The 72,089-nt window shown below is 38.3% G+C and overlaps 1 protein-coding gene across 1 annotated transcript; it reads right to left on the reverse strand.

Annotated features, from left to right (window-relative positions):
* Positions 1–15,690: 15,690 nt before the first annotated feature.
* LOC149153822 (mitochondrial carrier protein CoAc2-like) lies at positions 15,691–48,985 on the reverse strand. The gene is made up of 7 exons (XM_089441579.1): positions 48,371–48,985; positions 48,142–48,227; positions 47,642–47,849; positions 19,962–20,097; positions 17,056–17,240; positions 16,778–16,927; positions 15,691–16,420 (listed from the first exon to the last, which is right to left on the reverse strand). The coding sequence occupies exons 1-7, from the start codon at positions 48,587–48,589 to the stop codon at positions 16,313–16,315; spliced, it is 1,092 nt and encodes a 363-aa protein (XP_089297705.1). The 5' UTR covers positions 48,590–48,985; the 3' UTR covers positions 15,691–16,312.
* Positions 48,986–72,089: the final 23,104 nt, after the last annotated feature.

Genomic DNA, 72,089 nt, shown 5'->3' on the forward strand with positions numbered 1-72,089 from the left:
TTGAAACAACAGATCGATCAGATTGCCAATACACAAAAAATAAATGGAAATACAGCAGAGAAATACAGTAAGCAACACAGACACAAACACTTTTTAATAAGGAGTTCACCCTATTCTCTAGGGCTACGTCTCCGGTCCAGCTTCAGTGGTGGCCTTGTTTTATTGTGTCTTTCAGCAGAGAAATTACAATACAGGGACTCAATGTGAGTTCGCCTGAAGCAGATTTTGCTTGGCAGGGTGGTTCTTGGATTCCCCAAGCCACTCGGAGTACACAGACTCTTGTTCTTCCTACCAGCTCTGTGACCCTTGGTCTACAGTGGAAAGAGCCAACTGTGATGCTCAATCCGGACAGATTCCTCTATGGGAAGGCTTGATTCTTCAAGCTCTCTGGTGCTCGATGCTGCCTGTGGTCAACTCGGCCCTCTGTCTCTTATGCTTGGCTTTACTGCTCTCTATGCACAGTCCTCCTCTCAGGGTTCACTATTCACTGTCTCTCTTGGTCAGTTGGACTCTTCGCTCTCTCTTTCTTAATCCCCTTCGGCTGTCTCTATTCATGGCTTTAGCCATTCGACCTCCATGCCTATTCGGTTCCTCTCCTTCCGCCTGTGTGCTGGGAGTTCCCTATTCGGCGTCAGCATGAACGCTCAGGGAGTAGCCACGTGTCTCCATCGGAACAGCACCAGCCTGTTCATCGATTCGTTTCTTTCTCCACCGTGGCGGTCAACGGATTCCAAATCCCCTTAAATCGCGGCTTAATTCCCTGTCAATTCCGCTCTGTCTATCGGGTACAATCTCAGCCATCCGATCTGGGCTCCTCCAGATCCAACGTCGTACGCACGTCGAGCGCAATTGACTTGCTCGATCGATAACGCGCGATCACGGCGGTTTTTCTCTCACCTCCGCTGCCACGCGTCGATCGCTGAGTGTGATCGCTCCGTTTTCTCCAAAACCTCTTACCGTTCAAGGGCGCCCCAATCAAACCGTCGGTTTCCAGGTTGTGGGTCCCACCTTCGTACGATGGCGCTTTTCGTTTCTCCGCCCACGGTCCTCTAGCTCCCAACGTGACCGAGTGCTTAAGGCTCTACCATTTCAGCCCTGTTCGCCCAGCGATGCGCTAATCGCGCATCGAAAACCAGCTCCTTTTCCCAATCCGGGGCTCCCAGGGGCTACATCGACCTCCTACGCAGTCTCCATGGGCCTCGATCAGCGCGCTTTGACCGAGGTCCTCATCATTCCGCGCCAGCTGCCATGGCCACTGGTTCAGGGTGTTTTCGATTGCTGTTTTGGATTTTTCAAGGATTTGTTTCGTCCCGATATAGTCATGGTTCTATGACAGTCGTTTATGGATCCGATTCGGATCACTTTGTTGCCTGCATACCACTCATTCGCTTCTAAAATTTCGAGTCCCCTTTTCATGCTCATGATCTCTTCCACATATATTCCCAATGACCACATTAATGGTGTTGATGTGGGACTATATAAGCCTTTGTTGCCATGTTTATTTTCTCTTTTATCTTCTTTGTTTGCTACAAAACCCTCTGTTTTGTTATGACTTGATTTGATCCCCTTAATAGCTTCCCTTTGCCCTACACTAGTTTGAGAGGCCTTGCTGGATATGTTGTTTACTTTTAGCAAGATCATTGTGAATTTTTTCTTAGGGGTTTGCCTTAGTTTTCGGATCTGCCTACGCCTTAAAATCCCCTTATATTGTTTTGCATTTACAAAAACCAATCTCTCGTCTGTGTTGTAAGTGCTCTTCTGAAGAAAATATGCATAGAAGAACCCCATGATCTTGTTGAATCCTCCACTGTTATGGCAGGGTGAGGAAATGAAGGTCCATTAACGAGTTGAAGGTTGTGTTTCCAATAAGAGCTCCCACCTACTTGATGCACAAGGTTTAGCAATGGTAGTGAACCCTTCACTTGAGATTGCAAACCACCGTTGTACCCTACCCCCTCCACAGTGATCGAATAGTTTACAACTTTGTTTCCTGTTGTGTTAAGGAGCGGTATTTATGTCTCCTCTATGTTGGACTCCTCTCTCAACAACATTAACCTTTCCTTTGGGTCCTCCTCCAGATTAACCATCATATTTGTTTTATTGTGTTTTGTTTTGGTTTTATATTGGTCACAATTAATTTTTATCAGTTTAAATGAAATAAACACAACTCAAATCATAAGAGGCAGAAAATAAAAGAAGAAAACCTCCCCTGCAATCTTTGGACCCCTCTGAGCATTCTGACATAGACACTGAAACCCTTGTTCTCAGTTGCTCAGTGGCTGCACTATTCTGGCTAAAGGCGTAGGGTCCCACTAAACTCTCCCCACTGTTTTGGTTGTTGGTCTACTCAGTTGCTAGTCTGAACTCTCTGCTCGATCGCTGGTCTGAACTCTCTGCTCGGTCATTGGTCTAAACTCTTTGCTCAGTCTACTCATTCTCAGTCGTTGTTGGTTGCTAACCGATGAATGTGCCCAGTTTTCTCAGTCTCGGTCGTTGTTGCTCTAAACTCTCTACTCGATCTTGGTCATTGTTGGTCTGAACTCTCTGCTCGCTTGGCCTCAGTCTCATATTCAATTTTGTAATTAGGCCAAAAAGTAATATTCTCATATTCAATTTACCAATGAGGAAAAATGGACAGAGCTCGAGACAAACACCTACCACAAGTAACATGAACGTGTCGCAAGCATATTGTAAATATCAAATCAATTTTGACCTTTTTATAAGAAGATAATGGAGTTGTCTAACGAGGTGGAGGAATTGCCCGGACAACCAAAAGTGGCCGAAATCCGGGTAAAAAAATTTCAAAAAATCTTGTAGACACAATGTTTGAATCGTGTTCTTGATGGTGGAAATGGATTCAGCACCATCAAAAACGTCTAGGACACCTAAAAATTTGAATTTTAACAACCATAATTTGGACTTACAAAAATCCTTGCCGGATTTTCTCTAAATATGACTGGAATTTCCATAACTTTCCGAGGAATTCCTCCGCCTAGTTAGACTACGGCGAAGATAATGGATCAAACCCTCAAAATTATTATATTTTTGACGTCATGTCAATATCACATAAAAGCTTTATCATATAGCTTCCTTTTGAAAGCCCTTATTTTATGTTTATTACGAAGCCCTTTATATTATGTTTATTACGAACAATTATTCCAAAGTACAATAAGAATATTATAGACAATTATTCCAAAGTACAATAAGGATATTATGGACAATTATTCCAAATTACATTGAGGATAAATGTGATTTATTAATATTTCTGGAACTATAGCTTCATTAATGCACTTGGGTAGTGTATGCCAACCCTTGGATTTAGGCACGTACAAAATCCAAGGGTTGGCATATACTACCCCAGTGCATTAATAAGACTATAACTCCAGAAATATTGGTTGTCGTGATTTATTGATAGTTATATGCGTGTATCTGTGTGCCAGCTCGTGCATGTTTGCAACTTTTTGTGACTTCAAAGTGTGTGCTCCATGGCAACAACATGGGCCTCTATTAATCTGATTGAAATTCCTAATCATTATGGCATGGCATCGAGGTTCTCCTGTTTTCCACAAAATTAATGAACCCAGCGAGGTTGTGCACTTCTGGGGTTTAATCAACTTTCTATGTATTATAAAAAGAATCAAGAGTCGCGTGATGGCAATGTCAGCGATCTTGAATTTTTTTTGTGCAAGTGTTTTTTTGGATGCAGCCAAAACATACGAGTGGGTCTCGTGAAAAGCTTCAGTAGCTAGAAGGCATTCTCCTTTATCTTTGGCAGTAAATGGCGTGACAAAAAACATTTAATGTCATAAATCGTGGCAAAGACTTTTGAATGTCAGAAATCAAGTTACTCTACACTTGTCAAAACTAACCTCTAACAATGCAGGCGGGTTGTATTTGACCCATTTTTTGTGCTTCTTATTAAATTACATACAAACTCAGCCTAGACTAGAATTTCAAATTTATCTTGCCTATCAAGTGGAAATTTGATGACAGTCATTTTACCCTTTATGTAAATTCTTGAATGTCAATTTTTTTGTGTTATGTATCAAATTTTATGTAGCAACCGGGGAAGCCCCATTGCCAATCACTTCCCCATTGCCAATCACCTCAAGAGGCTCAACTTTTCCAAGCTCTCTGATTCTGTCAAATTGATGTGAATATAAGATTTTCCCTATTTTTTTTTTCTTTATGGAATTCAATGTTAATGCAATTATTTTATCCTTTTCTTCATCACTATGGAGGTGTTTAGCGATTCACTCGATATATATATATATATATAACAACATTTGCAAATAACGGTTTTTTTTAACACGAGGTGGTACTGACTGCTAGTGTGTCCCCTCTTCAAATTGCAGACATTCACCGTTCAATCAGCAAGATCATTATCAAACGAGCCTTCGACTTCACTAAAGCTGGTTCAGTCTTTTTTGAACATTGAGGTGGTACTGACTGTTAGTGTGTCCCCTCCCCTCTTCAAATTGCAGGCATTCACCGTTCAACCAACAAGATCATTATCAAACGAGCCTTCGACTTCACTAAAGCTGGTTCAATCAATCAGATCAATCAGCGAACTAGCCTTCGACTTCAGTAAAGCCGGTTCAATCAACAAACAACACTAGCGGCGGGAACATCAATTCTGAGTGATCTGTTTGGGAAACTGTACAGTACGATTACAAAAGGTGTACTATTCATGGTAATTGGTAGTGATGGAATCCGTGACATCTAAAAATTAGGGCACCACAGTTCATCTAAAAAAACTCAAATTGTTACCTAAAAAACATCTTCAATTTTGAATTCAAAGCATCATTCTGATGAAGATTTTTCAGTTCTCTAGTTAAATCCCATTAATTTAATTTGACAGCCTTCATCGATCTCGTGAAATCTTATTGATTTAATCTGAGAACTTTCTAATCTCTTTTGTAGAGCTTTCATCATGTATTTTTGAAGTATTTAGTATTTCCGTAAAAGAGAGTTCCTATGTTTGAATGCAATTCCAAGAGGAAAACAATTTTCGTTTACTTATTCTATTCAATATCATTTTCCCAGTCCATGGGAGGTCCATTACCTGAAGCTAAATTTTATAGTGCACAATTTCCGAGCATGAAGACACAACTTTGGCAAACAATTACAGTAGTAAACAGTTAAAGGACGAGTTTACGCTTAAATGTGCAGCTATAACCACTGAAGGACGAGTTTTGGCTTTAATTTTACAGCAATATTAACCACTGGAAGGGTGAGTTTTCCCTTAAAAATGAACGAGTTACCACTTACATTTTATGGTAATTACTCCAACAGGAAGAGTTTTCGCTTAATATTACAGTGATAATCACGAAAGGGACGAATTTTGGCTTCCATTTACAGTAATAAAGAGACTAGTTTCCACTTCAATTCATTTAACCACGAAAAGAACGAATTTATTGTTCAATCTAATTTAATGTAATAACCATTAAATGGGCAAATTTCCGCATAAATTACAGCAAATTTCAGCAACACTGCAAGAATAAGCTCATTAATACAGGAATGACGTAACTCAAAGGGAAGAACCAACGCCTATCCGTCCATATTTACAATAGATGATCCCATGATGGCCCTAAACAGCGGCTCCGCCATGTTATAAGCAGCGAGTACAGCCAATCCATAGTTATGATGGCAGGATTGCAAGCAAAATCTCTTGATGGAGAAAGCCTTGGAATCCTTCCGGATGAGATAAATCCTGTAACAAATTAAGAACCACAAAACAAAATACGATGGGGAAACCACCAGGGCGCAAGGTGTGTAAGCGTCGAAGGCACTTCCTGCTAGGGTTATCTAGGCGATGTTCGTGTCAGCTTTGCAATACCAGTCCAGAGAGGAGTTTCCTGCTAGGGTTATCCAGGCGTTGTTCGTGCAGGTTTGCAGTATCAGTCGAGGAGAGGAATTTCCGACGCCATTGTTATCCTAAGAGAGGAGTTTCGGACATCATTGTTATCCTGAACTTACTATCAGATTTTTTTGGGGTGATTGGACCGAAGCATTAGAATTCCCCGGATCTTTAATTACACCCTTATCCTTAATTACACCTCTGATAACAAAAGATGATAAGAGATTTATAGGATGGCACCCATTGGTACGAGTTGATAACAAAAGATCATAGGAGATTTATTGGATGGCAACCATTGGTACGAGTTGATAAAAAAAGATCATAGGAAACTTATACGACGAGTTGAACTTGAGTATGAAAAGCCACAGCCTTTTGCTGGTTGGTAATTACCCGCTATTTCTCCCTCAGAAGTCTATAATGATTTGTCTGTATTCCATTTAAAAGCTGCTACTAGAATAAGTATTAAAGAGTCTAAGAGTCAGACCTAGAAAAACTCTAACAGTGTCCAGTCCATCCCTTTACTAGATCCTAAAACTCTACAGGCCCAAGCTAAAAGACTAAATACTAAATATTTGCATATAGGATGTGTCAGAATTGGAATCAGTCCTCTAACTCATCAAGGGTTGATACTTTTGTGTTGGCCACCGTCCGTAACCTCACTCACAATAAGTATACTTATTCTTTGATTGGAGGTATAGTTGCTCCATTGTCTCATGGCCCCATCTTCTTTGACTGTTACCCAAATTTCTTTGTTTATGTCTTCGATGAAACCATTGATCAAATCTTATAGCTGCAGATCCAAACTTCTAGGTTTGATATGCATCAAAATATACATAACATAGCCATACAGTGCTAGGGATGCTTTCGGCATACTAATACCTTATGGCCAGCAATAAAACATACTCCCAGTCGTGATTCCAAATCTAGTGTTGTTGTTCTCACTGATTCCAAGAATCAGAAAATAGAACATCAAACCATCAAATGGGAAGGCCTCACCTTTCCCAAACACTGGGTAGTAAATAATCCCAAGCCTCCTGTTCCAAAAAGAATAACCTCTGCCGATATAAAAGAAAGTCAGTCTTCTGCGATTTTTTCCTTCCCCAAAAGATCCACTATTGATTACAGAGGTATTGAGAAACCCTGTAAAAGTTCAAAGTATTATAGAGATCCTGCCATTGTTGATACCGCATGCTCTAGCTCCACTTCCTGTAAACATATTTCTCTTTTTGAACTTGCCCAGATTGTTAATTTCAGTTCTTTAGAAGTTACTTGTCCAAAGTGTAAGACTGCTGTGAATCTATATATGCTTGCCGAGTTTGTCATTCATGAAAATCATCATCCCAGAACAAGACAAGCTCCTCCTCCTACTTTTGTCAATCCAGGGCCAAATCCGAAATGTTTAGACATATCTTTTCCACATGAGCGAGAGTCTAATCATGTTTTGATGATGCATGAGATCATAACTCTTGAAGGAGAAGACCCAAGATTGACAGAGATGTTCAGTGTTATAAGGCCAGCCAAACCTAAATATGGCCTAGGATACCTTGAGCAAGCCAAAGGTCTGATCCCAGCGTGCAGATTTGGTCATGTCCCTAATGACTGCAAAAACCCTGCAGTCATGGAGATGCACAAATTCTTCACCCTCATGTCTGGTTGTCTCAAATCATAAATAAGTTCCAAATGGATGAAAGCAATGCTTAATTGGGATTTATTCACTAATCCAGAAGCAGAAGAGTTTGGCAAAAGCCATACTATTGAGGAGAAAAGAAAATTAGTTGAAGATTGGAAACACTATATGGAAGTTAATAGTTCATGGATTTCATTCTATGAATGGAAGAAAAACGTTTCGCCATTGAATGTATTAACTGGTTCATCATCTTCCTCTTCAGTTAATAAACATGCTTGGACTGCACTGAATGGAACCAGAATAGAGACCCCATCTACATTTCCTCCATACAGAAGAATCATCATTGGAGAAAGTCTACATGCAGCAAAGGCCATCCCTTTGGTGCAGAAAGATGATAATGCTTTACGCATAGATGGGAGAATCCAGAAAGCAAGTGAACAAATAAATTGGACCAATACAGCTATCAAAGCTCTGGAGATAAATTCAGCGAAAGCAACAGAAATAAAAGAACAGTTTGATATTGTCCAAGTGTCTATAAATGAGGTAAATAAATGCCTCAATGATGTACAGTTTAATTCATCTGTTTTCCGCTCATATGCCAAAGAATCTTTAATCAAAATAGAAGGAGTAGAAGAAAAGTTAGTAGATCATCTTGATACTACTAAGAATCTCATTTCTAGCTTAACTGAAAAAGTTCAAAGCATGAGTATATCTAAGATAGAAAAGTCAGTCCCTACTTCTTTCTTGTATAAAAGAAACATAAAGATTTAGGATCCTGTAAAGCCAATCCACAGGTTCCCAGCACTGTTTCCAAAAGTAGCCACATCTTCTGAATTTGAGGCTACAGAAAATATCACTATTGCATCCTTATTCAAGGATGAAGAAGAAGAAAATAAAGATCTTGAATCACAAATCTTGCCTATCTATGAACCTCTTGAAAGTAGGTTCAATAAATACCCTGCACCTGATCTGAAAGGCAAAGGTAAGCTTCTAGAGGCCCACACTTTCTTCCCAGAATCTCATAGAGAATGGAACATCGATAATCTGAGCGTTGGCCAGATCAGACAGCTAATTGATATGATGTTCACAGAATAAAAGCTTATGTGTTTAAGGGGAAAAAGTGAAATAGATGCCTGCAGAACTATTATCCAATGTTTTACAGGCACACTACTCAGGTGGTGGGAAACAAAATCATCTCCAAAGCTGGTTGCAAAAATGGAAGAAGAAGTACTCAAAGACGACGCTAGAGATATAATTCATAATCCAGATGGCTCAACCATCAGCAACATGATAGGTGCCTTGACATCAATGATTCTTGAACACTGGTGTGGCAGTGAAACAGAGATTGCAAATAAAAATGAAGTCATTCTTATGAATCTGAAATGCCACAAGATGTCACAGTACGAAGACTTCCACAGAGACTGGATGCAGAAGATCTATGAGGTAAAAGATTCCAAAAAAAATTTATGGAAACAGGGTTATCTTGTTGCACTCCCATCCAGATTTGTAGATTATATCAGATTACAAGAAGTCTTCCGGTTTCCATTTGAGTCCTATACTTGGGGTGAGATATATGCCCACATTACAAAGACTCTGGTGACTCTGTGTACTAGTTCAAAAGTGAACAAATCTCTAAAGAAGCTTTCAAAGCTTCCTGATAAAAAGTCCATTTGCAACAAGTATGGAATTACAGTTGATGACCCATTGGTCAAAAGAAGGAAAGCAAAGAAAAGGGCCAAAAAGGAATATAAACAGAAATTTAGAAGCTACAAAGATCGGAGGAAAAATCCTCAGCAGTCCAAAGGCCGCTCCTCCAAAGCCAAAAAAGGCTATTACAGGGATATCCCTAGAACTCATTATTACAGACCTTCTGACATCCATCTCCATACATCTAAATAGGAGAAATGGAACAGACTAACTTGCTGGTTGTGTGGTAAAACTAGACACACATCTTCACGGTGTCCAAAAGGAGAAGAGTCTAAACGAAATCGAGGCAAAAAGTCACAAGCCTCTATCCAAAGGGGAAAACAAGTCAAGCAAGAAGGAAAGGGATCCATGCAATGCATGAAATGTGGTTCCCATTCCCACAAGACAGAACGCTGCCCAAATGTGGTAATCAAAGAATTAGCTCAGCAGCACCAGTTTGAAGAATCATCCTATGATTCTTTTAGTTCTTCTTCTCTTGAAGAACTACAAGCACATATGCAAGAAAGTTCAGATTCTGAAGATTCATCCTGTTCTTGTCCCAGATCTGAAGAATGTGCTTGCTAGATAAATTATGATTCTAATTCAGAATCATACAATGAATCCAGTTCTGAAGAATTCAACTTCATACCACAAAAAGAAAAAATCTTAATCGCTGCAACCGAAGAAGATGAGATAAAAATCTTATCTCAAATTAAAGCAATGGAAGATGGTGAAATGAAAACCAGGCTAACTGAAGCCTTTATGGATCAACTAAAATCCAGCGCTTCCAAAAGCTCAGGTAAGAAGCCATTGTTTGTCGATGTTTCATTTGAACGAAACACTAGATCTTTTCAAAGACATCAGGGTAAACCAAACAAGGTGCGTTCGCTCACCTTGGGGGAAGTGAGTCGAGAGATTCACAATATTAAATCTGAGATTTCTGCTCTAAAGTCTCAAATTGCAGAACTAAAAAAAGGAAAGCAGGTGGTAGAGAAAGGAGAAGAAGAAGGCGCCCATCCATGGGATACTATAGAATACACTAGCAATCCAAATATTGAAGTTGTTGAAGGAAGAAAAGACCCTGTCTATGGGTTCAAAGAAATGAGGCTCCTAACCATCTCATATCAACAACACCATGTCAGAGTAAACATATGCATTAAGGGTGAAATGTTTGAACTTATAGCACTCCTTGATTCAGGAGCAGATGTAAACGTCCTTAATAAGAAGATTACGCCAGCTAAATATTGGGTCTCTGCAAAAAGAGATGTTATAGGGTTGGGTAATAAAACACTCAAATATGAGGTGCCTAAAGCATCTATCTATTTTGACAGCCACTGCATCAATCTCAAGTTTGCAGTTGCAGATATTCTTGTTGATTGTATTTTAGGAAACGTTTTCCTAGCAGCCGTTGAGCCTCATGGTTCAAAAAGAATTAAAGGTAACAAAGCGGGATATTTTATATCTGTTCCTACCTCAAAAGGAACATCAAAGAGGATAGATTTGCCATATATCTCGAATCCTCGAGTTTCGACAATGGTCCAGACTGTGCAAAACTTAGACAAAGCAGAAGCCAAATTGTCAGATCTAAAAGATCTGAAATCTACACTAAGAATTGAAGAACAGCTCAAAGATCCTCAGATCAAAAGAAAAATTGAGGATTTAAAGAAGCAGATTGAAGATGAATGCTGCTCGGAAGAACCCAATGCATTTTAGCACAGAAAGCAGCAGACAATAGACTCCCATACAAGGAAGGTTACACAGGGAGACCTTGCAAAAGCAGAGCCATTCCCATGAGCAAGGAATATAGAGAACTCTGTGAAAAAGAGATCAAGCAGCTCCTCAACAGAGATCTTATCAGAGAATCTGACAGTCCCTGGAACTGTTATGGGTTCTACGTCAACAAGAGAGCCGAACAAATCAGAGGCATTCCAAGACTAGTAATAAATTTTAAACCTCTGAATTTTTTTCTTGCAGATAACACCTATCCTATACCCCATAAAAGTGATTTAATAAGCAGGATAGCCGGTGCTAAGATTTTTTTCTAAGTTTGACCTGAAAGAGGGATTCTGGCAAGTTGCCATTGCAGAGAAAGACAATTTCAAAACCGTTTTCAGCATACCAATAGGCCACTACGAGTGGAACGTCATGCCTTTTGGATTGAAGAATGCACCATCCAAATTCCAGAAGGTAATGGATAAGATTTTTAAGCCATACTTTGATTGGCTTATAGTTTATATTGATGATGTTCTAATATTTTCTAGGAACATCCAAGATCATTTTAAGCATGTGCATACTTTCAAACAATTAGTAAAACATAATGGTCTTGTTCTAAGTACAAAGAAGATAGAAGTCTTCCAGACTACTCTCAAATTTCTTGGCCACACCATCTCCAATGGACAAATTTCCCTGCAGAGGCATGCATTAGAGTTTGCTGACAAATTTCCTAATGTCATCACAGACAAGAATCAGTTGCAGAGATTCCTGGGATGTTTAAATTATGTCAGTGATTTTTATCAAGATTGTGCCACTGACAAGAGTTTGTTGAATAAAAGACTTAAGAAGAATCCTCCAGAATGGATAGAAGTCCATACCAAGGTTGTTCAAACATTAAAGCCAAAGCAAAGTCTCTTTCCCATATTGTATGTTGCAGATGACAACGCATTCAAGATTGTTGAGACAGATGCAAGTAATGTTGGTTGGGGAGGAACTCTCAAACAGAGAATTGGAGACACTGAACAAGTTGTTCAGTATGCATCCGGAGTATGGAATCCAGCTGAGCAAAATTATTCCACCATTGAAAAAGAAGTCAAAGTTGAGTGGAATTGCATTAGCAAATTCGATGTCTACCTTATCAATAAACAGTTCTTACTTAGAACTGATGCTTCAGCTATGCAGAAGGTCCTAACTAAAGACATAAAAAAACCAAGGGAAGCTAAATTTTCCAGATGGCAAGCACTCTTCGCCAACTTCAACTTTCAGGTCGAACACATAAAAGGAGAAGAGAATTGTCTTCCTGATTTTCTCAGTAGAGAATACATTCAGCCTAAGGACCACATTATGATCATTGTAACAGAATGGGACCAGAACCAAAAGCAAAAGGTCCTACGTACTATCCCAGACAATCAGGACTGGGAAGAGTATAAGAAAAACTGGAAGCCTACGTGGCAACTGAGAAATACGAAAGCACTGGATGCTAATTTGCAGGCACATACAAACATCCAGCATCTTGTACCCGAAAGAAAAGTGTATCCAAAGGGACGCAAGTGGATACACGATATGATTTATGAAAAAGCAAAAAGAGATGCCAGATGTGCAGAAGTAGCTCTGCAACAAGATTTTCACGATATGAGAAATATTGTGAAACAGCGGAACATATGAGAAATATTTTTGCATCCATCGTACCAGGAATCTCACATGGTCTTGGCCCACTCACAATGCTGCTAAATGGCCAAAAGGAGATCCCAAAATTATTTCGTGACACAGTTTATGATTTTGCAGGTTATAAACAGCTGTGGTGGGATTTTCTCAATGTTGATGATAAAGAAGAGACCCACTATACTAAACTAAAGTTTAGTACAACGGGTATTTTTCAAAGAAATCAACAATGTGACTAGTTCCAAGCTTGGTGGCGGGATTATGGTGTTAACAGAACGGCAATGGACTCGGTCTACCATGAGTCATACTGCAAAAACCATTGCGACCTATGTCTCGAGCAAAATATTGGAAAATGTTTTCATACCATTTATAAAACTGTTAAACCAATGGCAACTAGAGAATGGTCAGAGTTTTATAATCATTCTCTCAAAGAATATATGAGTGGCCATTATGAATGGTTAGTCTTAACCAAAGTAAAGCACCAAATTGTTCTGGCAAAACCGATGATAGTCCGCAGGATTTTTACTAAAGCTTGGGACGAATTGTTGTACAAAAGAAATAGATTCCCTGAAATCACTGTATTCTGACGATTCTCATGGGCTTATCCGTAAAAGCATCCATATTGTAATAATATTGTCCAATCACAAGGACTTAATTGTGGCTGGCTTTCTCGTGGGCTTTGCTGTACCAAAGCATCCACTTTGTAAACAGTAGATCCACTAAATAAACAGTGGAGAGTAGCATATCCTCCCGTAGGATTTGCTTTTCTGGACAGGAATCTTTGTGCGGATGTCACCTCGATGTTACCCGAAAGCAATGATTCCTTCCACCTATCCGATGCCCTTCAGGAATGCTTGTGCCCTCTCATTTGCTATAAATTGAGGGTAATGCTCATTCATGAGGCATTCACATTTGGAGAGTCTTAGAGTGTCTTAGAGATCTAAGAACCCTGCGTATCAGTGTGCTCGGCACTGGTAAGAACCTAAAGTGGCCAGATCTATTAGCAGTGAGTCAAGTCTGTATATGAGTCGTGTCTATATTCTGAGGCAAAGCCTATCTGTTGCTAGGTAGCCTTCAGTATTGTTTGATCCTTTGTGATCGGCATAAAGTCCGATAAATGCAACGATAGTCAATCTCTAATAAAGAATTCTCTCTGTAATCTCTGGTCTGTAATATTGAATCCATTCTGAGTAATAATATGATTATACACTTCCGCATCTGAATACCTGTACACATTTATCATTGTCTGTTGTGCTAGTAGTTGTCTTGCAATCTTCTTTCGAAGTTCACAAGAAGTTCATTAGGGGTTCACCAAAGGATCGAAGGGACGCCAGAGTGTTGTTAGGCAAGGAAGCCGTGTGTTGAGGTCGTAGAGCATGCAAGATCTTAGTAGGTTCGCACTAAGTTCACCACTAGTTCACTAGGAGTTGTTTTGCAAAGACAAACGAAGAGACACAGCAAGGCCAAGAGTCAGACAGCCAGAAAGAATAAGGTGAGACCTCGGGCATTATAGCCCCTCTACCTGGCAATAAGGTGAGACCTCGGGCATTATAGCCCCTCTACTCAGCGACAGGGTGAGGTCTTCACTTTGAGAAATGCAAATTTTATAGTCAACATTACAAAGTCTCAATAAAAAAAAATTGTTAGATTTTATTGTTAAATTTTATGTACAACACAGATTAATCCCTCTAAACGGATGCTAGATGCCACTGCACACAGTAACATAACAATTTTTGGTATATTATGATTTAATAATAATATAGATGTCAATGCATACAGTGACATGACATAATAATATTTGGTTTATTATAATAATAATAATATAGATGTCACTGCACACACTGACATAATAATATTTGATTTATTATAATAATAATATTGTGATAATGATTACAAAGTTGACATAACAATATTTGGTTTATTATAATAATAATAATATTGCCACAATGATTACAAAGTTTGCTATTGTCCCTGGGTCAAACATAGAATTGGTAATCTCTCGAAACCAATGCTAAATGTCAATCTCTCCAAATCAATATTAAATGTCACTACACACAGTGACCTAACAATAGTTGGTTTATTATAATAATAATAATATTGCAACAACAATTACAAGTTAGATATGAAATTGGTATGAGAGGGTTGTGTCTAGTGAGATATGAAATTGGTATGAGAGGGTTGTGTCTGGCCCTTATATGGGAGAATGTGAGTTGTTCTCCTCACTGCGCCCGTAGTGGAAAATAAGAAAATTACTTTTCGATTGATTCGTTTATTGGAATATAATAATAATAATAATTTATTTTTAAAATCGTAGAGCTTCTTATTGAACTCGACTAGTTTCATAGTGGCAAATAAGGAAATCACTTTTCAATTGATCCATTTATTGAGATAGAAAGAAAGAAAGAAATTATTTTAACATCCATGAGGCTAAAAATAGCCTATGGGACAGATTGCTTCTTCATGTGCTTGATGTATTTGGTCCTTTTTCTGTGAAACTTCAAAATAAATGCTCCCAGCGTCTCGACAAACCCCTCACTAAATAGATTATCCCAAGAGCTAGCTGTCAGCATATCTGCATAACTTCCCCTGTTGTCTTTGAAGGCCTCACATTCTAAAATGAAATGTTTTTCTGTTTCCACTTTTTCGAAAGAACAAAAAATGCACTCTTTCTTCTCACATTTCTTTTGGCATTTTCCAGTGTCCTGTTTCACAACGGAGTTGATGAGAATTAGTCCTTAACTAAGCAATGAAAATTTTGGCTCTCCAAGAGATATTGGCCTCTATGTATGTTTTTGGTTGATGACTATGAGTAGGATTAAACACTTCAATATAGTACTAATAATAATAATAATTGATAGATGAGGAGCATATGAGATCGTTCGTGTGGAATTAAAACCATCTCAACACAAATAATTGATTACCAAAATTTAGAGATGCATCATGCACCTGTTATGGGAAAGCAATATTCTTATTCTTAAGCATTAGATCCACTAAATCATGATAAATATCACCAAATCAAAATTCAATAATATTTTTCAGGATTTTAATGATCAAATAAACTTCAAATTCTGATTCGTCTCTTAATCCACTATACAGCTTCTTCTAAGAAAGTCTGAAATAAATTTGCATCCTGGTCAAAATATCATATTAAGAATCACTTTGTGAATTGAATTAGAGAGATTCGCCAAATCTATTTCTGGAGCTTCATCAATTTTGAAGCTCCACAATTACAATAACAAGGGCACAATTTAGACGCACTAAGCAGTGGCCCGCCTGTTCACCTAATATTAAACATTTGGGCTTCAACCCTTTTTAAATTGTATAGAAATACCCTTTAAGGGCATTTTGAAGGTTACAACTGAAAAAATCTGCTGGTTGCAAGTAACAATAATCAAAATTCATTTTTAATGTTACAAATGAAACAGTTGCTGCTTGCAAGTGAATAATAATCAAAATTTAGTGCAAAGTGAATAAATTAAAACAAGTCGAGAGGGTAGCACTGAATAGTCACAAGTTGCTTCAACTGGATCCTTAATTATAGTTTTCAACACACGCTCCACCTACAGACCCTCCACCCAACTTCTCGATCTTGAATGAAAGCTCCTCCACCCAATTTCTTGAGCTTGAATGAGAGCTCCTCCAGAAGCCCCGCACCCAATTCTTGATCTTGAATGAGATCAGATAAGCCATCACATATGCATAAACCTTTCGAGGCAACAAAATGCAACCATACCCGGCATTGTCTCTCTCAACCATATTTTCCACTATGTGCTCTTTGTCGAGATGGAACTCCCTCTTTCTCGAGATGGAACTCCAAGCAGGGATTTCATTGCATCGTATGTAGTAAAGCCAATTGCCACTGAAGGTACAACCTGCCGAGACCAGAATGGCAATTATTGCTAATCAAATGTCAGTTTTGCTAAACTATTTAATTCCCTTCTGTAGAAAATAAAAACCCAAAATGTCATGTAACCATTGGCATCACCATAAACAATGAAAAGCTCAAACGCCAGCTCGGGCATCCTTCTATTTCAAAAAATTATCTGGCTATACTGTATGCCATGGCATATGCATAACATTAATAGACCACATTGACAACAGATAAACACGAGATGCTGTCTAGCGAATCAAACAGGAGTCAAGCAACTCAATAATTGTCTGGCTGATGCTGAAATTTAAAATACATGCAGCAATAAATTGCTTTTATGCAACGAGATTATAAAGTTTACCTTTACGTAATTAATACTTAGCCCAGAAAACATCTGCTTCCAGCCTTGTCTTTGAACAATGGTAACAAGACCATCCAATGTTCCTTTGAACTTGGGTTCCATTTGTTGAAGAGAAGATGCACTATTTTGGTTAGCTGATAATGTCTGTACCTGTAGTGCCACTCAAACCATAATGGTCAATTTTCAGTATCATAGACTTAAATAGCCTGTATCTTTGACTTAAAATTATGAATACAGTAAACCAAGACTCCAGTTACCAAGGAAATAAAATGTTCAACCTGCATTTGTCGTCTAACAACATCCAGAGGATATGTGCAGGTTTGACCCACCAAACCAGCCAAAGATCCACAAACAAGGTTTGCTGTCATAGAATGTTCATGCTTCTTTGGAACACGTCTCTTCAACTCCTCGTAGACATAAAACTTCAGGCCAGCATATGGAAAAATTCCATAAAGTGACGGACCTATTAACAAGCACTAGAATCTTTCAATAATTGAAGGGGGGGAAAGTACATCAGATGCTTCAAAGCACTCTATGTCAATGAAAGAGAAAGAACACAAACAGCATCTACTTAGTTGACAATAACAATCGGTGCAGCATAGATGGATAGAAAATCGTCAAAACCAAACAAATTGATTAAAAAGGTCTCTTCAAATAAGAATAATGAACGCACTGCAACCTTAGCAGTGTGAGAGTAGTCTGTATTTATCTATACTAACCTCACCAACCAAACCACATAGGATTCAGATTATTAAAGTCGGGAACCTTTCTCAATGGACACAACATAGTTAAAACTGGCAGCACAAAAATTGATTCACTGCAATATATCCCCAATATATCTCACCTATGAGCCTGTCAGGACTCAGAAGTGCAATCGAAATGGGCACATTTGTTAGGAAAGTTCATCGGCAATGATGTAATTCAGATTAAACTTGTAAGTATACATCGTGCCAAATGCGGTGTTGTTTTTTGATAGATCTGGAACAAGCTGCTCTTATGCTAATGATGAAACACCTATCATATAGTAGGCAAAAAACCACTAGAAGCAAAAAAAGTGTTGCATCTTGCACCTAATAATTAAGCACCATGAATTCACTTACTTGGCAAGAGCATTAATCGCCATGGAAATATTAAAGAATGCACTTACTTAGCGAGAGCATTAATCAACATGGCAATATTAAACAAACATGTTGTAGGTATTTTCACTATCCGAAGGACAGTTGGAAGACATCTAAGGTCCTTCTCGATGGCTATGTTATGCTAACAAGCTGCTATTTTGCTAATGCTGAAGCACCTGCCATATAATAGGCAAAACACTGCTACAAACAAAAGACGTGTTGCACCTAATAATTAAGCACAATGAATTCACTGACCTAGCAAGAGCATTAATTCCCATGGCTAAGTTATGCTATTCAATGTAACCAGAATCTGTTCAAGTCATATTAACCCCTATAAAATCCCAAATATGCAAAATAGATTGCAACGGAAAATTTCCTTAAGATGGGGAGAATAAAAATAAGGTTACTTTTATCTATGAAACATGATATAAAAAAAAAAGAACTAACAAAGTAGTGCACATCACAAGGATCAACCAAAAACTGCACAATACCAGCATAAGGAACATTCATCAAGATTATAATGTCGTAAAAAGACCTTTCAGCGTTGGGTTCTGGAATGAAGAACTACCATGTCCCGGCTGAAAAGGATGCCAACATTCATGCCCAACGATGAAGAAAATCAGTTAGGGAAGCCCAGTTTGAGGTTTAGAAGGGATAGCACAGGATTAGAAGGAATTAAAGGATGTATGGCAGTCTCAGAGTAAGAGAACTTTTAAGATGTAAAATCATTTACCAGCATGCAACAGACAAATAGGTAGAAATGGAATAAAAGATTTGAACAGAGCTTTAATAAGCCCTATAGTAGAGAGGTAGTCTGTGAGTAACAGAATCCTTGGCTATGTGCACAGTGTTCATACTGCTCTTGGAGACTCTTAGGCCTGAATATCAACCACAACTCTAGAAAGTTAGTTTTCATCTTATGTGCTGTTTAAATGCATTTAATATGAACAGAATTTCATTTATTTCTCCACAACAATTTTAGTGTCATTCCTTGTCAAATATGTCAGATTTCATGATGAATTTCAAATTTCAGAATATTTTACTGTCTGTGTTTTGACTTGCATATAGTTCTACATTTTTTTCTTATTGGGATAAGCCTGAGTTTTTCTAAGATGTTTCAACAAATAGATTTTCAGCATAACAGCAAATTTTAGCTGTATCTCTCAACTTCAAGAACGTCATACCTAAATATACATACGTCTTCTGCTAACCACAAAGGGAACCATCTCTACAGAGTAACAATGACTGCAAAAGAAGCATTATGTGCAGCAATTTTCATTATGTTGATACAAATTTTTGCAGTCACATTTTGCTCTCTCAGTTAAAAATCATTTTGGTCATATCCAACAATATGAAAATTTAGCTGTCAGAAATTCTATGTAACCATTGCCCATAATTTGAATCATACATTTGAACTTCAATTCCTGACCTTGTCTGTAGTCACCATCATGAATACATGTGCTCACATGAAATGAGTTTGCAAACAATATATTTACTAGCATTCATAACAGCTTGGAAAATGAACTGTCTCAACCACTTGGGATGTTCTGCAGGACTAACTGAAAGTCCTGAGACCATGATGGCTGGTAAAGGTATAGCAACAACAAATGATAAGAGAAGGGCTGAATCCATCATTGTTGACTGGTGCTGTTTGGTATTGAATGTGGTATCTAAATTTATTCAGATGCTTCTTGCATTCAAAAATCCATTGAAAATGTAACACATTTAGGAGATAAAACCAGTTTTGGTTGCTTTCCAATCTTTAACAACCAAGCTTCAGTGAATGTGACAAAAGATAAGGAATGATACTATTTCAGTTTAAAAAGTTAAGGAATGTTCAAATACCAACATAAGTGTTGCAAAATATGTTCTACATTAGGGAATGTTAAGGTGACAAGTTATACTGATACTATAGCATACAAAACCAAGCCAGAGAGATTAGAAATTAGTCTTTAGCTTTAAGGTTTTTCCTGTCAAGTAATCTCAATGAAAGGCCTACATAAATAATTGTAAGTAGATGTGCTCATACCAAAAAAAGGACCAAGATACCATATTGCAGTGCCTACCTACTCCACGGTAAAGGCCACGTAAGCCACCCTCCCTATAAACCTTTGCAAACACATCCAGTATACCCCTGTAAGCTGGCTGGATACGAACACGCCTTGCACCCTTATCTGACTCTGTGGTATATGAACCAGTCACCTGCAAAACAAGATTCAGAAATATAAACATATGAGCTGAGGGGCATAGAGAATGTACCGTATTTGATCTACATGCAGATCTACACAATTGTCCATAAAATCAAATATATAACAATGTAGATTCAAAGAAGAAAATAACATAAAAGTTCTGGAACACAACACCACAGTTTTATTATGAGGGAGAGATGAGCATTTTATAAGCAATGCAAACATTCTCCTTATTAATTTAATTACAAAATATATTGCATAAATATCAAATACGTTATTAGATGAAGTACATACATTAAGATGTTTCTTTCTTTACTAGTTTGAGATGTTGCCTTCTTTTTTAATCTTAGATATTGCCCAGGAAGGAGTGCACTTTTTCTTGGTTGCCTAATGAGTTAGACGTTTCTGATTTGTGTGCCTTTGTTGATTGCAAAATTCCTCCCTGTTTAGATGGGGAAGCGTCCCTGCTTCCTCCACCGAATGAGGGAAAGTGTGCTTCAATGTTTTTGCACTCATCAATTTTGCCTGTGCTGGTGTGTGTCCCTTCTTATCGACAAGATATGATAAGTACAGCTGCTGACAATTAATCCTTTTCATTCTGAGGTTATTGCTGTTGACTGGAGATACTGAACCAACTATGGATAAACCATCTTCTCGCAATGTACCATTCGGAATGTCCAGCTCTCTTAATTGCTGCTTCTTGAAAAAACCTTGTGACTCGTTTACAGGTTTCAGCAATTCTTCTAGTATCTCTCGTGCGTGCAGTAAGTGAGCATCTAAGATGCTTGCACACAATTCAGCCTCCACAAGGATGTGCAAAGGCTCATGGAGATGCTCATACCCTGGCTTGTCCTTCATCATGGCCGCCGGGGATATTGAAATTACCCGGGTCTTTAATTGAACCCTGTCCTCTGAGTAAAACTCAACATTCAGTAGCAGCTTCAACTCGTTGTAGTGAGTTGTGTCTAGGACGAAGGAGACGTCCAACGAAATTAAAGTTAGGATATTTGTCAACTGGAACTTCAACTTTGATGGTCTTTTTAACAATAATCCCACTAGAACCTCCGCCTAGTGCTCCATACCAACCATGAGGGGATGCCTGTAACATGCTCAGTCATTCTAATTGGTAAGCAGCCATCCATTCATGTCCACTCCTCCAGTTGAAATTAATCCTCCGTGAGTCAATGCAGTGACCCACACTATTTCCTGGGTTAGCAGTGGACGGCACTGTGGCAAAACTTGCATTAAGATGCCTGTGACATGCTCAACCGTTCTAATTGGTAAGCAACCCATCTAGTCATGTCCACTCTAGTTGAAATTGATCCTCCGAGAGTCAATGGGCTACCACGCTCAGGTCCATCATGGTCTAAAAAAGATGAATTCCCCAACAATGCAGTTACCTGCACTATTTCCTAGGTTAGCAGTCGACGACATTGTGGAAAAACTTACATAGAAGGACTGGGTTTTTGTCGTTCAGCAAGCAGTTCAGTAAGATACTTGTCATGCTTGGCTATGGCAATGCGTGTAGACCACATGCCAGGAAGTTGCGGTGAATGTGTTCTGATGGCGAGAAGTTCATATATTTGGCCGATGTTTCTTCCATTGAAACATTTTTAGATTGGGCATTAAAGCTAGTAAATCCGGCAAAACCCGAGCTGGCTAAATATGGGTTGTTGAAGCCTCTGAATTCCAGAAAAAGTTCCAGAAAAGTTAGAATCCCGGCAACCCAAAGGGGAAGAGAGAGTTGTCTATTTAAATATGTTATTAGCTGGCCTCCCTATTTAAGAAAAACACCTTGAATAAGATCAATTTTGTTTTCAATAAAGTGTGCTCAAGGCAACCTTGTGGGTTGGTTGAAGATATCTGCAAATTGTAGTGGAGCCATGGCAGGAGGTACCAGGTTGGTGAGGTTGTCTCAATTGACAGGGCGACCCAAACACAAAGAAATGCATTGGTGTAAATTGATTTTCTTATTGGGAGCCTTTCCAGTAGGAGTTGTGTTGGCATTATAGCTAATGTGTTGTCCTTGATGACAACCTACTCAATAAAGATGTCAACATTATGGTAACAGGATGATTATGCAGGTTGGTACAGATGTGAGAGGTGATATGAACAAAGGAATATCAGTTTAGAGACAGATGGATGGTAAAGGTAAAGTTTGAGAAAGTAAATGCAGGTCCTAAGAAGCAAGGCCGCATACATACATGGGTATTGTGAAGAAAAGTCACGTACAAAATCCGCACCATGGTAATTTGAATACTAGGGGACTTTACCATGGTATTGGCCCATAGTAATGAGTGCGACAACGGTTATTTGATCCTGTCAAAGAATACCAATGACATTACTAAGGGATTGGCCTAAGGTATTGGCTAAAGTTAATGTTATATAAGGAGATGGAGATCAAAAGTGTTAGGTATGGCAAGTGATGGATTGTTTATGAATGATTTGATCTGAAACAAGTGTGCACCAAGGAGCAAGGAGAGGACTCAGATCTGAAGTATGGTGACATATGTGCCTGTTTGATGTACTTATTGAAAATGTCTAACAATGATAGGTCTGTGGTTGTAATGATGTTGTAATTTGAATGAAGTATTTTTAAAGTATGTGATTCTGACAATAAGGGTTGCAAAGAGAAATTGTGTTTACAGCGAAAGTTTTCAGATCTATACGCAGGGTTGTCTCAGGTTAGTCGCGTACATACGCGGAACTACTTTTGGGTAGTCCTGTATATATACTGCGAAGTGTTTTCAGTTTGTGCAGATTTGTACGTGAGTGCTGAGAATGGTAAGCGCGTACATACGTTGTTTGCCTTTACTAAAGTCACGTACATACGTTGGTTGCATGAATAACAGTAGCGTATGGAAATTAGAATATGAAATGCAAATTTTAAAGTGAGTTTAAAACACTGATTCAACCCCCCCCAGTGTTTTTCCCAACAATTGGTATCAGAGCAGGTCACTTCAGTTGAAGCTTAACCGCTTGGAGTGGATCAAGGACGATGGGAAAGAAGCAAAAGAAGAAGGCAGCTCAAAGGAAGAAGTCAATTCAGGAGAACAATGACAGTGATGCATCTGATGCTATAGCAATATCTGCATTTATGGGTCAAGGACAATCTGCAGCAGAAAAACAAGGCAAGTCAGAAACAATGGACAATAAAGGTATGCTTATGCTAAGTGATGATAACTATCAGGAATGGAAAAAAAATGAAATCTAAATTAATAAACCTGGGATCTAATGTTTGGAATTTAGTATGTAATGGTTGCACTAAAATTCCATCAAGTGAAGAATTACAAAAGAATAATGTTGCATTAAATGAAATCATTGGTAACATACCTGATTCAGCATTAGGAGAGGTTATGCACTATGAAACTGCAAAGGAAGTATGGGATAATCTGCAGGTCATTCATGAAGGTAAATCAAAGGAAGATTGTTCATCAAGAGAACCATCAGGTAATCTTATTTCTAAAGATGTGTCAAAGGATGAGTATGATGATAAAACAACCTTTGTTATATCAGATGGAGTTACTGATTCAGAAGAAGATAGGTTAGAGGAAGTTCTTAATCTTAGAAGAAAACTTGATTTTGCTTTAAAAATGATTAACAATCTTAAGGATAAGTTGCAGGCATGTGATGACAAGGATCATGTTAAATCGGTAAGTGTTGCAGTAGAATCTAAACAATATTGTGAAGGACTTGAAGCTGAGATCGTCTCTCTAAGAGCATACTTTGAAAAGTCAAACAAGCGAAATGAAGAGCTTCTTCAAGTATTTGAAGAACAATAGAATGGGCTGCAAGAAGAAATTATCAAATTAAAGGAGCAATTGGAAGAAGGAAGAAAGGTTGAAGAAGGAATGAGGAAGAAATATTTGGAAAAGGAAGAACAATACCAAAGAATAGAGGTTGAGGTAAACATTCTAAAAGGTAAATTAGAAGAAAAGGATAAACACTTGAGATTTCAAGATAGTACTAAGATTTTGGATAACATTCTTAGTAGTCAAAGGTCTCCTTCCATTAAATCTAGTCTTGGTTTTCATGAAACTGTAAAAGGAGAATCTAGTTCACAGGCTTGTGCAAGGATCTTGAAGGATAACAATACAAAATCTGAAATTCTTGTTAAAGAGATAAGAAGTCAACCAGATCAACATCCAAGAAAGATGAATTTTCAAAAGAAATCATTTGCTCCTAATAATAGAAACATTAATCGATTCTCTCCTCTAATCAATAATGTTGAATTCTTTATATGTCATAATTATGGACATGTTGTAGCCAATTGCAGAAGCAGATTGTTTCGATCTCAAGCAAATAGCCACTTCACAGGAAGGTCATCAGCTCCCAGGTACTCAGGTTTCTTTAAAGGATATTGCTTTGCTTGCAACATATTTGGTCACAAAGCTATTGATTGCAATAGGAGGAATATGAAACAGAAATATTATAATTCCTCTGCTCCCTTTTCTGGTCATATAAGATGTTATACTTGTAACAATTTTGGGCATGTAGCAAAAGAATAGAAGAACAAGTCAATGGACCTCCACAGACAACATGGCAAGCAATCAGATAAGAATATTGTTTCCAAAATACTTGAGAAAGATGGATCCACTAGCACTTCTCATAATAAGCAAAAAGAAGAAGAACAAACAAGGTGTGGTCTTGCTCTATGCTCATTTGAAGATGAAGAAGAATGGTACATAGATAACAGATGCTCTCATCACATGACTGGAGATAAGGACAAGTTTGAGTCTCTCAAGAAAAACAAAGATGGTAAGGTGATTCTTGGAAATAGTGTTCCAGCAAAAGTTATGGGAAAAGGTAGAATCAAACTTGAGAAGTATGCAAAAGTAGTTGATGCATTATTAGCAATGTTTTAAGAACCGGACCGGTCCACCTAATGAACTGGGTTTCGAACCGGGATTGGTTAGGTCTAAACAAATCAGTTTTGAAAAAAATACATTAAATAATTAATTTTAATGAAAAAAACTATTTTTAAGATTTAAAACCATTATTCCAAGCCAATAGAAACAAAATATGCAAGGTTTGCTCATATATATACCATGTAAAGGTGAATATATCAAAATGGCATCGAGTGCAATACATATCCACAACAAAATACATAATCAATGGGGCTCTAAATGCCCTCTAGAGTCCGAAAACAATGCTCTAAGCTATGGGGTCACTGACCTACTACAAGTCTACATATCAGTGATCAACAACATGATCAAACTCATCACCACTACTAGACAAAAGATCATCAACATGAGCTACATCAATAATATGGCTCAAAGTTTGAGGACTCCTAAAACTCCTCTACAACTTTAGTAGTAGTAGCAAAAATAGACATCAAAACTACAAATCACTGATCAACATGGTCACTCATGAAACTCATCATTGATTCAACGCTACTTGAAATACATAAACATCATCAATAAGAGATACATAAACATCATCTAGCTCAAAGTCTTTAGAATTGGATTGCTCAACCTTATAACATGATAGAAAAGGGCTGACCACCTGCCGCTCGTCAGTTTACCTTTGCTTGTGCTTTGCAGTTTGGTTTCTTGGCGTCTACCTTCTCCCCCGTGGTTTCCTCCCTGCTCGCCAACACCTGACGCCGACCTCCGTTATCTGTTGCCGCCGTCCCGGTATCGAACCACCTGGCGCTGACCTCCGTTTCCCGCATCCGACGGATCCGGTCTCGAACCCTTCTGTGCTCCCACCGACAATTAACATGGTTGAGGAGGACCTGTTAGATTATGGGGAGGACCCCATACCCAACCAAGAAATTTGGGCTCACACCACCAGACCGTTGATGATTCCGCGTAGCGTTGCTCTTGGGGTAACGGCTGGCACTTCCTCACAGCCTCAGCACCAGCTGCCTACTGGGAAAGGCAAAAGGCCGGAATATCCAACCCCGGGCGCCGCACTTGATAGCCCACCCCTCTCTCCGGCGACTCTTCAGTTCTTGGGTTCATGTTTCCCTGTGTCGCCTTCTCTGGACGCTCCTCTCCATCAACCTTTGCGACCTCCCCTCCCTCCGCCCCCGTCCCCTCCCCCTCCATCTAGCTCTCACTCCCTCTCGGTCTCATTTATGCCGCTGAATCAGCGTATGCCCCCCCTTACTTCCGGCCCGAACCTGCAGGGTACCGTTTCCTCGGCCCCTCGCTCCCCTATTCGTTCTGGATGCTTTACCCCGCCATTCCCTGTTCAGTCGGTACATTCTGCTCAACAAAGCTCATCGGACCCGTGTCGCAAGTTACTCAGAGAATCCCTCTCGGGTAAACGCTCGGAGAAGGTTACTAAAGGAAGATGCCTTAAAGCTAATTATTCTGGTTTCAAAGTAAATTTTGGGCCTGAAGCTCCATTGCCGGACATTATGGATGCCGCGGGTAAGGTTCTTGTTGGTTGTGTTCGAGGACGAAATTATACGGCGGAGAGACTTAAGGCGTGGGTGGAGGAAATATGGGGACCGTTGCTTAAAGAATTACCCGAGGTGATGGTTCTTACCAGAGGATGGTTCGCCCTGCACTTCTGCCACCATCAATTCGCTGAATGGATTCTGGGCAAATATTGGCACATTGAGCTTATGCCGGTACTCCTTAAACGCTGGGATCCCTTATTTGATCCTGAGCGCGAACAACTTGGGGCTGGCCCTATCTGGGTGCGCTTACCAGGCTTGCCATGGCAATTCTGGTGCCCATACGCTTTCAAGAAAATTGGTGACGCCCTAGGCACCTACCTGGAGCATGATTGCTCATACGAGAAGTCTGGTAAGCGCTCCATGGCTCGCATTTTGGTTCATATGGATACTAGACTGGGTCTGGAGGATATTATAGAAATCTATCATAACCATGTCACCAGGAAGCAGATACTGGACTATGAAGGTGTTCCCTTCCGTTGCCGCAGATGCCACAAGACTGGTCATCTCTATAAGGACTGCCCATTGGTTACAGGGGGGGTCAAGGAGAGCATGCATGGTCCCAGAAAACAACCTCCTGTTACTCCAATGGCAGATATCAATAATGCGGAGGGTGATCCGAGACAGCAGGAGACGCCAACTAAGGGGCCGAGCGAAGGGGGGAAAAAGAGATCATCCAGGAAATTTGCGGTGCCTTCATCTGAGCCGCCGCGTACCAGATCCAAGACTGCTGAAGCCGCAGCAAAGCCGATGGAGACGGCATCTTCACATTCAGGTGATAACTCCATTCCTACTTGTCAACCTACTATTTCGAATGAATTGCAATCCATTATGCACCATGCATTCAGAACCTCCTTTTCTGAGAGTGTCTCCTTACCAACCATCCATTGCCCCATCGATCCCCCCCTCCCTACTTTCTCAACTACCCCCCCTTCCTACATCCCGGAGACTGGTCTCCCGGATTCCCCTCCCTCCCCGATGGTATCTGGTGGGCACCATTATCTTTTGAGATCCAGAACTCGGCCTAAAATATTAGGACTGGGATCCTCCCCAGGTCGGCATCGGAAACAAAAGCGAGGCCGGCCATCCCAAATTTCTTCTGCAAAATTATCTGCGGTGGCTGATGTGGCTTCGGGCCGACAGATCACTATTGAAAGGGCACTTAGAGCGAATGAGCCCCAGAACTGGGTGACCCCATGATTTGTCTCTCCTTCAACTGCAGGGGTTTAGCCAGCCCTAAAAAACGATTGGCTCTCAAGAGACTGGTACTTGAATCCAGATGTGATATCATTTTTCTTCAGGAAACACTATGCTCCTCTGAAATTGCAGTTCGTTGTCTACACTCTTTTCTCCCTGGATGGTTCCTGCATGGGTTGGATGCCTGTGGTAGATCTGGTGGACTACTCATTGGTATCAATCCTAAAATACACAGACCTCTTTCGGTATGGGGAGGGAGAGGTTTCCTTGGTATGGACATCACTATGGGTGAATTGGGCCTTCCCATCAGAATTCTCAACATCTATGGACCCAATCAAAACAGGCTCGACTTTTGGCAAAACTTTCTATCAGAAGGACATATTACACAGAGCACCATTATCGGGGGTGATTTTAATTTCTCGTTGGGATCCGGGGAGACATGGGGGATATCTTCACAAGGGGATCCTATTGCGGAACAAATGTCCATGCTCCTCGATGCCCAGCATCTTGTGGACATCCCCATGAATAAAAAACTTCCTACTTGGCACAATCAGCGTACAGGAGAGGCTGCTCTTGGAAGGAGGCTGGACAGGTACATGATGCATGAGGCGCTGATACAGAAATTCCCATTATATAGACAGTGGGTCAGCAACGGGGGTCTGTCTGATCATCACCCTATCCTTCTTCAGATCAGTGGCAACTCGCCAAAGCCGCGCTCCCCCTATAAATTTTTTGCTGGCCATCTTCAAGACCCAGAATACATCAAGTTGGTATCGGATTTCTGGGCCTCACAGCCCCAGTTGAGAGAAGGGAGGAAAGCTTCGGACTTCTGTGACAGGCTTAAAAAGCTCAACAAAATGTCAGAAACCTGGGCTCGTCTGAAACGAAGCAGAGAGGAACAGAACCTGAAGGATAAGGAAGATAGAATATGCCAATTAACAGACGAATGGGGAACGGGTTATCAATCGGATGAAACAAAAGCTGAACTCTGCCAACTGATCGAGGAAAAATCGAAGATCTTAATGGAAAGGGAAGAACTCTGGCGCCTGAAGAGCCGAGCCATCTGGCTTAAAGCAGGGGACAACAATACAAAATTTTTTCATAATATTGCCAATGGCAGAAAGGCCGCTAACACTATATGGCAGCTTCCAATGGAGCCTGATGGTTGGGCAACCACTCATCAACAGCTGGCTAGATTGGGGATCACTCATTTCAAGGGACTCTATACGGCCCCAAACTCTGTAAACCTTCCAGAGATTATCAGACTTGCTGGTAAGTTTCCAAGGTTCGTGGCACAGGAGGACATTGAGGATCTCTGCCAACCAGTCAGTGAACAAGAGCTTGAAAGCACGCTTAAGTGGTTCAAAAAGGACAAGACCCCAGGACCAGACGGATGGCCTGTGGAATTCTACCTGGCCTTCTATGAGATGATGAAGGAGGACCTATTGGCGGTGGTGGAGGAAAGCAGGATCACGGGTCACATTCACCCACCCATGAACCAGACCTTTATAGCCTTGATCCCCAAATCTGACGAGCCCACATCCTTCAATGACTTTCGGCCCATATCCCTCTGCAACTGTCCCTATAAAATCATAGCCAAAATCATTGCCAACCGTATAAAGCCAATCCTATCCTCGCATATCTCGGCAAAACAATTTGCCTTCCTCAAGAACCGACATATTCAAGAGGCTATTGGCACTGCCCAAGAAGCTTTACACTCTATCAAGCTAAAGAACCTGAAAGGCATCTCCCTAAAAATTGACCTTGCCAAGGCATTTGACAAAGTAAATTGGTTATATTTGAAGATGATACTTACTCATCTAGGTTTCCCTCATATTCTCATTAATTGGATCATGGGCTGTGTTACTTCGGTATCATTTGCTATACTCATCAATGGTGCGGCTTCGGAACGATTTCATATCTCCAGGGGGATAAGGCAAGGCTGCCCTCTATCCCCATTACTTTTTCTCATTGTTATGGAAGGATTGAGCAGGCTTATAGCTGAAGCTAGAAGGACGGGAGACATAAGTGGTCTCAAAATAACGGAGCAGTTTGTCCTAACCCACCTATTGTTTGTGGATGATATATTAATCTTCCTGAATGGTAGTATCAGGGACACCGTCGCCCTTAATGACATCCTACTCCTCTTTTGTAAAGCCACGGGCATGGAAATAAACGAGCAGAAATCCACCAGGTCCATGATGCATTGCTCACAGCAGGAAGCTCTACTAGCTGGACAGTTTTTCCCTTTCATAGAATGCCAGTTAATGGATGGAATCAAATATCTGGGATTTAGACTGAAGCCGGATGGGTATAAAATTACTCACTGGTATTGGCTTATAAACAAAATAGAAAGGAGGATAACAGGTTGGCAGCATCGGCTATTGTCTAAAGCAGGCAGACTCCTACTGATCAAGACAGTCCTGGAGGCCACCCCTGTTTATTGGATGTCTCTGACATGGATCCCAAAAGGCATTTTGAACAGGATTCAACAAATCTGCTCCCGTTTTCTCTGGAATGGAAACAAAAAAGGAAGGATTTTTGCTTGGACCAGATGGACCACCATTGCACTGCCAAAGCAATGGGGTGGATGGGGTATCAAGTCCCTACAGGAATTTGCACTTGCTCTCACGGCCAAACAGGGCTGGGCCCTCACCAAGATGGACAGTCTATGGGCTAAGATTACTCATCACAAATACATATGGCCATCCTGCTTCACGGAATGGCTTCGCAGACCTTCTTGGAATCAACAAGGTATTTCAGCGATCTGGCGTGCCACTCTCAAGGCGATGCCCCTTATTAGAGATAATCTACTCTGGAGGGTGGGTAATGGGGCTCAGGTTCGTATTGGACTTGACCCTTGGCCTGGTTCGGGGAATGCTCACATATTGCCCAGAGATCTGATCCATCACCTCAATCACAGGGGCATCAAATATTTAGCACAGATCGGCGATCGGGAGCGCTCCACTATATTTTCGCAAGCTTGGATTAATGTTGGGCTCGGACAGTTCCCGGAGGCTTGGACAGAACTGTGGAATGGATACATACGAGCTCTTATTGAAACTCATATCAAACTTCGGGAGGATGAAGATCAGCTTATATGGGCCCCTGCTAAATCTGGGACATACTCACCCAAACTGGGTTATATCAGGCTTATGGAAGTCAGAAAACCTGCAAACCTGCTAGGCTGGTGGAAAATTGTGTGGAAGCTCCAAGTGCAGCCCAGAAACAGGCTTCTCCTGTGGAAAATAATCGCAAATAAATTACCTACAGGGGATGCCCTCACGAAGCAGGCCATAGCAGGACCATCTTGGTGCGTACTTTGCCAAAGAAATGAAGAATCGTCGAACCACCTGTTCCTCCACTGCGAGACAACAAAAGAAATCTGGCAACAGGTCACACAGGTACTGAATATCAGAAAGATTTGGCAGGGCGAGGACATACCGACTGCCTGGACAAATTGGTGGGAAGCGGTTGCCACAGAAAAGGCCTTAAATCTCCCAGCAGTGATATCGAGTTTCATTTGGCGGAGCAGGAACGCTTACATTTTTGAGAACTGTAGAATCAACAAATAGTTACTCTCGGCATCCATTTGTGCTGCCTACAATGAAATACCTTTTGAGAGCAAACCTATCCAACCTAGAATTATTCAGCCTGAAAACATAAATAAGGATATGCCTTGGGCATATTTTGACGGGGCAGCGCCGCCACAAGGATGTGGTGGGGGGATTGTTTTTTTCCTATCGGATACTCATTTTTTTCACCTAAGACTGGGTCTGGGTTCGGGCTCAAATAATTTTGCGGAACTTATCACTTTGAGACACCTTCTTTATTTTGCCCATACTAAACAATGCAGACAAATTCAAATTTTTGGGGACTCAAAGATTGTGATTGATTGGACAAACAATAAAACTATCTGTCATGCATATTCTTTGAAACATATCTTGGAAGAAATTGTTTTTCTAAAAACACATTTTGACCAGATCACTGTTTCTCATATCTACAAGGAAAGAAATGCGATTGCTGACCAGCTTTCGAAAGAGGCGGCGGATCGGCCTCTAGGAGACTGGCTGATCGAAGAACACACACCAGCTGGGATCCACAGGTTCTATCATCGTCCCTACATCGACGGCCTGCTGATGGGGGGTCCTCCCCCTTACTAGTTTTTTGCAACTGCTACTTGGGAGCTTCTTTTTGTATTGCAGCAACTATTTAATCGGGTATATATTTTGTATGGACATATGGATGTACATTTTCCTGTATGGCCTTGGGCTTTATATTGAGAATTTTGGGGTTTCTGTATCTTCTGGTGACATACAGCTTCATGTATTCACCTGGACACTCTCTGGATATTTATATCTTGCTTACTTCTTTGTAACGTGGCTCTGGCCACTCTACAGCATATGCCTCGGCATCTACAACATGTAATATCTATTAACAACTTTTTAATAGAAATTACGAACTCTATTTTCCCCGGAAAAAAAAAAACATGATAGAAATTGAAAAGGTTTAACATGCCTAACCAATGATTTTGGTTTGAGTGAAGGGTTCATCTCCTCAACCTTATAATGTGGTAGAAAAAGATTAGCATGCCTAACCAGTTGTTTTCCTTTGAGTGCAGGGTGCATTCTTGTTAACGACATGGTAGAGGAGTTCAACAATCAATACCACTAACATCAACAAAGTTCAACAATCAATGCCACCAACATCAAGGTTCTTAAAGGGCTTCATGCTCTTGATCAAATGCCAATATCATACCCTCACGCATGATAGAATCCAATGGAAACATTGCAAACCCCCAAACCATGAAATGCTGGAAACCATTAAAGTCTATTGAATTTTGAGTGAAATCTAAAATTCTAGTTTCTCCATATGAAATCCAATGAGGTTGAAACCACTCTCAAACATCCTGAGTCATTTCATGGTAATGTTAAAAATTTAACTAAAATGATGAAAATGAAAATTAAAGGAAATGTCACTTTTACTTTAAGAATTTAACATTACCATTAATTGCCAACATTGCTAGGGTTGAGATGTGTCAAGAAAATGAGAGGGTAGGCATGTTTTTCTTGGAGGGACTATTTTTGAAGGAAAACAACCCCAAATTTCCTTCAAAATAGCTTCAAAACTCACAAAAATGCATTATGTGGGGTTTATGGTTGCCCTAGCAATAAACTGGCCGATTTATGATGGAACTGGCCAGTTTGACCATAAACCAGCAGGTTCCATCCTAAACTGGTCGGTTAGGACCGGTTTTTCTAATTTTTTGGCGAAGGGAGGGGTCAAACCGAGTTTTTCTGCCGGTTTGACCGGTTACCGGTTCAAACCGATCGATTTTTAAAACATTGATTATTAGTTCAACAACTAAGAAGTGTAGGTCAAATGGCTGACAAAGGACGTATAACTATATTTACATCAACTAAATGCAAAGTTATAGATGAAGAAACTGGAAAGATTATAGCAAGAGGATACAGGAATCCAGACAAATTATGTGTTAACAAAGAAGAATTTAGGCAGAAATAAGAGGTATAGGTCACTTTCTTTAGATTCAGAATAAAAGAAGATAGTTCCCATTGCAGACTATTTTGTTTAAAGCATACTTCTAACAATTACTGTAGAAGTGATGAAGAGAAGGAGATGATTATCAAGATCAGTAGTATTGATCTCAGGGGGAGCTATGCTTGAGGATCTTGGTGATAATTCTCTAGTTTGGTTTGTTATTCATTTGGTGATGCTTATACTGCTAACGTTGCATTGATGAAGTAACAGTGAATAGGAACAGGTATTGTATATTCAAGGGGGAGCTGTTGTTATGAAAAGTTCAACATTTTACTTTCTGTACACAAATTACATGAAGGACAGTCGCGTATATACGCAAGTTTTGATCTAGATAGTCGCGTATGTTTCTTTGAGATGAAAAAATAGTGGGATAGACTCAGGGGGGGTTTCTAATATGCTTCAATCAGTTATTATTGGTTTTTGGTTCTGACATTGATTAGTTACAGTGTATTTATAATGCTCAGATGTTACTTAGAAATGACGTTGGTTCATGAGATGTTGCAAAGTATCATTGTTGCTTTGGTTCTTTGATGGATTCGATGATTGATGACTTGGATAATGATAGGTTGGCACAGGTTCAGGGGGAGCATATGCTATGCTTCTAATAGTGCATTGCTGGCATCATGGTTTCTTGAGCATTTTTTTGTTGCATGTTGATAAGTTCATATCATTTGGTGATGTATAGTTGTTGTTGTTGTTATTGGTAGAAATACATATGTTGTTGTCATTCTGTCACTAGTAATGATTAAGTCATGAATGATGACTATATATTGCTTAAGTTGCACTTAGTGAAGTTGATCCTACATGAAGAGGATGTGCATGCTATGGTCCTTATTGGCATTGGTTGATGAAGATGAGTTTATGATTCACTCACTGCTTGTTGACATTTATATGTTGTTGTCATTATGTCTTCAATAGATTGAAGATGATGCCTATATGTTGCTTGAGCTACATGTGAAAAGTTGTTATGATGTTGTTGCATGGAAAGAATATGTATATGCTGTCTATGGTGTTGTGGTTCAGGAGTTTAAGTCTCTTCTTACATATGAAAAGAACATGATGATATGAGGTCAAGAAGATGAGTTGCTGACAGAGATCTACTGCACTATATGCTTCTATTACAATTGCTTGGTGATGCCTGGAAGCATTGCACATTTGGTCACATATTGATGACTACTCTGTCCTACATGATGATGATATGGATGTTCATGTTGTTGTCTACGTTGTTGTGATCAGATGCTAATGTTGTAGGTTCCTATATATGGTTGTTGATTACGGTCTTGCTACCTCACTATTGAGGTCTTCGGTTTTGATTATAAATGTCATATCCGACTTTTGATGTAAAGGTCATGTGAAGACCCATGTTGTAAATCATTGTAAAATTCAGTCATGTATGGGCTACTGGGGGCAAGTCATTCATGTATGTAATTCCACTATGTTGGGCAATTGATGTAATGTTGGGCCAAATATGTAAATCCCACTGTGTTGGGTGATTGATGTAATTATGAGTCATTGGTGATAGGAAAGGTCTTATTTGGTTGAATCATAGAATCTTGTGCTTTTATCTTCAATAGGCTCAGCATATGCTCAAGGAGCATGGTCAGCATGCAGTTCTCATATTCAATAGATCAGCCCTACAATGCTCCTATCTACACAGGGGGAAAGAAGTCTTCATTCAGCGTTGCTCATCCCTTTTCCCTTGATGTCAAAGTGTTAATTTTAGGCAACAATGGTATGTTTTGTGCTTTAGAGCAATTTTACTTCAATTTCTTTATTAGCCCAATATCAATATCCAGATTAGCAATCACATCAACATGATAGTAAAATGCAGATAGAACATAAACATAAACAGTAGAAGACAAGCCAAGACAAGAGGACACAAGATGTGGCACCAGCCAGGGACAAACCGCAATGTGGGGAAACCCTTGATCAATTCTTCTTATATTCTAGAGAGAAATAGTGCAATTTACAAATCTGATAATTTATGACAGCGACAAAAGAGCCCTAACCAGAAAAGTCAATGCTGATCAACAGGCCAGATTTGACCCTCAATAAATTGGTCAACTTCAGTCAACTTCGGCCTCCAAACAACAAGATTAATCAACGCTAAAAAGAGCCCAAAATCAGCCTAGTCAAATCTGGTCAAACAACCAACCTGCGGTCAGCCCTAGCTACAGGCAATGCTGGTCAATGTCAACGTTTGACCTCGATTTATGTGCCCATAAATGTACCTTGCCCAAATAGAGATAACCCCCACAAAAACGCAGTCAAAGGAGGTCAACACATGTTGGTCAACGCTTGGTCAAACTGTCCTAAAATTCGGTCTCCTGAAATTTCAACCTCCTGAAATTTCGCTCTCCTGAAATTTCAGCATCCTGAAATTTCGCTTTCCAGAAATTTCGAACATGTGGAGAGAGAGAGGCCTAGAAATCCGTACCCAATCAATGAGGAGAGAGAGAGAGAAGTGTGAAGATGAGTGTGTTCAAATGAGGCTAAGGCATCATGTATTTATAGCAAACGTTGAGGATGAATAGACGTGATTGTTGGGCTTCTAAGCCTACAAAAGTTTGTTGGACAACCTTGACAATTTGTCCATAATCAAAATAAATTCATAACTTCATTTGAACATGTCGAAATCGAACGATCTTTAGATCAATCCTACACCTCTCAGAGAGAGGAATCCAAAAAATATATCAGTTGTCATAAATAAGATAACAACTGTGGAGTTTGGCCCTAGTTGCCAATTTTAACACTCCCTCTCAACTAGGGAGAACTCCATCTGCTAATCCATTTGCCAATCTGTACTATCTCTGCCATCAATGCACTGCTCTGCTCTAATGAACTATGAAGAAGAAGTGATCAAGAATGTATCATACCATTCTCTACTGACCCGAAGTCAGTCCCAATCAAAGGAGAGTGTGTCATACCATTCTTACTGACCTAAAGTCAATTCCAATCAAAAGAGAGTGTCTCATACCATTCTTACTGACCCGAAGTCAGTGCCAATTGATCTCGGATTAATATCAATCATCCTAGCATAGGGAGTACGGTAGTACACGATGCGTCCATCGGTAGTACTATGGTTCCTATCCTCGTTTCCCTACTCATTGGCTAGATGAGAGGTACTTCCCATGAGTCTCAAACTGCATGGGTAGTATGTCTCAATAGGAAAAGGATGAACCACTCATCCTGCCTACATGTCGTCAAGGGGTATCGTAGGGGAAGGCTAAACCACTCACCCTGTACATAACAAACCACTAGGGGAAGGTTGAACCACTCACCCTATGGTTGCTCATCGCTCCAAGAAGTACCCCAAGCCCCCCAGAGCTCCCAGAGCTCAATGCCCATCTCATACAGGACCCTCATAAGAGGGTCTCTCCACGACTCCAAGTAGTCCTCGGAAGGCAATGAACTTGACCTTCCCTAGGGGCTTTGTCAGAATATCAGCGACTTGCTCATCACTCTCAATGTGATGGGGCCTTATTGCTCCTCATTGTACCATATCCCGGATAAAGTGGTACGTTATATCTATATGCTTGGAGAGATCATGAAACATGGGATTCTTTGATAATCGGATCCCACTCTAGTTGTCGCAGAGGATCACGATGGTATCCAGCACATGTCCAAACAACTCACTGAAGAGCTTCCTCAACCAGACAGCTTCACAGGAGGCCATACTACCAGCTATGTATTCGAACTCAGCGGTGCTCAAGGAAACCGATTTCTGCTTCCTTCTCATCTAGGATATCGAAGTAGAACCCAAAGAAAAACAACATCCAGAAGTGCTCTTGCGATCCACCACACTGCCAGCGCAATCAACATCAAAATAACCATGCAGCCTCACATCTTTGGCAGTGTATCTCAATCCATGAGTGATTGTGCCGCGTAGATATCTCAGAAGATTCTTGGCACCAAACCAGTGTATATGATGAGGCTCAACCATATATTGTCTCAATGTGTTAGCTGCAAAACATATGTCCGGACGGGAGATCACCAAGAACATCAGTGCTCCTATGAGTTGACGATACTCAGAAGCATTTCTCAATTCAGGTCCAGCAGCACTACCACATAACTTATTAAAGTTAAGTTCCATCGGAGTAGTCACAGGCTTGCAGTCCACCATCCCAAATCTTTCCAATATCTTCACAACATATTTTCCTTGAGAGGAAAATTTCAACTGGCTTTTGCCAGACCTCCAACACTAGAAAATAGTGCATCGGTCCTAGGCCCATCTCAAATTCAGAAGCCAACTCACTCTTACGTTTGTGAATGAGAGGGTCAGCACTTCCATCAACTCCATGCTTGATTTTGTAGAGCCACTTAGAGGTGACAACCGATTTGTCCTGGGGTCTAGGGACCACATCCCAGACATCATTCTTCATAATTGACTCGTATTCTTCATTCATAGCATCCTTCCATACTTTATGCTTCACGGCTTCTTCGAATGATGAAGGCTCATTTTGAATGATAGTGCTCATGGCGGTCAAATATCCTTGATACTTGTTCGGCTTCTTGCTTTCACGGAAAGCCCCCCTTGGTGCAATGTGTCTCTCAGCATCTTCGAGAGTCTCCCTAAGCCATGAGGATCTCCTTTTGGAGGAGGGTTCATGAGGAGGAGGATCAATAGGATCCATAGGTTCATCAACATCAGGCATTATTTCATCTTCTTTTGCACCCTGATTTCCGGTGTCAGCTTCTTTGTCCTTCCTTAGGATAAAAAGGTTATTGATCTTCCTAAGGGCCATATCGTCGTCGAAGGTGACATCATGACTTATCTCAACTTCCTTTTGACCAGCCACATAAATTCTATATCCCTTAGAATTTTCACTAGAGCCCACAAAGATTCCTTTCTTCCCAGATGCACCCAATTTGCTTCTTTTCTCTTTCGGCACATGAAAATATACGAGACTTACAAAAATTCTAAAATGAGAGACATCGGGTTTCTTACCGGTGAACATTTCTTCGGGAGTCTTGGAGTCCAATGCTTGATGAGGGCATCAGTTTTGAACATACACGGTGGTATTTGTAGCTTCAGCCCATAAGAACTTCGAAAGGCCTTGATCATGAAGCATGGCACGAATTGCTTCTACAATAGAGCGATTTTTCCTTTCAGCCACACCATTCTGCTCAGGAGTGTATGGCGTTGTAGACTCCCTCTTAATGACAGCTTCTCTGCAATAATCTTGGAATTCATTGGATTCGTACTTGGTCCCATTATCAGTCCTCAATATCTTGATTTTCTTCTGGGATTGGTTTTCGATCAAGGCTTTGAAGTATCGGAACCAGGTGAACACTCCATCCTTCTTCTTCAAGAAGTAGTTCCAGGTCTTGCGAGAATAATCATCCATAAAGGTGAGATAATATAAGTATCCTCCCAAAGAGTTTACGGGCATCATACCAGATATGTCGAAGTGGATCAATTGCAATATATTTGTGGCCTTGCTATTACTTGAGGAGAATGGTCCCCTTGTAAGTTTTCCTTCAGCACATCCCGAACATACACCTTCATGCTCTACTTTGAACTCGTGCATACCTATCACCATTTGTCTCACATTGGGTAGGGCCTTATAATGAAGATCCGCAAACCTCCGATGCCATGGTTCAGATTGTAGAGATGTGTCGCAAGACATGGCTCCCAATGGACTTCCTCCAACTTGATACAAAGTGTCAACCCTGAACCCAAGAGTAAAAGCATCTTTTCCAAACACGTACCTTTCCATCGATGAATGCCACTTTGAATCCTTTGTCCTCCATGGCTGAAATGGACACCAGGTTCTTCTTAAGATCAGGTACATATAGTATTTCTTGCAAATGAATAGTGTTACCTTGATTCAATTGAAGGGTAACATTCCCTACTCCCTTCACGGGATAGGTGGCATCATCTCCAAGGATGATCTCCAAGTTTGTCTCCTTTTCTATCAGATTAGAGAGGGCTTCCTTGTATCTGGTGAAGTGCCTTGAGGCACCACTATCAATCAGCCAATTTTCCAAAGTGTTCGGAGGAGAGGCAGTGGAGAGGGCCAATATAAGATAGTACTCTTTTTGCTTATTGTTAACAACATTGGATTCTTCATACTTGGAGTTCCTTGATTTCTTGGAGGGTCGACCATTTCCTTGATGTCCCGCATTCCTTTTTCCTTTGCCATTGGACCTGCCATTCCTTTGATCATTGTTGTTGAAGTTGTGCCTGGAATGATTGTGATCATCATCATGCGATGTGTCCCTTCTATTTGGACACTCCATTGCATAGTGGCCAAACTTATTGCAAATAAAGCATCTTCCCTTCCTTCCATTTTTGAAACTTGGTCTTCCTTGACTTTGCTTCTTTGAACCTGCATTATTCTTCCTCTTGGCATGAGCGAAGAATGCAGTGGGGTTGCTTCTATTAAAAGGAATTTCTTGCTTCACCATTCTTGTTTCTTCTTGAATGCATCTCGACATCAATTCTTTGAACACTGGAATTCGATCATTGCTGAGTATGGTGGTTCTAAATATATACCACTCAGGTGGGAGTCCTCCAAGGGTTGTGAGAGTAAGTTCCCTGTCAGGAATGACCTCTCCAATTGAGAGTAGATCATTCTTGATCTCAATAATCCTCAAGAAATAAGATTGAATGTCCTCGTCCTTGCCTTTCTTAATATCCTTCAACTTATTCTTGAGAAATAGAATTTGATTAGCATTACTAACCTTGAACATGTTGACCAACCTGTCGTAGATCTCCTTGGAGGTCTTCAATTCAGAGATATAGGCCACGAGATGCTTTCAATGGAATCCATGATAATCTTCTTCGCTTTGACTTCAGCCCTATTGTACTTGGTCTTCGCAGCAGCCGGTGCATTTAAAGAAGGCTCAGAGATTTTACCCTGCACATAATCCATCACTTCTTTTTCTTCCAAGGTCAAATCAAGAGACATCTTCCATCCATGATAGTCACATTATCATGGAGCTTGTCTTCAGCCGGCAAGTAGGATGAAGAACCCATTGAGCCTTTTGTCCTTGTCCAACTGTCTTTGGTGATTGCTCTTTCACTCTTTCTTGCGCTTTGTCTTCACCTCACCTCTGATAACATGTTAATTTTATGTAACAATGGTATGTTCTGTACTTTAGAGAAATTTTACTTCAATTTCTTTATTAGCCCAATATCAATATCCAAATTAGCAATCACATCAACATGATAGTAAAATGCAGATAGAACATAAACATAAACAATAGAAGACAAACCAAGACAAGAGGACACAAGATGTGGCACCAGTCAGGGACAAACCCCAATGTGGGGGAACCCTTGATCAATTCTTCTTATCGACTTAGTTACCGGAGAATCCACAGTAAGAACCATTTTCTGCCAACGTTTCAAATCCCAACCGGGATCCATCATCAAGCATTCAAGTTGTCCTGCTGATGATGGATCCCGGTTGGGATTTGAAACGTTGGCAGAAAATGGTTCTTACTATGGATTCTCCGGTAACTAAGTCGAAAGTAATAAACCACAGAGGTCTTAAATCCAGAATTCTTCTTATATTCTTCAATAGTTCAGCAGAGAGAGATATAGTACAATTTACAAATCTGATAATTTATGACAGAAGCAAAAGAGCCCTAACCAAAAAAGTCAATGTTGGTCAACAGGGAAGATTTGACCCTCAATAAATTGGTCAACTTCAGTCAACTTCGGCCTCCAAACAACAAGATGAATCAGCCCTCAAAAGAACCCAAAATCAGCCCAATCAAATCTGGTCAAACAACCAACCTGCGGTCAGCCCTAGCTGCAATCAACGTTGGTCAAAGTCAACGTTTAGCCTCGATTTTTGTGCCCATAAATGCAGCCTGCCCAAACTGAGATAGCCCCCACAAAAACACAGTCAAAGGAGGTCAACGCTTGTTGGTCAACGCTTGGTCAAACTGTCCAAAAATTCGATCTCCCGAAATTTCGGTCTCTTGAAATTTCGACCTCCTGAAATTTCACTCTCTCGAAATTTCGCTCTCTTGGAATTTCAGATGTGTGGAGAGAGAAGCATAGAAATTCGTACCCAATCAATGAGGAGAGAGAGAGAAGTGTGAAGATGAGTGTGTCCAAATGAGACTAAGGCATCATGTATTTATAACAAACACGTTGAGGATGAATAGACGTGACTATTGGGCTTCTGAGCCTACATAAGTTTGTTGGCCGACCTTGACAATTTGTCCATAATCAAAATAAATTCATAACTTCATTTGTACATGTCGAAATCAGATGATCTTTGGATCCATCCTACAACTTTCGAAGAGAGGAATCCAAGAAAAATATCAACTGCCATAAATAAGATGACCCATGTGGAGTTTGGCCCTAGTTGCCAATTTTAACACAAAGGGGGAGAGAAGCTTGGTGTTTGGAGAAGAATGCTTGGAGAAGCTTGGTGAGAGGTCTTGGTATTTGCAGGTGTGTTTGCAGTTGTTTACAGATAATGAAACACCAAAGTGGTTGCCATCGAGTCCAAAGGGGGAGATTGCTGGCATTATGGCTAATGTGTTGTCCTTGATGGCAACCTAATCAATAAAGATGTCAACATTATGGTAACAGAATGATTATGCAGGCTGGTACAGATGTGACAGGTGATATGGACAAAGGAATATTAGTTTAGAGACAAATGGATGGTAAAGGTAAAGTTTGAGAAAATATACGCGGTTCCTGAAAAGCAAGGACGCGGGCATACGCAGGTATTGTGAAAAAAAGTCGCGTACAGAATTCGCACCATGGTAATTTGAATACTAGGGGACTTTACTATGATATTGGCCCATAGTAATGAGTGCGAAAACAGTTATTTGATCCCGTCAAAGAATACCAATGGCATTACTAAGGGATTGGCCTAAGGTATTGGCTAAGGCTAAAGCTATATAAGGAGATGGAGATCAAAGTGTTAGGTGTGCAAGTGATGGATTGTTTATGAATGATTTGATCTGAAATAAGTGTGCACCAAGGAGCAAGGAGTGGAATCAGATCTGAAGTATGGTGACATATGTGCTTGTTTGATGTACTTATTGAAAATGTCTAAAAATGATAGATCTGTGGTTGTAATGATGTTGTAATTTGAATGAAGTATTCTTAAAGTATGTAATTCTGACAATAAGGGTTGCAGAGAGTAAAATTGTGTTTACAATGAAATTTTTCAGATCTATATGCAGGTTTGTCTCAGGTTAGTCGTGTACACACGCAGATCTAGGGTCGAAATTTGGATTCGTCTTTACCTGTCAAACAAATTTTTTTGACGTTTTGTATCTTCATACTACCTGTCAAAGAACGTTATGTTTAAAAATTTTCCCTTCACGGGTGATGTTTTGATAATAAATTAACCATTCACCAATAAAGTTTTGAGTAAAAAATTGCCCTTCAATAACACTATTATGTTAAAAATTTCACATATTTATCATAAGAATAAATACAAAATGCCCATAACACACAAATGACTTATTGAATCTTATTATTTCTTTATAATCAATAATGATAACATATTTTCTATTTTAAAATATATTTTTATATCAAAATTTCTCAATAACCAAATTGAAAATCAAATTAATTGTCAAAAATTAAAATAAAATTTCTTCATTGTAAGTCTTGTACAAAAAATTATATAGTCCCTCATAGGTGTATTTTTGGTATTTTGGACATTCCTCGACAACCATTTATTTTTTATTTAATTTATACACCACCATATTATTTTTTATTTTTGTACACAACCATATTATTATTTTTACACAATTGTTATTATTAATTCCATTTAGACTCAATTAAGTATCATTCTTTACCTAAGTTGTCAAATCCCAACCCTCATGAGGGCTACTATGAGGACTCCATCCAACTAAAGAAAGCAACGCCTTTCGAAAATAAAGTTTTATCCTATTACACAACCCTTTTGAAAATAAGCTCTATCCCATTACACAGCTTTCCAAACAGTCGTTGGTGAAACTGTTGACATAGATATACAAATACAAATGATTAAATTTTATACATCATTAACTTGTAGCAAAAACTAGTCCAGTGAAATCAACCCAAAAATGTTGGTATAAGGCAAAATTGATTAAATTACATTTTCCATTGCCACCCAAAAATGTTCGTATAAGGCAAAGTTGATTAAATTACATTTTCGATTTCTGTCCTACCTTACAAGTTTGTAGATTCTCTAATAATTTGTGTCCCTCTTTCCCATATATGTAATAGTAAATCTATTGTCTGGTATATCCTCTTCCTCGTCTTTTAAAGTATCCTTTACCCTTTACCTTTGGCATGGCTATCATGTCACCCTCATATAATTTCAGTCATCTCATGGCACACATATTCTAATTTTCATGTGAAATTATAGGGCTTGCCTTCACTCCACTCCTAATGTCTCATCCTCAAACTAGCTTTCCTTTTTTCTTTGTTTTGTGTGCTAATTTCTTATCATTTTAAACTAACTTCCCTTTCTTTATTTGTTTTATATGTTATTTTCTCATCATTTTATAGCACAGATTGACATACTTCCTCTAAAATGCAACTTAGGCAAATTTATCTCATTTTACATTGTATATTTTTAACATATTTGGGATGTTGGAATTCCTTTTTCCTCCTCATTTTTATGTAAAATTATATCTCATAGACTCTTTATACTCTATTCCTCAAACACATTTTCACTCCTTTTCCTTCTCTTACATTTTAATAACACTTTCAACTCCTTTCTTTCACTTAATTATTTCTTGGCCATAATTACAACTCATATCAAATTGAGACAAAATTTAATTGAGAATTTCTTGACAGATTAATATTAATTAAAACTAAAATTATTTTTTTTTTTTTTCCAAATTTTATTATGAAATGTTTAATAAATTTTAAATTAAACAATTTATAATAAAAACCAAAAGCTACAACAAAGTGAAGTTTATCACCTCAATTGGGATTTAATGGCAACATTATAATAAACCAGGTGAAGTTAACCATCTCATATTTGGCACTTCACGGCAACGTTATAATAAACCATACTTGCTTCATTTCAACACAATTAAAAAGATGTTACTTCACCTCGTAGTTGGCACTTCAAGGCGATGTTTAAATAAACCAACCTTGCTTTTCATGTAAACACAATTAAAAAGATGTTAAAAATTTAATTGTTAAGAAGAAAAATGAAAAAGAATAAAAATAAATAAATAGATTTCGATGCAGTATTAAAAGATGAAGAAAATGGTCCATCCGTGGTGAATAAACACCATCTTGCAATTAAATGTCACTGGTAAGGTTTATTTTTTTATTTTTAATAATGAGAAATAGATAATAATTTGCAAAGTGTTTCTAATTGAAGTACACGTCAGCAAAAGTAAGAATACACAAGATGTTGTCAGCCAATAAAAAACACAAAAATCTATGTAAAAGTATAACTCACCCTTTATAAAATTTCCTAACCAAACACAATCCAAAGTATCATTTAACCGTTATAAAGTTTCCTAACATAACACAACCCATCTTTACTAGTTTCCTCGTTTTGATTTATTAGTCCCTCGTTTTGATTTATTTTTCATTGCTACCAGATTTTGATATTTTTATTGGTTAATTTTTCTATTAAAGGGCCAATAACTCCACTACCTTTAGTCCATCAGTTGAAATAATGGTTTGTCGAAGTCGTTGAGATTTGGTAATAAATGCGCATGTAATAACCCAAAGAATTGTTAGACTACGTCGAAATCCAATATTTCAAATGCTATGATGGCATTACTTGCCTATCTAATTAATTAATTAGCTACAACACAATGACTGACTTGCTGGATCACTAGCGACTGTTGAATGGTGGAATTGAATGCATATTAGTGGATCTCATTAATTACATCTAAGAGTTGGAGTGTGTTGGAGCGTGTCGGAGCATGAGAGGGCAGCTGTTGGAAAATCTGGGTAAATAGGTGACTATGTATAAAGGTATTAATGAAGTTTTTGAAAGAAAATAGACCGTCAAATAAATGTTCTGGAAGTTTCAAAACACATCTTGTGAAACAGCAATGTAAAATTATTAAACGTATTTTACGGTCAAAATGCCCTCAAACGGGCATTTTGCCCATCAAATTCCAACCCTGTGCAGATCTACTTCTGGGTAGTCGCGTATATATTCTGCGAAGTGTTTTTAGCTTGTGCAGATCTGTACACAGGTGTTGAGAATGGTAAGCGCGTACATACATTGTTTGCCTTTACTAAAGTCGCATACATACGCTGGTTGCATAAATAACAATAGCGTATGGAAATCAAAATATGAAATGCAAAGTTTAAAACATTGATTCACTCCCCCCCCCCAGTATTTTTCCCAACAAGGTGGGGTTGATTGGAGAGCCAAGGATGTGAGAAAATAGGTGCGGCCCTCATGCTGCGCCTACAAGTGTTATTGGTGATCTTTAGCATGATAAACAACGCGTTGAACCTGTTGGTATGGAATGCCTAGTAACAAATCACAAAATCAAGAAGAGAACATCACATACCATAGGATCTCAAAAAGGGAAAATAGTAAAGTTGATGGCACAACAATGGGAGACAGTAAGACGAGGGCCTTCCTTTTGGACCCAATCGAGTTGATATGGGTTTGGGTGTGTAGTGGTGGGAAGGCTAAGGCGTTGAACCAAGTCCTATGACACAAGATTCTCTAGACTCCCATTATCGAGGATAAGAATCGCTAGCTCATGTTTGATTTGAAGATTATGGGTAAATATAGGTGTAGTAGAGGTGTCGGCTTCATTAGTAGTCATGAAGATGAGAGAGGGATCTACTTCAATAGGATTGTCGAGAAAAACAACTACAAGCGAAGTAGGGGAATTTGGTTGCTCTAATTATGTAAAAAGAGTCTTGTTGGGGTGCACATTTTTAAGTGTTTGATAGTTTGTAGAATCATGTGAGTTGGATTAATGAAATGTACACTAGGGCATATTGGGAGATGTGGGGGATGAGGCAAGGGCTACATTAGGAGGACCAGCAAGAGACAAACCATTTATGGTTTGAGGAGATCGAATTTGAGGAGCCACTTTATGTTCCCCAGCCAGGGCCCGAATTCAGTGGTTGTCGGAGCTGCAACCATTTGGCAACGAGATTTTGGAGATATCTTGGGGGATAGAAACATTCTCTTAAGGTCTGGCAGAAGTCATCCCAAGATGTGATACATGTGGATCTGGTCTTTGATGGTTCTCCGAGCTCGACGACCAAGGATATATTCTCGAGCTGAGTATCCCACCATGTTTGGGCTAGGCCCTCCACTCGTAGACTACCATTTGAACCCTCATATCCTCTTCCATTGTGGGACATGTTTTGAAATAGGTGGAGAGACTGCAGAGCCAAGAATCGACAACCTCGCCATTCATTTGGCTCGAGAATTTAAGCAACTAAAAGCGTGTATCCAGTTGCATTTGGCTTGGAGGGTGCCTCTGTTGCTGCAACATAATTAGCTCTTAAAGAGCCATGGCTAAATCATGGATTGGCGAGTCCTCGGTTAAGGGTTCTCGACTGGGCAACATGATTTTCATCCACCAAAGGGATTGAAATGTATGACCCCAAGCTACAATGTGTGACAAGGATTTGAAGCAAGGAGGGCGCACTAAGAAGGTCGCTAAATTGTTAAACCACGAATCCAAAAAAAAAAAGTAAAAAACCTTCAAAAAGGTGAATGGCTTCCAAGATCTTATGCTCTGATTCCCATTGATCTACATGCAGATCTAAACAATTGTTCAAAATATATTCAAAGAAGAAAACAACATAGAAGTTCTCGGAAACAATACCACAATTTTATTATGGGGGAGAAGTGAGCATTTTATAGGCAATGCAAACATTCTCCTTATTAATTTAATTACAAAATATATTGCATAAAAATCAAATATATTATTAGATAAAGTAGATACATTGAGATGTTTCCTTCTTTACTAGTCCGAGATGTTGCCTTCTTTTTTAGTCTTAGATGTTGCCAAGGAATGAGTGAGCTTTTTCTTGGTTGCCCAATCAGTTAGATGTTTCTGGTTTGTGTGTCTTTGTTGGTTGCAGAATATTCAATGCCCATACCTGTTGGAGGACATATAGATCAATTATTTTGAAGCTTTCCCTCAAAAAGAGCTCACGACCTTGAGCCTAAATCTTGTATAAGGATTGACTCCTAGAATTCATCTTTCTATATTCAATGCTCGGATGTCTTGATCGCATCTCTATAAACCTAATAATACTTTAATAACCTTGCCATTTGCAAGCTTGAGGCTTTCCATATTCAATGCTCGGATATCTTGATTGCATCTCTATAAACCTAATAATATTGTAATAACATTGCCATTTGCAAGCTAGCAGGCTTTGCTAAAATTCATACAAACATGTTATAGACCTGTTACATACCAACGGAATTTTTCAAACTCTGCTCAACAAAGATTTAACCTAACTCACCTGATAAGCAAGCATGGTCCGAACTAGGTCCAAAGGATAAGTGCATATAACTGCTGTTCCTCCTGCTAAAGAGCCTGCTACGAGATCAACCATCGAACCAGTCCCAAAACCAGGATAATGGTCTAAAATCCACCGTCGATATTCCTCATATGCCATGTAATGCAAAGCTGCATAAGGAACAATTCTAGCAACACTAGCTCCATTTCCTCTGAAACAATTTAAAGAGCCTCAGAAAGTGTCCTCATCTACGAATCAAACAAATTCCAGCTGCTATTTCCCGACTTTGAATTCAAAAATCAAACTCCGTCTAGATCCCCCGACATTATTTTAATTCTTCCTAATTATAACACTTCCAATTAAAAGCAAAACAGTACCCAAAAAATTGCCCCTAATGGAAATTCGCATGTAATTAAAAAATTGCCTCTAATGGAAATTCTTATGTAATTAAAAAATTGCCTCAAATGGAGATTCTTGTGTAATTACAAGGCCACGAATCATACCTGTAAAGGCCACGCACACCTTCGGTCTGAAATATCCTTCCAAAAGATCCCCACACACCTAACGACCGAAATTCTGCGCGCCGTGTCTGTAAAATGGCAAAAATAACTATGTTTCACAAAATTTTCTTAGTTTCGGCCATTTAACATCATGAATTGTACCAACAGAACCCAAATCACAGAAATTTACAAAAGGAAAAAACGCGGAAAAGGAATCGAATGGGCAGCTAACCTGAAACAATATCTTGATGCGCTCCAAAGGGGCCACGGCCGTCTTGGCAATGCCGCCCGCCACCCCTCCAGCGATGAGCTCCTTGGCATAGAGGGGTATGCCCACCAATGACAACCCACCTTCTCCACTCCTTCCTTTCTCTCCCGGCATTACACCAGCCCTCGAGTGATCCGCGGGAGCTGCTGGCGTATTTAAAGTGTGGCCCTGGCCACTACCCATCTTCAGAAACCGCGTAATTAGCAGATTTCTGCGAAAATTAAATACGGCCGCAGGTTTCGATTTTTGGCTGGGGTGTTATTGAAGCTGTCACATGCTCCGAACGCCATGAGACCCTACCGTGGAAAAACGATCCCCAAAATGCATGCAGAGAAACGTGAGTAGTGATGATTCTTCTGAATATGCGATTCTTTTGCGTCAAGTCATTCGTGGTTCTAGAAATTGGTTAAAGATGAATCAGAAAGAGAGATGGGAGAATTGGGAACTGGAATGGAACACAAGTTCTACCAGGTTTTGATTCTTTGATTCTTCCTCTGCATTGTTCTTTAGCTATCAGAGTCTGCGGATCTTTTCTACGCTGAGTTGGTGACACGTCACGTGACACAGATCTTCCCGTCCACGAGGAACATTTTGGTTAGATGTGCGAATTTTTAGATGGTAATATTTTATTGTAAATCTACTCCCACCACGTTGGACTTTAATTTTTCAATAAAGTATTGGGTCGATAGTGTTGTGTCATTTTAATCTAAATAAAGGATCAGGGAAATAGTAAATTTTACATTTTTAGAAATACTGACAGATAGGTATTAAATTCATTTTCATGGGAAACAACTTCACATTATTTATATGACAAATGGGTCTTAAATACATTTTTATGGGAAGCAATTCCACATTATAATATTAGTATGAGAATTTTTAATTTTACTAATCCATAAAAATTACATGATTTATTCAAAATATAAAGATTATTTACTACACAAAAAATTACACAATTTATTATTCGATATATATAAATTATTTACCATTAACAAATTGAAAATTAGAAAGTGAAAAAATTTAAACATGTTTAATATACTATAAAACAAAATATTATAAATATAGAAAATTTTAAATAAAATAACATTAAATTCTACATTTTAATAATGCAATATAAAATTTAATACTACAAACATAGTAAATATTAAATAAAGTAACATGAAGTTTGACTAGTTAATTGTGTTAAAAGCTTCTTTATTAATTTTATTATATTGAGTGTATCGCTTTTATTATAGCATGGTGTAATTGTCAAATTATATGAAAATAAAAACATAAATAAATTCAACTCAATTTTTTATAAATAGTTTTGTTTAAATAATAATGTTAATATAATCCAAATTCAGAAATAACAGTGAGCTATGATTATTCACATTAAGGATGATTAACTAGAGATGACCATCTGCAATAAGCTTGACCATTACATTTTGGAAAAACAAAAATATAAAAACTCATTTATGATAAATATAAAATATCTTCGAAATTTATGCAAAAGCCAAAATGACTCAATAGAAAGGTAAATATATTCCTTGGAAGAAAAAAAAATTGAACTTTAATGTAAAAGGTGTGATGGGATTGAGTATCGCACTAAAAATCTTGTTCCACCAAAATTAATGGGATACTGTAAGAGTTGAAGATGATGTGTCATGTATATAAAGCTTTCATGACTGGACTTTTGAAAGATGCATGGGCATGTTTTTACATATCTCTATCGTATATATATTGCTCCTCCTTCCATGGATATTGTTAGGTTTTACATATCTCTACTATATATATACTACTCTTCTATCCACGGATATAATTTTTAACAAAATTTTAGTGTGAAGATAAATTAGTGGAGGTTATTAATTAGGTTGTAAAATACATTTTTTTGGAAAAATAAAAAAGGTTGTACAGTACAAATTAATGATGGGAGTACATTTGTCATCATTACAAAAACAAGGCCTCATAGCTAGTGTCCCTGCGGCTTAGTTTAATAAAATATTTTAATGTCATGATGTGTTGTTTGTACTCCAAACAATAATAAAATTGTAAATTAAGTTATATGAATATTTGTTCAGTGTTTTTTTATTAATTTTTTTAATATAATTAAACATTTTTTGGTAGATAAAGGTTATATATATATATATATATATATATATATATATGAGTTGTCTTTAGTGAGACTTTTTGGAGTTTTTGAATCCGGCTGAAAATTTGTGTCTTGATTTGTGTTGTTTAAACTAGTTTTTTGACTGTTGATTTGTGTTGTTTAAACTAGTTTTTTTATTGTATATATGCATTCAGCACCATGAAAAACCCTAGGGCACTTCTATTGTGCAGAGTTACCTATCAAACTTGTGATTAAAATGAATTCTAGCAGGATTTTAGAGAAATTAGACCGGAAAAATCCACCTAAAAATAATAAAAATAGTTTTTTTTTTTTCTTAAAGATGGATAAGATTTGATGTCTTGATATTTAAAAAAAAAAGATTATTGGTTTACATTTTATTTAGATTTAAATAATGATATCTCAATTCTATAATATAATTAATAATTAAATAAAAATAATGTAATCATATATAAATATAAAACTTAATTTCATCTTAATTTTATATTATTAAAGAATATATTCACTAATTAATAATTAATAACAATCATCTCTCTCACCGCAGGTGAACATCAATGTCATGTATCTCAATCATGATGAGGTTGACTGAATTTTCCAGGCCATTTGGCACAAGGACTCTCCCTCTTGGTAGGTTGGTATGAATGCATTAATGCAAGCGTGAGGCCAATAGCGAACAACATTTGGTTCTTGTACTTCATCTTTCCCATCATTTGCAACTTCATTATCCAAGCTCATCATAATCTGAAGTGGCTTGTGTCGAATCTGTCCAGCGATGGTGTCATGACAGCCCTATCCCATTCCTTAATTTTGCCTCCAATCTGGATGTCTTGCAAGTAGGATTGGTTTTCTTTGTCAATTATGCACAGCACCCAAGAGTATTGGTTTCATGGCCACCTTGCCAATGTTCTTTGTTAGTCCTCACTCCCACTGGTAGCCTCGTACTTTTGTTTCCATTAGTACATATAGAATTGGAGAGTCTCCCTGGTCGTCCTCTCCTGGCTTCATAATATTCATCAACCTGGATTAGTATCGTGGAGCTTTAACTGACCACCAAGACTTACAATGACAGTTCAACTCTTCTAGACGTCGTTCGGCCTCCTATCAATCAATAAAAGGTGGTAATTCTGTCTCAATCTCTCGGACTCTTATGTTCATGGATGCAGTGGTCTCTAATTGGCAATTAGGGGGATCATTTGGCTTGCCTGGTCATGAGATGCTCTAAAGTGGTCAGCCTCTCGAAGTAGTCTTCTATGTTCCTTCAGTCATATTGGGTAATTAGATTTGTGGAGAAAGCTTATTCGAGGTCCTTGGCTCATTCTGCAATTAAGGGTCGTGGCACAGAGAGGGTTCCTAGTAGTCCTGGTCACATCAGGGAAGCGCAGCAAGAAGGAGTTATGACGACCCTCATTGGCTGCATGGTGGAGCGCATGGTTGGCTCCAATTACCGTGGTTTGGGAATGGTTACTTGAAATTGTGGTCTCATAACTCATGACAGTGGCCCATGAATGGTTTCTAGTGATCGTGGTCTCGTGGGGGAAGCGCTACAGGGACACAGTTACAATGGGCCACGCTAGTTATGATGGCAACGCAAGAGACCCATGGTCGATTCCAGAGGTTCTCTAGGTCAGTGGGTTTAACATTTAATTTGCTCTAGCTTTAATGTTCAGTTTTCTTTTGTTTCGCCTCAATTGTATCTGGAAAATAGAGCTCTCATGTTGATGCTCTTATGAATTTTTATGCTCCCTAGAGCAATTTTTTGTTTTTGTCTTTAAAACTCCCTTAAAAATAAATACTTTTAATCTCAAGGCTCTATACACATAATGTCAAAACTTATAAAACTCTTCTTGAGTGATTAAAAATCAAATTCAACACACACAAATCATCAAAATATATATTCATTAATTAGTAATTAATAAAAAAATATTTATTTATTCATAAATATAATAATTTTTTATCTTAATTTATAATATAATTAATAATTAAATACAAATAATATAATTATTATTTTTAAATATAAAACCTAACATTATCAAAATACCAAAAATATACTAACTACTAGCTAAAAAAAATGTTTATTTATTCATATTATAAAATATGAAAATGAATTATATTTATTTAGGTTAAATTATATAAAAATGAAAAACGTGTATATTAAAACAATATTAATTATTTACTACAAATTATTTATAAAATATTTCATAATTTTAATTATTTAAAAAAAATAACTATTATATTTTATAATTTTTGAAAACGAATAATTATTTAATATAAATTTTAATTTTAATTTTTTAAATAATAATAATTGATTTTAAAAATTGAAATTAATAAATTAACCTTAAACAATGAAAAATTATAATGATGATCTAAATATGACCTTTCCAAATACAATTAGGTACAATTATATATACACGAAGTTATTTACACTATGCTTCAACGTAATGGATAAGTGGATCTAGTGCAATAAATAAGACAAAAATGGTTTATCCATTAATTTTTTTGCTACTTTTAATTAGTCAATGCTATTAAATAAAGCTCCTCGTAATTCTCATGGATTTATATAGGTATAAAATTCTGTGTTTGTATGCATGTGCTTTAATGGTAGAATTTAAAGATAAGGTGAAGATACAATTAGCCACAACTCATAGGTATGGATTATGGATTAATATATACACAATGTTATTTATATTATACTTCAAACTTAATAGATAAGTGGATGTAGTGCAATAAATAAGACATAAATGGTTTATCCATTAATTTTGTTGCTAGTTTTGATTAGTTAATACTATTAATTAAAGATTCTTGTAATTCTCATGGATTTATATGGATCTAAAATTTGTATATTGATTTTTTTTTATTTCTTTCCTATGTATATTTAATTGTAGAATTTAAAGATAAAGTGAAGATTACAGTAACACTTTCTTCCCACATTTATTTAAGTAATTAGTTAGCTCGGGTAAATATGTGACGAGAGGCCACTATGATATGATTTGACCTCCTAAGTCACATTAAGGAAGTGGAACCGGCGGAAACGCACCATATAGACATTAATCGTCAACTACAAGACCCTCAGGAACCAATCCAATACATTAGACAGCTTGCCTTGGGGTCCCACTGAACTTTTGGACAACTTAAGCCTCAGTCGCTCCCATGCTATAAGCATGAGGGTGACCAGAAACCCAAAGTCGCTCCCACGGGCTTGTCTGCCAGCGACCAGGGACCAAACCTATTAGTGTTATGCCAGTGACTCTGGATTTGAGCCACTTTTTCAGGCCCAAAGCCCAGGTCACTGCCTAGAATTGAACCATCTCTTCAAATCAATAAAATAACATGGAAATGACAGTACTAAAGAAAATACTTGTTCAAGACTTTGATTGGACCCCTACTAGCCATGACAAGCATTTCATCAAACATATTGCAAATGTGTAATCTACAGGTGTAATTAACATTTCTAAGCATAGGGGTCTCATACTTCGTTGAGAATCGCTAAGAACCATTGATGTATCAACACATCAACTACCATTCCATCCATTAGGTCATAGATACATTGACCATTCAATTACAAGTAAAAACATGATGACAGCCACATATGGATATTGTCATAAAACACATACATAACCAACATAATAGCAACAAAAATACTCATGAAAGTACAATCATATAGACCACATATAATCCATCAAAATGCTCATAAAAATACAAGTATAAATAACCTTTAATTAATGATGCAAAATCCAAACCCGGGATGGGGCTTCCACGTTCCACCCGACCATAGAATGGTTGAGCCAAATCTCTCTTCAGCCATTCACCCTCGTGCCATATTATAAGCATGAATGTGGGATCTTATAGAACACATCAATCAAAACTCATCCAAGACTTCCAAAGGCCATCCACCTCAACCCATCAAACAGTTATTCCACCTCATGGTCGGACATCACAAAACCATCATCAGACTGGTCTCCATCCAAGCCTTCCAAGGCTTCCAGAGTGTTTGTTCCAACCAAGGCTTCCAGGACTAGTAATTCAACCCACACCTATCGTTGGGATTCAAGAGCGTTTGTCCAACCAAGGCTTTCAAGACCAATAACTTAACACACCAAGGGCTTCCAGAGTGTTTTTCCAACCAAGGCTTCAAGGACTAGTAACTCAACCCAAGTGGTTACATGGCTTCCAGACAGTTTGTCCAACCAGGGCTTCTAGTAACTAATAACTCAACCCAAGCTAAGGAAACATGAGAACCAACCAAAAACAAGCAATGAAAGTAAACCCACAATCACCATGGCTATCTAGGAAATGGCAAGGCTAGGCAATCCACTGTCAATATAGGAAATCCTCCATGCCAATGACAAATCACAACCAAGAAACTGCATGCATGTGCCATACATGCCAAAACTAATGAAGGAAACATACATGCAACTTGGTACCTACAAGAAAATCTAATGTAGCTGTTGATCCCAATGCCTTCTTGCACTTTCCTGCTCTTCCTTTTCCTTCTTGCTCCAAAAATCCAAGTATGCCACACCCACCAAGAGTGCTCCAAGAAAACTCTAAGTCTCCAAGAGTATGAGAGAGAGAGAGAATAAAAGAGAGCTCCAACACTGAATTGAAAAAAGGTTACCAACTGATCCTCATAAGCCTTTTTATGAATGAGGCCTCTATTTTCTTCATTTTCCATTATTTTCCTTCATTTTCCTCCTCACATGCAAACTGTGACCTTTCACCTCCCTTTTCTCCTAATTTCCATTATTTTCGTAAATAAATGTGCTAAAAATGCAATTTTGCCTTTCTAAAGCCTTAGCCATTTCCTTTGCCAATTTCCTTAGCCATAAACAATCACAAGTGATCCCCATCACTAGGATTTTGCCCAACATTCAACTTGGAATAAGTGTCCCATCATCCGTGGTTATTATTTTGCCTTTATTTACTTTTATTACATGGAATTTTCACCAGGGTTGTTATAAAACCCTCCCCCTTGGGGGAACACCATCCTCGGTGTTCAACAACACCTATAACCACAAAACTGTTGTAAGCAAAATATATATTGTTGATGGAGCTTTATAACTTAGCTCGATGCAGTATTTACAATGATCACCCTGCTGAAAAACAAACCAACATAACAACATAATAACATGACATCATAACAACATATCGCATAGTGGAGCTTTATAACAGAGATCGTGGCAACATTTACGTCCATATACATATGTACATAAACCAACATCATCAAAACATATACCAAAACCACACCCAAACACCAAGTCAAAATTTCTTTGCCTCAACTGGCAAACAAGGAAGGATACATAGCCCGCATCTGATCCACCATCTCCCATGTAGCTTCATCGGGCCCAAAGTGCTTCCACTGCACCTTAACTTGCTCGATTTCTCAATTCTGGAGCATGAGTACCTTTTTTTGTAATATACATTGAGGCTCCAACTGGAATTCTCCATATGGCTCCACCTGCAATACAGACCAATCAATCACATGATCAACATCCTTAACATACTTCTTAAGGAAAGATACATGGGAAACATCATGGACTTTCACTATTGGATGCAGTGCAAGTTGGTAGGCTACTAGCCCAATCCTCTCAATGATACTGAAGGGTCCACAAAACTGTGGTGCCAGCTTGGCACATGATCCAATCCGCAAGGAGCTCTTCTTCGGTTCGATGCGCAAGTACACCTGTTCCCCAACCTGGAACTCCTTGAACAACATGCTCTTGTCTGCATAACTCTTCTGCCTATCTTGTTTTGCCTTTAGATTCTTCTTTAAAACCTGCATTTCCTGTTCCATGTCTACCAACATGTTTGGTCCAATCAACACCTTGTTAACCGAATCACTCCAGCTGATGGGAGTGTTGCAACTCTGCCCATACAATGCCTCAAAAGGACTCATCCTCAATGATTCTTGATAATTATTTTTGTACGTGAACTCCACTAGTGGAAGATGCTCTTCCCACATTCATTGCTGACATCCTCAACATGTCCTTCAATATCCTATTGACCCTCTCAGTCTATCCATCTATTTGCGGATGATAAGTCATACTGAAGGCCAACTTTGTGCCCAAACCTACAAACAACTCCTTCCAAAACTTGGAAGTGAACTTCACATCCCTGTCTGACACAATCTTCCTCAAAACACCATGCAATCTGACCACATCTTGAATGAATACCACATGTCCATCCTGCATAAGGACTCCACCAAGTACTCTCTTGCAAGCATCTGTGCATACCACAAACTCTTTGTTCGGATTTGCAATCGGTAGCATTGGTGCATGTGTTAACAACTGGCTAAGTTGCTCAAAGCTAGCCTCACACTCAGTCCATTCGAACTTCTTACCTTTCCTTTGTAGTGATGTGATAGGATAAGCAATCTATGAGAAGTTCCTGATCAACTTCCTATAGTAGCCTGTCAAACCCATGAAATATTCACCTCATCCACACTCTTAGGAGCTACCCACTACATGATGGCCCTTATCTTCTTTGGATCTACTGCAATTGCCCTCCTTGGAGACAACATGCCCCAAGTAGTGTACCTCAGTTTGAAAAAAAACTACACTTGTTGAGCTTAGCATACAATTGATGCTCTCTCAACAACCTCAACACTATTATTATATGCTCGGCATGTTCTTCCTCGTTTTTAGAATATATCAGTATATCATCAATGAACACAATAAAAAACTTATCCAAATATGGATGCAACACACTATTCATCAAACACATAAATGTAGTTGGAGCATTAGTCAAGCCAAATGGAACAACAACGAACTCATAATGCCCATACCTGGTCCGGAACATAGTCTTGTAAATGTCCTCCTCTTTGATGCGTACCTGATGGTATCTAGATCTCAGATCAATCTTTGAGAAAACTGTTGCTCCATTTAGCTAATAAACAAGTCATCAATCCTCGACAAAGGATACATGTTCTTGATGGTCACTTTATTCAACTACCTGTAATCAATGCATAGTCTGAGAGTACCATCTTTCTTCTTCATGAACAATACCGGTGCACCCCAAGGTGATACACTTGGCCTAATGTATCCCTTGTCCAACATTTCCTTCAACTGCAAATTTAAGTCAACCAACTCATGTGTGCTAATCATGTAAGGTGCTTTTGATGTTGGAGTTGCCCCTGACACTAACTCAATAGAAAATTTTACCTCCCTGTGAGGTACCAACTCTGTAATGCCCTTAGGAAATACATCCTTGAACTGCTACAAAATTGGGTACCTACTCAACACATCTATATCCTCAACTTCCTTACCCATATCACTAGAAATGTGCACTGGGAATAACTTACACCCTATCCTACGACTACGCTTTGCTTGCATAGTTGTCACCATCCTAATTGATGTAGCTTTCTTCTTACCTTGTAAGACTCTTGGTTCCCCATTGCCATCAACACACTAAATAGCTTTATCATAGTAGTTTACCTTGGTTCTATGAAGATACAACCAATCCATGCCCAAAAACATACTATATGATCCCCAACAATAATACATTTAGATGTGTTGCGGTAGACATACCATTCAAGTCAAAATGCACAAGCTCTTACCCATTGATGAACTCGCTTCTTTGTACCTGTAGCTAACTGCACCAACCAAGACTCAACATGAAATTTCTTACTCAAACCACACTTATCCACCAAGTTAGGACTAACATAGCTATAATTAGATCTAGGGTCGATTAAAATAGAAATAACTTGATCACAATGCTTACCACCATCTCAATGATAGATGCTTGATTCTCTGCCTGTTTGTTATCCAATGTTGCATAGATACCTGAAAAACTCTGACCAACATCCCCAATAGTCTATGCCTCCTACCCATTGTATATCTAAGGTCTACCACCTTGATTCTGCGGGCAATATCTCATGCGATCATCCTTGCCACAAATCCAACACTCTACAGGCTTCTAACCTGTCTCCTTGCTCTGTTCTCCTAATCAAAATCCATGTCCTCTATCTGATGCATTGAACTTCTTAAGTGGTGCGACATTCTCCTTGTTACCTGTATCTTGATGTCTTTCTCTCTTTCTGTCCCATTTGCCTTTGTTCTTTGCATTACCTCTCCAGTATAGCTTAGTCTCGGTTTTGCACTTCGATTATTCATAGCAATGCCTCAGCTTCTGAATGGCCTCCTCCAATGATATAGGCTCATCAAACTCAATTCTATATTTAAATGCAATCGGTAACCCACTAATGAACCTCTGAATCTTGGCCTTTTCCTTTATGAGATAAGGCACATACCTCAGTAACTCCAAGAACCTACTAGTGTACTCATCATTTGTCATAGATCCCATCTTTAGCTCATAAAATTATTTTTCCCTGTCATCAAATTATCTCTCTGATAGGTACTTCTACTTAAATAGTCGCTCAAACTCACTCTAAGTAAAATCCTCCTCATGAATGCATTTGACATTCTTCACATCTTCCCACCAAATGTCTGCTTTACCTTTGAGACTAGATGTAGCCACTCTAGCTTTCATGTTCTTTAAATAGTCATTCAACCTGAAGAATTTCTGCATGCCAAGAAACCATGCCTCTGTAGCATGTGGTTTCTTCATCTCTCCATCAAATGTTGGTGGCTTCACTTTCTTAAACTCATTCGAAAAATATCCCCTATCACTCCTGTAAGGATGATAACGATGATGATCATGATGCCTATTTGAATCAGAACTAGAAGAATACATGTGTCTATCCCCTCTCCTATTCGGAGTGTCCAACAATCTGGTGTCTCTAATCGTGTCATCTCTATTTGACCTGTGACCACCATGCGACTGACTACCATATGCCCCATTAGTTCTATCCTCCTGATCATAGATGATTCGACGTGGTCCCTGTCGTTGAAAATATGACAAACTCTGAAGTATTACTGCATTTACCTCTGCTTGTTTCTCCTGTGCACGTATGATTATGCCATTATCTGCTTTACAACTCCTTATCTCTTCCCTAGGTTCTTAGTGTAACTGTCGAATCAGAAGGGCTCCCAACACCATACTGCTCTTCAAATTCATAGGGAGAGTTTTTGTAGTCAACCATATTGCTAGCCATTTGATATTTCTTCCTGCAAGGTATATTATGTTAGCTAAACCAAATCACAATAAACTAACATACCTTAATATAGCTTGGGGAGGATACCATGTATGCAATATCAACAAATTAGCATGATACATGTATAACATAATCCTGAAAATATATAGAAACATAAAACATAAGCATATGACCATGCAACCACCATTCTAGCTAGGGTCCAGTCATCAATGCATGACCTCAACAATAACACACACCACGACCTCATGCATGACAACCACCATCATTACATCACTATACACTTGACCACATGAAACCATGAACATGCATAAGCGATGCATAACCATCCACACATATGCATAAACATGTATGATCAAGCATGAATGAATGATACTTGAAATCAAACCTACCATAATGATACATGCAACCAAGCATACAAAAATGTAACCAACAAGAAAGATTGCAATTGAAATACTACAATGATACATGTAAGCGACATAAATTGACATGTAACTAGTCATACACTCATGATGTTTCATTCCACCACAACAACCTCAAGTTTCACATGATGACATCACTACAACCATGAACAACATCATGCAAATGCAACAAGCACATGGAATGCAAGTGTGAGAGACACATGCAACTGACATGCATGCATGACCAACACATATCCCATCTAGTCCAAGGGACGAACCATGCTCTGATACCACTATGTAACACCCTCCTCCCACATTTACCCAAGCAACAAACCAACTAGGGTAAACCTGCGACGAGAGGCCACTATGATATGATTTGACCTCCTAAGTCATGTTAAGGAAGTGGAACCGATGAAAACACACCATACAAACATTAATCATCAGCTCCAGGACCCTCATGAATCAATCCAATACTTTAGACAGCTTGCCTTGGGATCCCACAGAAATTTTGGACAAATTAAGCCTTAGTGTCTTCCATGCTATAGGCATGAGGGCGACCAGAAACCCAAAGTCGCTCCCACAGGCTTGCCTGCCAGTGACCAAAGACCATGATATGAAACCAGCTCACAAAATAGAAGAAGAGATAGATCAACGACTTCAAAATAAGCCTCTTCGAGGGGGAAACCTCATTTACATTACACAAATGAACAATTCTTGAATGATTCAAATGACAAACCTCCTTTCTATATATAGGAGTCTAAGGGGCCACGATATAATCAGAGCCAACATAACAAGAGTAATGTAAGGGCACAACAATAATAATAGTGGGCTTCTATGGGGCACAATAATAATAATATGGGGACTACATAGGCATAAAAATAACAATAAGGGGGTTGCACTAATAACAATAAGGGGATACACTAGTATTATAGGGACCTAACATGCCCTCTCCTCCCAAAAAAAGTGTTGTCCTCAACACTTAAGTAGTTCTGGATGATTTTGTATAAAATTATCATCCTGCCATGTGGAATTTTTAGCGGGTAGGTTCTTCTACTTTATGAGATACTTTGAAATTGATCGATTTCGTAGCTGGAAAGTTCTTCATTCCGTGACTGCTTCAGGTTCCAATATGAGTTTTTCTTCCTCATCAAGTTCTGACAATATTGTTTGCACTGGGGAGCTTGTCACATATAACCTTCTTTAAGCATGAAACATGGAGAACTGGGTGCACTCGGGAGGATGTAGGAAGCTCCAATTTGTATGCCATAGTACCAATCTTTTGCAACACCTTGTAAGGACCATAGTACTTTGGTGATAATTTCTTATCCTTCTTAACTTTCTTGAGGGACATTTGTTTGTATGGTCGTAGCCGTAAAAATACCCAGTCACCTACATCAAAAATTCTTTCGTTGTGATGTTGATCTACCTTTTGTTTCATTCGATTCTGCGAAAAGTGAGGTTATCCTTTAAGAGTTGGAGAACTTTATGTTGATGCTTGATGTGATATTCCACTGCTTAAACCTTTGAATGATTTTCCAAGACTTTTTTGAGATCTGTAGAAATAGATGATTTCATTGTTTGAACCTTTAGTGAACATAATTGTGCAATTATGCCTCGTTGCTCTTTCTTTAGAAGATTTGTCATGCCATGAGAGCTTATTATCTTTCCTGGTTTCCCTGCGACACCCCTTAATTCAACTTCCTTTCCTTCCCAAAAAAAATTCATGAAAATTAAAATCTATCGTACCCAAATATTGTAACCATTGAACTCCTAGTACAAAATCAACACCACCCATTGGAATGGAAAGCATTGGATTATTCAATACATATTATCCCATGTATAGCTTGATATTATGGCAATTTCCAAAGAAACTTATGGTTCCTCCATTTGCAACCATCACTTGACACTCTGGCGCTAGATATAGGAAGCAATTCAATTCCTTGGCTATCTTACAATGAATAAAATTATGGGTACTACCCGAATCAATCAACACTATTACCTTTTTCTTCTTGATATGTCCTTCTATCTTGAGAGTTTGAGGAGTGATAATTCTTGTCAATGCATTACAAGATATGGTCGAATTCATTTATTCTTTCTCTAGGGTTGGTTCCTAATGTATATCCTCTTCTTTTGACGTTTCTTGTTCCTTTTCTTCCTCCTCTTCCCAATCTGTGTAAATTAATTTCTTCTCAGCACACTTATGACCTTTAGTGTATTTTCTATCACAACTGTAACAATTCCCTTTTTCTATTTTTTCTTCTAATTGTTGTGGTGTCAACCTTGTAGGTTGTGGAAAGCTAGGAGTGACAACACTTCCATCTTTATAGTTGTGAGTGGTAGGCTTCCTTGTTGCCTTAATTTTGCTTTCAATTTTTCTCGCCAACTCGTATGACTTCTCCAATGATTCAGGTTCCCAAAGGAGAACCTCATGTTGGATGTTATCCTTTAAAGTCCCTATGAAGACTTCAATCCTATGCTTCCCTGGAATATCATTTACCCTTATATTCAATTTTTGGATGTCCTCAATGTGCTCTTCCATTGAACCCTTGTGTTTGATATTTATCAATTGGCTAAAGAAAGTGTTTCTCTTTGTATCCTCATAATGTGCTATCATTTCCTCTGTGAAAATTGACCAGATGAAAAGTGGTTTACGAGAACAAAGCCCCTCTATACCACATAAATTGATTCGATTCTAAATATAAAGATGTAATACATACCTTTTGTGGCGGTTGCACATCATGTAGATCAAAATATTGCTCCATCTATAGTATCCAAGTTACTAGATCCTTGCCATAAAACTTTCTCATATATATCTTTGGAATATGGTGGGTTTTCAGTCCAACATTAGATTCTATGAAATCATGATTAACAATTATTTTGTTCTCATCATGAGTTTCCTTTACTACCTTTTCGTCATTAGGAAGCCTTTCTTGTAGCGACTTTGTCCCACCTTCCTTCAAAACTTCCATGTATTTCTTCAAATATTCCATGTTTCCATTCATTTTTTCTTCTATACCATTGATCTTATTGATCATAGCTTCGATCACATTCTTCAAATCATCCCTCCAATTTTGCTTACTAGGTGTTTCTATTTTCTTGATTCGAGTCATTCTTTTTCCTGCTTTTAGGAGCTCGATATTGAATTTGTTATATATCTGTAATTTCAAAGGTATGAAATTTCATTCTATGGTAGCCCTTTGAGTCCTCTTTCCAACTCCATAACTATGATTAAGATTGAATTTTCCAAGAAAGAGTTATGCCCAATCTCCCACAATGACCTGATTATAGACTAGTTTAGTAGAGAAAACTTGTACGAAGTGCCACATGTCATTGTTTTAACCTTCAGATCTGAAAACGATACCCAACAAACTACAGTCGTCCTATTTCTGTCACTTTTTACAAAAGTTGAATCCAATGCTAAGAGAGAAAGTGATGACAATTTTCCCAAGGTCACATGTTTGAGATCAAATTCGGGAGCCTGCAAAAACCCTAACTTCCTCAACTCATATCTTTGAAAATATAGCGATACAAGATCTAAAATTTGGACATGAGGTTCATCAATATTTCAGCTCAATTGGGTTTTAATTTCATCTTCTAAAACCTCGTAGAAAAATTAGTTAAAGCGAAAATTCCATAATGGCCTTTTAGAAGTAGCAAAACCCTAGAATCCAAAGCTCTGATACCAAATGTTATGAAACCAACTCACAAGATAGAAGAAGAGATAGATCAATGAATTCAAAGTAAGCCTCTTCGAGGAGGAAAACTCCTTTACATTAAAAAAATTAACAATTCTTAGATGATTCAAAGGACAAAACCTCCTTTCTATACATAGGAGTCCAAGGGGCCACAATATAATCAGAGCCGACATAACAATAGTAATGTAAGGGCACAGCAATAATAATAGTGGGCTTCTATGGGGCACAATAATAACAATGTGGGGACTACATGGGCACAACAATAATAATAAGGGGGTTTCAATAATAATAATAAGGGGATACACTAGTAGTATAGGGACCTAACAGACCAAATCTGTTAGTGCTATGCCAACAACTCAGGGATTTGAGCCACTTTTTTAGGCCCAAAGCTCAGGTCACTACCCAGAATTGAACCATCTCTTCAAATCAGTAGAATAACATGGAAATGACAACACTAAAGCAAATACTTGTTCAAGACCTTGATTGGACCCCTACTACCCGTGACAAAAATTTCGTCAAACATATTGCAAATGTGTAATCTACAGGTGTAATTAATAGTTTTGAGCATAGGAGTCTCATACTTAGCTAAGAATCGCTAAGAACCATTGATGCCTCAACACATCAACTTCCATTCCATCCATTAGGTCATAGATACATTGATCATTCAATTACAAGTAAAAACATGATGAGAGCCACACATGGCTACTGTCATAAAACACATACATAACCAACATAATAGCAACATAAATACTCATGAAAGTACAGTCATATAAACCACATATAATCCATCAAAATTCTCATAGAAATACAAGGAGAAATAACCTTTCATTAATGATGCAAAATCCAAACCCGGGATGGGACTTCCACATTCCACCCAACCGTAGAATGGCTGAGCCAAATCTCTCTTCAACCATTCACCCTCATGCCATATTCCAAGCATGAATGTGGGATCTCATAGAACACATCAATCAAAACTCATCCAAAACTTCCAAAGGCCATCCACCTCAACCCATCAAACAGTTATTCCACCTCACGTTGGACATCAAAAACCATCATCAAATTGGTCTCCATCCAAGCCTTCCATGGCTTCCAAAGCGTTTGTTCCAACCAAGGCTTCTAGGACTAGTAACTCAACCCACACCTATCGTCAGGCTTCTAGTGTGTTTTTCAACCAAGGCTTCTAGAACTAGTAAATCAACCCAGCAAGGGATTCCAAAGCGTTTTTCCAACAAAGGCTTCCAGGACTAGTAACTCAACCCAAGCTGTTACAGGGCTTCCAGAGTGTTTGTCCAACCAGGGCTTCCAGGAACTAATAACTCAACCCAAGCTAAGGAAACATGAGAACCAACTAAAAACAAACAATGAAAGTAAACCCACAATCACCATGGCTATCCAAGAAATGGAAAGGCTGGGAAATCCACTATCAATCTAGTAAATCCTCCATGACAATGATAGATCACAACCAAGAAACCACATGCATGTGCCATGCATGCCAAAACTAGTGAAGGAAACATACATGCAACTCGGTACCTGCAAGAAAATCTGATGTAGTTGCTGATCCCGATGCCTTCTTGCACTTTCCTGCTCTTCCTTTGTCTTCTTGCTCCAAAAATCCAAGTATGCCACACCCACCAAGAGTGCTCCAAGAAAACTCTAAGTCTCCAAGAGTATGAGAGAGAGAGAATAGAAGAGAGCTCCAACCCTAAACTGATAAAAGGTTACCAACTGATCCTCAAAAGCCTTTTTATGAACGAGGCCTCTATTTTCTTCATTTTCCATTATTTTCCTTCATTTTCCTCCTCACATGCAACCTATGACCTTTCACCTCCCTTTTCTCCTAATTTCCATTATTTTCATAAGTAAATGTGCCAAAAATGCAATTTTGCCTTTCCAAATCCTTAGTCATTGCCTTTGCCAATTTCCTTAGCCATAAACAATCACAAGTGATCGCTATCAATAGGATTCTATCCAACATTCAACTTGGAATAAATGTCCCATCATCTATGGTTATTATTTTGCCTTTATTTACTTTTATTACATGGAATTTTCGCCAGGGCTGCTACAATTGGGGTAATATGGGGATTATGTTTGATGATTGTTATGTAAGACACATAAATTGGAAACCAAATACAAATGTATATTAATTGATCTCATGAATGATGTACATAATGTACATATAAATAGATCCAAGAAACCGTTGAATTAGTTTCCGGGTCTTCTTGGACTCTAATAACTAGTCACCCTAATACAAACCTAATCCCGAGGAATAATTGTCTAACATTCCCCCCTTAATCCAAAGGGATGTATCAAAGTCCAAGAATGAGAGCTCAAAATGCAAAATTGCATCTCAGCCAAGAGTTGAATGTCTCTTAGAAATGGTTTTTAAGGATGACCACAAACCGAAGGTGGTGATTTTTAAGAGAAAACCACAAATGATACCCACGTCTGGAACCTTCATAACAGTTCTCAAACCAATCAAAAAATCCAAACTCTAGAACCATCAATGTAGTTCCTCGAACCATTCTGAATCTGGAAGTGCTCATTCACAAGCAACTCTTTCAAAAAAACTGAAGTCTTTCTGGCTACAACTTTGGCTCTAACTCGTATAGGTTATGGCTCAGTGGATCTCTGACTTAGGCTTGCTTGACATCTTCGAACTTGTAGCAGACCATGAACAATTTCCCCCTTGTCGGATACAGGGTGAGAAGATGAAGTATTATTCGTCACTGCAAGGTTGGTCAACACTCTCGAACATATCCTGTGGTATGGCCTATAAATCTTCTTGGTTGTTTTCAACCAATCCCAAGAAGCAATCCATCTGAAATTTAGTTCCTCTCTTGTAGTAGTCTTTTTTATGGAACATCTATTTGAATGGTGATTGCACTTCCCATAATGCTCACACAGGTGAAGATCAAAACACTGATCTTTCACATGTCCAACTCCGTCACAATGTTGGCACCGATCAATTTGTTAAGGAACAACACCATCCAGAAATCCAGCAATACAAAATTGTATAGGTTTAGAAAAATCAAGAATATTAAGATGTACATCCAGGACATCCTTGTTATAACCCAAACCAATTTTGCGTTTGTTATGGGTAATTTCTTCCCAAGGTCTTATACAGGTTTCACAACAGGAATTTCATCTGCATCCAAATTTTCTCCTGAAATGACTGCATTACTCTGATCATTCTCTGACCGATGATCATGATCAAAAAAATTATTGTTTTAAACAAGAATAGGTTCATAATTCTTATTTTGTAATTCATGTAGTTCATCTTGTTGGAATTGAGATTCGAATTGCAAAAACTCGATCTTTGCTTATGCCTTTTGCAAACAGGTTTTAATGTTAGAAAGAATGTCCTTATTGATTTGGACACTGCTATGAACAATAGATGACATTAGACTACTTAACTACTATAACAAATCACCGACTCTCGTCATTCTCTCCAACTTCCTATCATAGAAACACTTGCAATCAACTTTCAAAAGGGTGTCGGCTACCATCGAAAATGCACCCGTTTACAATGAAAATTCAACAAAAATTTATCAGATAACAAATAGTAACATGCTCAAATAAAAGTAGAATTGTTGCAAACTAATTTTCATCTTCTTGTTTCTTGTGACCTTGCAATTTTTAACATACCAAATGAGATCTTCTAATCCCAATGCCCTTTTCCCTTCTTGATTTTACACTCTTATATTTTATAATCAATTCTCAACAAAAATCAAAACTTGATGTCAGGAGGAAAATAGGAATTTTGAAATTCCAAGCTTCTGTGCTTGGACAACGCACAAACTACTATGGCATTCCGTTGGTGTAAAAAAAAGTAGGGTCGCTGGCATTTGAACCTCCAATGTTCTTCAAGATGACAAATTCAACTTATACATAAGGGACATAATAAAATGAATACAATTTGTTCACCATACATTCACCGATCACAATCATTTTATCAGGAAGAGAGCTGACCGTGTAGACTCTGCAGGACATGAAACTTCAAATTTCAAAATTAAAACATAGATCGAAACTGCTCCTTCAAATTACTCCAACATTGATCTCTCTACCTATGTGTTGTACCATAGTTTCCTTCTTTTTTTTAACAACTCTTCAGAATCTTTAGATTCAACAATACATACGATAGAGTGGTGTCTATGATACTCACAATTTATTTCAAACGATTATAAAATGCACTGAAGATGTTTTATTGGTGAATAAGCAAGGTCGATTATGGAAGGAAAAATCAACAAAATGGTGCATACTCCGATGGTCAAATTCAAAATTAACGATTATTAGGGAAGTTTCTCAATCATACAAAGCATCTGTATAAAACTAATTGTGTCTTTACTATGAAAAATTGAGTACCTTTAATTTCTTTAATCTGGGAATGACTAACCAATTTTCATAATCGGGCATTGCACTTCCACTCCTCATTGAATCCCTTTCAAGCATTGAACTTCCACTCCTCGTCGAATCACTTTCTGTGTTTTTTCAATTTGTAGTTAGCCACGATCACCAAAACTGCAGGATGACTTCATACATTGTTATTGCGATTTGTGGATACAAGGCCATAAGTTTGCATCACTTTTCGAGCGCGCCTTTCGAATGATAGTCTGATAGCATGACCATCCATTGGAGTTTCCAAGCAACATTTATCTCCTTTGTAGCAAGACTATAAACAGGCCCAGTCAGCGTGCGGTCTCCTTTTTTGCGTGCTTGTCTATTCAAATGGGTAGTAATATGAGTCACAAATCCTCAAACATGTGTAGCTTAATTCATCCCACCAGGTTGATGCTGAAATCACATGGTTATTTATTCATTGCTACAGTCAAACTCAACTTCATCTATTTCCTTCTTGCATTGTTGCACTCGTGTCGAGATCACAGGGTTATTTCTTCTCTTACTACAATTTTTGTTCCTAGTTTGTTACACTTCTATTATTGCATTACTAGCAAATTGGAAGGGTGGTGGTGGGCGAAGCGGTGGATTATAAGGCAAGTGATGAAATGGTGGATTAGGTAAGTGTTAGATTAGAGGCCAGTGGTGGACATGTGCCATTAGGAGAAATGGAGGTATCCGCATCGGAAGGAAGCGACATATTGATTACCCAAAACATCCAAAGCATGTAGAAAACATATCCCAATATTTGTGAAACTTTGGCTTAAAATTTATCCAAACTTAATTTTAACCAAACTTTTCGATGAAAACTGTAATATGAAAAATTCAAACAACTTTTTAATGAAAATATAACATTGAGAATCATGCGATTGTGGTTTCGTGTTCCACAAGGGCATGCCAAGCAAATAAAAAAAATATTCTTAAAGAATTCCACCTTCAATTCGCAATTGATCTCCATAGGTGTTGGTGCAAAACTTATCAGATTTAAACAATGTTGTGAATAAACTCTGACAACATACCCGAATAAACTCACGCCAAGAAACATTAGGAGCACTTTCTTTTAATGCCTGTTGCACTATTCTTCGTCATCAAACTTCAATTAGATAGTCTCGAGTTTTCTTCCACAAACTTCAAACGAAGCCTCAACAAAAAGATTCTCCTGTCAAATATTTTTGATGACCACAAAACTAGCGGCTCATTCTAGCAGATTAATTTCCACTCTCATTCAATAGAGCATTTAACCCACTCTGATACCACTATAGAAATTCCTTGTAGATTCAAACTACTAATTGTAATGCGCTAAAATAATATACTTGAATCTACTTTACTCATTAGCAGAAACAATTAAACGATCGCGGAATCATGAAGCATACAAGAGAAAGAATTCAATCAACGCACTATGTAATGATTTCCCAGGGAAAGCCACAGCTAAAAACCACTGCTATATGTACATTGCATTAGTTAGAAAATATGAGAAGATTACAATGATTTTCTCAAGCTCGATCAACCTCTGCACTATCTATATCTGTCTCATAGCGTCCTAGACAAGTCTAGGCCAATACTTAACCAATTTTCTGCTTGCCCAAGTCCCAATTTCTTTTCGTCGATTCCTTGGGAATTAACCCCCTATTAATTAGGGAAATTCCTCAATATGAATTGCGCAATCCTCATAGGCCTTCCTCTGACTGTGTGCACCACCTGTACAATTCGGATGATCATACAATTGATAGTAAATTGACTTTGAACTCCAATGTCAACTGGGTCTTTTTCAGATCTAACATGTATGAGTTAATTATGCGTGAATATTCAGTTTACTGGTTGACCACTACAAGCATGACCACACTGCTAGACTTCCCACTAGTTCCTCCGGTAGTTGGAACTAGTGTAACTGACTTTAACTAAGTTAAACTGAATTAATTAATTACAACTCAAAATAAACTCAACTAGGGCTCCTATAATGTAGGAGACACTCTACATGACTCAAGTTAGACCCTCAACTCAAATTAATTGAACTAATGAAGTCAAAATAACTTAGTTAACTAATACAAGTTGTCATGAGATGTGGAATTACAATTTTATTCCTAATTTAATTTAAGGACGAAATTAAATTAAGATTTTCTTGTTTCATTTTCAACAACACTGTAAGACACATAATTTGGAAACCAAATACAAATTTATATTAATTGATCTCATGCATGATGTACATAGTGTACATATAAATACATACAAGAAACTGTTGAATTAATTTCCAGGTCTTCTTGAACTCTAATAACTAATCACCCTAACACAAACCTAATCCCAAAAATTAGTTATCTAACATGTTATGCGGTGATGAGGGTGGTATGCTAATAAAAAGGTTGTAAAAAAAATAACTAGCATTTGCACCACTTGTTGCAAAGGAAACGTCGTAAGGCAATGGCATAAGAAACATTAGTGATTTTGTTTCTTTATTGGTGTTTTTTTTAATCATATGTTATGTTTTAGGTAGATTCCAACCAAGATATGTTCAAAGTGAAGGTAATGCACAACACTTCACTCGAAAAGATTTATGAAAATGCTCTTCATTAAGATTCTGGAATCTTTATAAGTAAATGTTTTAAATCAAACATTTCATAACAAAGTAATCTCATATCACCTTAATTCACAATGCAATGGATAATAGTTTTTGTTCATTAGAAATTGGTCTAATTTTATGAGGAAAGCTTAATAGAAAGACTTTAGTAGTAAGAGGAACATTAATAAACTCCCTCATCATTTGTTATGTAATGTTGTTAATTTAGCTACTTGTTGCTTCTTATCCTTATTTTAGTCGTGTAATATGTCCAAACTATAAAATAATGGTATTATTTATTCTCTTTGGACCATTGTATCCTTCTAGTGCCATCAACAAATTTCAATTTTCAAAATAAAGTTTCCTTCTTCTGATAAAAAAATGTGTTAGATGTAATAGCTTTCTATTGAATTTCTCTAGCTTTTATTCCCAAGAAATTCTATTAAAGATTTAAAAACATTTTTTTAATTTCTCTAGCACGAAAATAAATGTTTGAGCTTAAAAAAATATTGCACTTGACACAGAGCTCTTCTTTTTGCAAAAATGATGAACTCACAATCGCAATAGAATCCAGTTCGCATAATTGAGGACGAAGACAATTCTATACTTGTAATGGAAAACTTGTTAAAAGATCAAAAATAAAATAACCAATTGCTAGATGTGGACAAATGTACAAGTGGAAGAGAATTGCCTAAGTAAATAGATCATCAACGACACTATGCGAGTTATCAATTTAGGGCTTGAATAAATTATTTATGAAGCTTGTGAAATTCGGGAGAATCAGGGTATTATTGTTGAGCTTGATGACAATGTATCGAGTTGTTGCAGAGACATTTAAACAATTGAAAAAACAAAAGAAATTGCATTCATCTTTGAACAAGTTAGGCTTTGTTTGGATTGTCTTAAATAAATGTCTTAACTACCCATATTGTGTAGTAGTGCTAAAGCCTTATGCCTTGAAGGATGTAGAGTTTACCTTGGGTGCCAATATTTAGAATGAGGGGAAATGCTTGGAGGTTTTCCCCAAAATATGTTGTTTTATTAAAAAAAATGACAACTAAATTCATAGTCTTCATAGATAAGAAAATTTGGAGCATTTGAGGTAATTGCACTTATATTAGATTTCCAAAACTATAGGTTTCAATTTTGTCTTTCATATTAGAGTAATCACACAATTAGTTCCCTTGATTCCCTGTGTCACTACTCAACTTGAGTTTTAAGTTATTTTAACATCAGTAATCATTCATTTATGTGGAGATTGGCTTTTGTTTTGACATACTCAATTAAGGAGTTAAACTAAGATTAAATGTACCTAACCTAACCTAATGAAAACGAATATAAAAAACTAACTAACTAACTAACTAACTAACTATATAATCATTAAAACATGTATTATTTATATGATTATTGTTATTGTAGAAATTTTGAATAATATGACACTTATTCATAGAGATTATCCTGATTATACACTATTGCGGAATACATGCATAA

This window comes from Pinus tabuliformis, chromosome 9 (assembly GCF_031772625.1).
Source record: "Pinus tabuliformis cultivar Carrire ecotype Pingquan chromosome 9, CPIR1, whole genome shotgun sequence".
Classification (NCBI taxonomy): domain Eukaryota; kingdom Viridiplantae; phylum Streptophyta; class Pinopsida; order Pinales; family Pinaceae; genus Pinus; species Pinus tabuliformis.

What these genes read in the sequence shown, in the direction of transcription:
- LOC149153822 (XM_089441579.1), bottom strand. Translation starts at nt 48,589, where the DNA reads ATGGGTAGTGGCCAGGGCCACACTTTAAATACGCCAGCAGCTCCCGCG. An exon ending in GGACCATGCTTGCTTATCAG is followed by an intron (nt 20,098 to 47,641) that starts GTGAGTTAGGTT and finishes CTTGTTTTGCAG; the next exon opens with GTGACTGGTTCATATACCAC. An exon ending in TTGTTAGACGACAAATGCAG is followed by an intron (nt 16,928 to 17,055) that starts GTTGAACATTTT and finishes GTGGCACTACAG; the next exon opens with GTACAGACATTATCAGCTAA.